The following is a 68,878-nucleotide window of genomic DNA, read 5'->3' as shown; positions in this document are numbered from 1 at the left end:
CAACGATGTTATTCCTCTAGGGATAATGGCTTAAAAACCCAAGCCTAGATTGAACTGGCTCTTGATCAAGAGACTGAAGGCAAAATGAGAATCATAATAATACCAATTAAAGCGGAGCTTCATTGTATGTGTTGGTTGTGCCCCAACTAATGTACCACGTGAAGACAAGAGTTTGAAAGCAGATCCAATATAAGCTGAAAGAGTTCATCTTCTCTTTGCTGAAAATTGAACTATGTTAAGTTGTGCCTCAGATGCCAAGCAATAAAACTCAATATTTATTCTAATGAGCAGAGACGCCAGAAGTTTCCATGCTGTTTTTGAAGCTCATTATCTACAGTAGCTCCCACCATGCCCATCAATTTCAGGACGCTAATTAGACGTTGACTTTCCTGACAAGCCTCTGCTGGCTTTCCCTGCTTCCACTGGCAACACGTGTGTAATATATGCCACACTGACTACTTTGGGATGTTTCATTGTTCTTGAGTGCTCACAATTCATGAACTGAGATTGCTGTGACCAATCAGAAATGTACCTGTACTTTTAAATGGTTTGCAAAATTCTGGATTTGTCATCTTTTGTTATTGATGGTAGCGGGAATTGTATACTTCTCTGGCTCTGATCATCCACATGTGCCTGGGCTCTATTGTGCTGCAGAGAACAACTTGTATTTTAATTATAGGGAACCAAGCTGTTGACCCTGCAATGCTTCTGTGATTCTAAGGAATATATATTACATATATATGTTTTTTTCATTTTGGTTTTTTGAAATAGGGTTTTTCTGTGTAGATCTAGCTGTCCTGGAGCTCACTCTGTAGACCAGGCTGGCCTTAAACTCAGAGATCTGCCTGCCTTTGCCTCTCAAGTGCTGGGATTAGAGTCATATGCCTCCACTACCTAGCTTTCTTAGGAGTATTTTAAAAGAAAGCATTATATAATATTTGTGTGTGTGTGCTTGTAGTATCACAGATTAAACCCAGGACACTGCACATGGCAGCTACTACTGAACTACATCCTGATTTTTTTTTTTTTAATGTTGACTCCAGCCCAGACTTCAGAGGGATAATCTACATTTTAAAAATTAATGTGTGTGCTGAGGACCAGGGTCAATTTCTCTTTGTTCTGAATTAATCTGATTTGGTAAGTAGTTACTTGAGGAAAATGTTTTCATAAGATAATAAAATATGTGAGGAGTTTTCCAGTTGAACCTTAAACATGCTTTAGATTAAAAATTTCCTTGGTTCCTATGATTTGCTGGAGGTAAAATTAACAGGTGTGAACCTTTTTAGCCTAAGGTATATTGAAGTCATCAGTTCTTTCTTCTCCTAGACACCCTGGCCAAGTTCTTAGCATCTCTCTCATGGCAAAGGCAAGGACATACAACTTTGTTCTTGCTCAGATGGCCACTGACACTCACTAACATCCCACATGCTGTTTAAAACAAGATAATGCCTCCCATCCTGTGCGGTGGTGCCTCCTAGTAATCTGGGAGCCAGAGGCAGGCAAATTTCTGAGTTCAAGATCAGCCTGCCCCAGGAATGACTAGGGCTACTCAGAGAAACTCTATCTCAAAACTCAAACAAACAAACCAACGAATGGATGAATGAATGAACAAATGAAAACAACAACCAAACCAAACCCAACTTCCTGAACAGAACACCAGCACAGCAGGCACTAAGATCAACAATTAATAAACCTGAACCTCAAAAGCTTCTGAAAGGTAAGACATCGTCAATTGGCCAAAGAGGAAGCCTATAGAATGGGATTTTTTTTCCAACTCCACATCTGATAGAGGCCTAAGATTCAAAATATAGAAAGAACTCAAGAAGATAAATATCAAAAAACTAAACAAACTAATTAAAAATGGAGTACAAATCTAAAAAGAGAGTTCTCAATAGAAGAATCTCAAATGTCTGAGAAAACTTAAAAAAATGTTCAACATCTGTAGCTAGCAGAGGAATGCAAAATAAAACTATTTTGAGATTCCATCTTATACCTGTCAGAATTGCTCAGATCAGTAACAGAAGTTGTAGCTCATACTGGTGAGGATGTGGAGCAAGGAGAATACTCCTCTACTGCTGGTGGGAGTACAAACTTTACAACCACTGTGGAAATCAATATGGCGGTTCCTCAGAGTCTTGGGAATTGATGCAGCTCAAGACCCTGCTATACTATTTTTGGTCAGACACCCAAAGGACACTTATAACAAGGACACTTGTTCAACAATGTTCATTATGAATATATTCATAATAGTCAGAAACTGGAAACAATCTGTATGTTTCCTAACTGAAAAATGAATAAAGAAAATGTATTGTATTTATGCAGATGGCATCATGAAATTTGCAGGTAAATGGATGTTACTAAAACAAAAAAATCATGGGGCTGGAGAGATGGCTCAGCCGTTCAGAGCACTGACTGCTCTTCCAGAGGTCCTGAGTTCAATTCCTAGTACCCACATGGTGGCTCACAACCATCTATAACATGATTGGATGCCATCTTCTGGCCTGCAGGCATAATGCAGGCAGAATATTGTATACAGAGTAATAAACAAATAAATCTTCAAAAAAATCATCATGAGTGAGGTAACCCAGACCCAGAAAGACAAATATGGTATGTATTCACTTATAAGAGGATATTAGCTGTTAAGTAAATGATAATTAAGCTACAACGTATAGACCCAGAGAGCTTAGGTCAAGAGTAGGGGACACATGCACACGTGGGAAGAAGAAATGGAATAGATTTTGAGGGTAGATTGGAGGCAGGTGGGGATGGGAGCAGGATGGATCAGATGTGGGAGGGAAGGAATGGAGGGAGAGAATGCAAGGAGAGATGGCTGGAAAGATGGGGGCATCAGGCTTGATGACATATTCCAGGTAGTAGAGCACCCAGCAGGCATTGCTGATTTGCACAGTAGCCTGGCCAACATGGATGGATGCACTTACGCATATTTAACCCTTGAAGTGGTCTATGAAAACTGAGGAAATGAAGATAAGTGACAAGAACCTCTCACTAAGAGACTACCAAGGAGTCCAGGGGAGAAGCAGTGGGTTTTGAGAAGAATCTATTTTCATTTAAAACAACAAAAAGATACCGTCTCCCAGTATATTTAGGATACAATCTAATCTGTCTGTTGCAGCTTTAAATACCACAAGATACTTGACTTCTGCTTTCTATTGGTTGAATTTACCAGTATAGTGCTAGCAATTCATATATATATATATATATATATATATATATATATATATATATATATATATATATATATATATATATGCAAACCCAATTCTTCTCGTAAGGGAAGAAATTACAAGTGGAATATTCTACTGGCTTCTCAACCCCATGCCAGAAGAGATAGTGACTACTGGTCAGCACCTGAGTTCTCTGCCATGTCACAGATGGCAGAGATTTATGGTAAGGTGGCGTCTGGAAGCAGCATGGAGCTTTGAGAAGAAGCAATCTAAAGAGCTCAGCTCTCTGTGTAGTTGAGAAGCATCAGCTCTGGCACAGCAAGTTAAGGGCATATATCTAACTGCAAGTAACGTGTCACACTTAGTTCTTCAAGGCCTGTGCATTTTTTTGCTCAAGACTCATGTACTCCCATCTTTTTACCTAGTGAAGTATTGGGTATCAATGCTTGTGTGATTAGTAAGTTTCTAGAGAATTTGCAAAACCTGTAAAACTTGTACAACTCACTGTGCTCTGTGGCTTTTCTATTGTAGCCTAACCAGAAGGTATGAGACACTTCCTGGGGGAGATTAACTGATGAGAATACAAACTTCAAGTGTGTTCTGTCACTTCTGCTTTTCCGAGGACAGAATAATACTACCTCATGAGAACCTGCTTTGTATTCATCTTGCGGTTGGGAAAATGCTGTCCTACAGTTTGGGATGGGTCTAGTTGGCCTCTCTTTGCATCATCTATATTGTTCTATCCATCAGGATTAAGAGTGTCATTGTGTGCTTAAATTGTTGATGAGTCCATCTTAGCAAGCTCTGTTTGTTAGTCTATAGAAATTTTCTATCTTACCTCCCATTGCTTTGTTTTGGTCTATGATTACAGTGTACTTTCTTTTTTAAAACTTCTCTAGGATCCCCAAAGGCTATTTAATCTGAGCATTAGATGGGTCCCTCAAAGAACAATCCTTATAGCAGTGGTCTATATTCTTTGAACCAAGACTGGTGCAGATGCATCTAGTACGTGTGGCCCCCTTTCTGGAAACTGGATGAAAAGGATGAAAATAGAGAAAGCTCCAGCTCTGTCCTCCCTCACCATGACAGCCGCTCCATGAGTCATGCCAGGCTTCCTTTCTGACGCATTAGACAAAAGACACATTTGATGGATGTTTGCTCTCACGCTTCCTCTTGTGTAATGTAGTGGCTTAGTGTTAATCTTCTGCTCTCTGGTGCAGAGTAAAGCTGACACATTCTCAGGACACCCTTCTGTTTCTTTAGAAATAGAAGAGGATGGTGCAGGCTGGTCAGGTATAACTTGGAGGAAGTGTTGGGCCCAAGCTATTTAAACTCTAGGTCAGAGTGTCTCTGTTCTAAATCTCAACATTCAATCAGTCTATTAATGTTTTCTTATTTTTCTTGGAAAGGGACTACGTTTCTGTAATTAGTATTTTCATAGTAAACAAGTGATACCTTCACTGTTTGCACATTTATTATCACATATTTTCTTATGGTATGTTTCTTAGAAAATTTAATTCCTAGAAATATTTAAGGGAATTATAGAATAAATATTAAAAAAAACTAAGTGTCTTTTCTTTATTAGTGGGAATTTAGATAGTGACATGAGAAAAATAGTCTATTTGGAATTTTAGCTAAAAATGATCAAATATTTGGAAGTTACTTTCTTAAGGATGGACAGAAGACCATTAAATAAAAATATAAAATGAAAGAAAATAATAGTGAGATAGAATACTCCTGGGTAAAATAAATTGCTGTTGTATAGCAAGAATTCTTAAAAAATAATCTACCTGCCGTCTTCAGGATTGACTTGGAGTTTAAGCAGCGTGTGAAGCCGGGGTCCTGGAAGGTCATATGGAAGAAAGAACAGTCACTAAGCACTCATAAAGGCATAGCTGAGGCTGACATACATGAGAGGTAGAACGTGTAGTTACCATGTGCAATGTCCTGCGTTCAACCCTCAGCACATTCTACCTAATGAAATCCAATAAGCACAAAAACCTAACACTTGAGAAGGGTATTGAAGAGTCTAGTGCTTTTATCATCTAGACTTCCGGGGCCCTCAAAGGATGTCACATCCGTAGAGTAGCATTGAGTTTGATTTCCAGCACCTATGCTGGGCAGCTCAGGATTACCTCTAACTCCAGCCCCAGGAGGATGCTCTACCTCCACAGACACCTGTGTTCATGAGCACATGCCCCTCCTACACGCACATGATTAGGAATAAAAATAAATCATAAAAAAAAGAACCATTTCTTCTGGACTCAGGGCTCTCCAGGAAGGCTTCGGCTACAGCAAGGCTGACTTTGCTTCTTACTCTTTGTTCCTGTTATGGATAGAAAAAGAAATTGTCTGGTTGTCATCTTGGGAGATGGAATCAAATCAGCTTGGTTCAGCTGCCATAACCTTGTCTCCATAGTTCCCCATTAGGGCTTTCTTTGTGGAGTTATACTGATGAGTGGACACATTTTAAGCTTATTCTAGCTGTAGGTTCAGCAGGGCACACTCTATACATTGGTAGTGCTAGTGAAGGCTATCGATGACTTGGTAAGTCATACTCTGGAGTGGAAATTAGCGTGCACTGTGTGGTTGCACATCTCACCCATATCAGTCATCACTTAGGTTACATAAAATGTTATCTTTATCTTTTTTTCTGTCAGTTCCTTTGGTTGTTTCTAAATTGTTTCAGTATGTAAAGGTGAAAAATATTAGTGTGCCAAACTCTGATGAGGATGGCATTGCTCCACAAATAGATAAACAAATATACAAAATGTAAAAAGTAGAGTTCTCTGAAAACAATAAAAGTAATTAATTCAAGATATCCTATTTAATTTCCTGGGATGTTTTGAGTCCTGTTGCATAAGAAGACCAAGATATAAAATAGTACACATAATATACGGCTACATGTGTGTATGTTTTATATGGCTGCAAATGATTGTCTGAATACAGAGAAAATATGAAGACTAAGATATTAGGGTGAGTTTTCACATGAACTACTGTTAGTACTAAATATTCCACAGAAGGGAAGGATCTTTCAACTAAAAGGGACAAGCAAAGAAAGTCTCTGGAATCTTTTATTACTATTTTATTTTTATGTTACTTTTAAAATTTATATATTAATATATCACATTTATTCACCTATGGCAGATGTAATATATGCATCTGAAAATAAAATATCTTGATTAAGATTTATTTTTATTTTTTCAAAGCATTTTATATTTAAAGCCATCTAGAAAAAAAATGAACTTGGCCCTAACATGAGAAGTTATATATGATTGTTACTTTAGTGCTTTATCTACTAATAAAAAAATACCATACAAACACTGAACTCTTTCTTTTTTCTTTTTTCCTTTGTAGACAGAGTTTCTCTCGGTAGCCTTGGTTATCCTGCACTCACTTTGTAGACCAGGCTGGCCTCCAACTCACAGAGATTCACCTGCCTCTGCTTCCCATAGTGCTGGGATTACAGGTGTGCGTCACCACACCCGGCCAGACATTTAACTCTTAAACTTCTTTGAAGCGTGTGTTTTTCTCTCAGTGAGAAAACTGATCTGAAGACAGGAACCAGCTGTACATACTGTGCCGGAGGTGTTGTCAGTGACCAACTGCATGCATTTCCTTCCATTATGGCTGATAGAGATGGACCTTTGAAGAGAGAAAAACCAGGAGTGGGCCCGAGGAAGCACACCCCTTTCACTTGTGGTCTGAAATGAAGAACCCAACTAGCATCTTTTATTATTTGGAAATGACATTCTTATTGTGGAGGATAAGAGTGCTATTTTTCTGGCAATGGGTGTTTATAAAAAATAACATTGCTAACCGTTCTGAGACTCACTAGCATTTCTAGGGGCACAGAGATTTCAAAAAGGGATTCCAGGGCTGAGATGTTTGCTCCGTGGCAGAGCGCTTGCTTTATCATGCCAAGATCCTGGGTTCCTGTCACAGAACCACCAAAAACAAAGAGAGGAGGAGGAGAAGGAGGAGGAGGAGGAGGAGGAGGAGGAGGAGGAGGAGGAGGAGGAGGAGGAGGAAAGTCTACTGAGGCTGAGGTATGTGGCAGCATCTGAATCCATTGGGTCTAATCCAAGAGGGTAACAGGGATTCTAGGTGGTGGCTTGAGCCGTGTCACTGCTTCTTAAATCAAGGCAGCCTTGAATGGTGTGAAACAGCATACAGTTCAAGTGGGTAGGTCTCTTCCAAAGGCTAGCCCAAGCTCTGAGAGGGGAGGGTCTGGACCTGTCATTTACCATGTCTCACCTGGTTCACTATGTGGCTTTCACTATGTATGTATATGGACAAATCACTGGGGGAGAGGGAAGAGATAAAGGGAATTGAATGTGATTCTGAGCTAGGCTTAGATAAGCCAGAGACAGCAAAGGATCTCCTACTGGCTGCCCTAAACTCCCTTCAGGCTACAAACTAAAGATGGTTGACTTCAGCCAGGCCTGGGAGCTGAGATTCAATGAACACTTAACTGTCCCACTCAGCACTTATTTAAATAATTATTTTACCTCAAACGTCCTCCATTGGAGATGTTATTAATCTTGTTTAATATACAAGACAGTCAAGACTATGGAGCAATGAATACTGGACTTTATCCAAAGTGCAGTGCTGGCATGCTGAGGATTTTGGCCAGATGTCCGTCTCTAAAAAAGAAGGTATCATGACATAATGGAGTATTATGTAATTTAGTAGGAAGTAGGATTGTCATCTGCAAGTCCCTCACTGGTGGACTGGACACACAGTGGATTTATGTAGCATGACCCCGCTTTTCTAAAATCATAGTAATTTTTTGGATGTCAAATATCTTTAGATTTGTATGTTTCTCATAGTGGGATTTTTATTTGGTCTTTGTCCCCATTTCTTGGCTCATAAACTAGGTTTGCCTTTTGTATTGGACCTTCCTTTAAGGAAATTCCCTGACCTATTCTTGTCCTGTGGAAGATTGAAAGATGTTCTCCTCACCCCACAGGGGTTCTGCCCATGCCCAGAAGGGAGGATGGTTCTCAGAGAAGGCAAGAAAAATGCAGGAGTGGACACACCTTGGTTCTTCCACCCAGTCTGTTTGCACACAATAAAGTCTGCATAAAACCCCAAAGTCGGGGCTCAGAGGACTTCTGGATCCTTAGTAGTGGGAAGACAGAGGCCTCAGAGAGGACACTGGGGCTTCTTGTTCCTTCTCCCAGACTTTACCCTCTTCCTCTCTCTACCTGTGTCCTTTATAATATCCTTTATAGCAAACCATGGTAAAGGTTTCTCTGAGCTCTGGGAGCTTCTGGAACCTGGAGGAGGAAGTTGACTAGTGGGTGGGTCAGATAGAAGGTGACATAATCTGGGGTTTGTGACTGGCCTTCAAAACAGCCTGGACCCAGCCTGGAGCAGCCTGGACCCAGCCCTTAACTTCTGAGATTGACACTGGCTGCAGGTGGGTGGTATTGGGATTGAATTGGTTTAGAGGGTCCCTCAAGTTCGCTGCAGATTTGCGGACGGCTTGCTTGCTGCTGGCTAGCATTGCCTTGACTCTCAGTCACAGAGGTGTTCAGTCAGTGTTCACACTTGTGGCATGACAGGAGAGAGAAAAACAGGGCACTCATTTGTCTAACACTCACAGCTTGACTTCCTATTTTGTGTTCAGTTTCTTCTTTTCCTTTTTCTGTTTCTTCTCCACTCCTCACCTCTCTGACACAGGGTCTTTCCATATGGCCAAGGCTAGGTAACATTCACTTTAGGGGCTGTAACTCTCTATGTCTTAGATACATGATGATAAATCATCATAGTGGGTATTTTCACTGCCCTAAACACTTCTGTACTCTGCCAACTTATCCTTCTCTCCCCTCCACCTTTAAGAGCCATTGGTCATCACTATTTCCATAGTTTGATCTCTTCTGAAGTATCAGACAGTTGGAACCACACACTATGTAGCTGTGTGCAGGTATCTGCAGAGGCCAAGAGAGGGGGTCAGATTCTCTGAAACTGGGGTTACAGGCAGTTTTTAGCTGGTGTAGAGATAGTGAGGATGTAGCCTCTGTCCTTTCCTAAAACAACAAATGCTCTTAACCAAAGAGCCATTGCTACAGCCCCTTCTTATTGATTTGCTAGGGCTAAGGATGCCAGGATGCTTAATCTACACACAGTGGTACAGTAGCTTATTTACATCCGGTAACATGGGGTGGAGGAGTGTCTCTTCACTAGGAGAAAACAGTACTTAATGATCCTATGTGTGTGAGGGCATGACTACTAGGTAAAATTAAAGGTCATTTGCTGGAGGCTAGGGTCTGAGCATAAGGTGGGGTACTTCTGGGAATTCCCTGTGCTTACTGATCAAGTTCCTATTGGGAAAGGGTTGGGGCCTACAATTTTCTTTTAGGACTATGTCACGCTCCTTACAAAATCTGGGGTTACCAGATCAGGTGGAGTGAGAACCTCACTAAAGAAAGGGAGTCCTCTTTCATAGACCCAGTGCAGAACAGCTACCTGGAGAAGGCAGACTTCAACCTTATCTAGCAGAATCACACAGGACTCGCTTTGGAGACCAGACTGGCCTCGAACTCACAGTGATCTGCTTGCCTCTGCCTTCAGTTCTTATGTAAATCTAAAGTCCACAAAAATGAACAAAAAAACCCAAAAAGGCTTTTAGAGTTGATTTGTTCAAATCAACTCTGACTCAGAGTCACATTTCCACCTTAAATTTTGTTTATTCTGGGACAGCTAGTCTTGGTTGCTAATTGAGGGGAGAGGGACTCTCAATTGAGAAATGCCCTCCATCAGACTAGCCTGTGTCTGTGAGGCCACTGTGAATGATGTCATCCCTGAGCAGGTAGGTGGTCCTGGGTTGTATAATAATGCAGGCTGAGCAAGCCATGGGAGAGAAAACATGGCAGCAGTCCTCTGTAGCTTCCCTTCTGTTCCTACCTCCAGGTTTCCCCTACTATGGCTTCTCTCAATGATGGACTCCGACCACACCCAAGTCTGCCCAACCTTCTCCAACCTTACCAGGAAGCAAGCCACACCCAGTTCTCAGCATAGGAGACGTCCCGGTTCTAAGTCAAGTAAACCCTTTTCTCCACAAGTTGCTTTAAGTCAATGCTTTATTACAGCAACACAAAGCAAACCATGATACTGCACTAGTGCCCTTCTGTTTTGTGAGCTTTGAAGACCTCACCTTTTGCATGCCTGAGCCGGTTATTCCTACAGTTGTCCATTTTTATATTCACTCGCTGCCCCATCCTTGTGCTATTTCAAATCCTCTGCCTTTTTCTTCTTGTCACTAAGGATTCATAGAATTAAATAAGACCCTTTGTCTCACACTGCCTTCTGTTTACTTCATTTTGCCTCTCATCAGAAGGTGGAGTCAGAACTGATCACTCACACCTTTTTTTTTTCCTCTTTTCTTTTCTGGCCCCATACTCAAATTAGCTTAGGTTAAAAGAGAAATGGAGACGTTCAAGAAATTTCTATGATCTGTAAGTGATGCTCTGTTTAGCCCTCGATTTGAATTCCCGGATACTGCATTTGTTCCAGTATAAGATTTCTGAAATATGCCAGATATAAATCTATCTTATTGCTTCTTCAAGGTCTGAAGACCTCCGAAGTGCACGGCATGTCACAGATGGTCACAGGGCCAAATAGGCTGAGAGACGCAGGACTGAAAGCTGGGCAGCCTGGTTTCGTGTCCACATCTGATTTACTTTCCACTGAAAGGACAGGTGGCAAACTCTCAGCTCTTTAGAGATAACAGGCTGTTCTCCATGCTTTGGTCCAGTGAAGATTCTCAGCCTCCTTTCCTGACATTCCCAGCACACACTGTTCATTATTGTCAGCTGCAGACAGAATTTCCCACCCCTTTGCTGCCGGCTACCCAGAAACTAAGCTCAGGATGTGTCTTCTCCAGGTATCCTCCTGGGGAGGTCCATGTGGGTGGAGCTCTGATTTCATGCCCAGTTCCTGGGAGAACTTTCTTTAATGCTACACTAAATGTTTGCATAGGAGTTGATTTCTTAAGCTCAGCACTTGGGAGGCAGAGGCGGAGCAAGGTCTGTGGCTTTGAGGTCAACCCAGTACCAGGCAACTGGGACTACATAGTGAAATCCAGTCTTAAACCACAAAAATGTCGCTTTCTCTTACTTCTCCATGGTATTCCCCAGCAGTAGGGACCATGCTTTGTTCCTCTCTGTGCCGTCAGTGACTGTCTGATTGGCTGTCAATCAATACTTGTTGGACAACAGTGCAACTTGCACAAAACTAGAGCTAGAGTTCATAGCTCTGAATATGACTTCAATTTATGCGCTGGAGCAAATCTAAAATCAGGGTGAGAAACACCAGGTCAGACTGAAGGATGGCCCCAGTTTCAGTCTGTGAAATCTTCTGCTAGGTCAGCTTTTGGAAACCGAAATAAAAAAAAAAAAAAAAAAAAAGCATTTCAAGTTAAGATTTAAAAAAAAAAAAATGCACAAAACAAAAATAGTAATTGTGGAGTATAAATTAGGAACAATCCACCAGGAATCAGAGCAGGTAGCCATTTAGTCCTCCCACCAGGAAGCCACTTTATTTCTTAGAACAGGGACTTCACCTATGCTGAGAACTGGGTGTGGCTTGCTTCCTGGTGACCTTGGAGAACGCTGGGCAGACTTGGGCGGGGTTGGATCCCCAGCAGGCAGGTGAGCTCAGTTGGCACACCTTAAGGCACGCCCTTCCTCCCTTCTCTGAGGCAGATGAGTCTCTTCTTGATCATTCTCCCTCCTTTCTTCCCCTTTGGTGTCTCATTCTCCCTGTTTCTGCCGATTCTTTCTCTCTTTCTGTTTTATTATGTCTCTATTTTCTTTTTCTTCATTTTTTTTTTCTCCAACTGGGAACATGGTAGTTCTGAAATCTGTATTGTCTATTGGTCAGAGGAAATTTTCCCTTTCATACTTTCACTTGAAAAGATAATCACCCACAGGTACCTTTTTTTTTTTTTTAATACCATTTTTGAGAGCTCGGTTAGTTACAGTCCTTGATTCTCATTTAGAAAACATTAAAACTTACTTGGTAAAAAGCAAGCTGCTGAGGATAGGAGTGGGGGTGGTTTGGGGGCTCTGAGCCTGATTTCAGTAAAAGCTGAAGCTCTAGAGCCCAGGTTCCAAGAGTGGCAGACAGAAAAAGCGATAGAGCCCCCAGCCACCAAGGAATCCCACAGCCCTCCAGAAAGGTGACCCTTCACGGTCAGCTGTTCCTTGCCTTTCAAGAGTGTCATTACCTACTTTCTCTGACCGCATGCTTCCTGGGGGGCTATGTTATGCACAAAATACATCCCTTAGAATTGGTTTCTTTTTTGAACAAAATGTCTGGCATGCCTCAAGTCATTGTGTATCAGAAAACATCTAATATCTGCCCAAGCAGAACAGAGGTGGGGAGGGGCCTAGGAAGATAGCTCAGTGTGTAAAATCCTTGTGACAGAACCATGAGGACATAAGTTCAAATCTCAGAAAGCCACTAGGGTGTGTGTGTGTGTGTGTGTGTGTGTGTGTGTGTGTGTTGGGCGGGGGGGGTACGGGGGTGGGGGGAGAACTGACAAAAATGATGATGTTTGTATGCTTGTCATCCTATGGCTGGGGAGGCAGAGACAGCTGATGACCAGCTAGCCTAGACAGACTGTGTGAGAGCCAAAGTTATGTTTTAAGTTTTCATTACTTTGCCTAAGAGATCAGTGAAAGAAAAATGCCTCTAATTTGTAAGCCCCTTGCCCAAGGACAGAGGCTTGCTGGTGTGCTGCAGGCTATTGTTTATGTGAGACAATGAACCAGATATTTTTAAAGGCCCTAAACAAGTTTGTTTGGCTCAACTGCACTAGATGTGCTTGGTCACATGTGGGCAGGAGATAGTCAGGGTGTACCTTTTCCCCTGATTAAATGTAGGCAGGAGGTACCCAGGGAGGAGGCACATCAGGATATAGCCATGCCCCTGATTGGTCCTGATGGGAAATACGATGGCCTTATGGGTTTGTCTTTTAAGCCTCTGAAAAATGTGATTTGTTGCTATTTTCTGGGAACCCAGGAATGGGCGTGGCAAGAGTCCATCCTGGACAGTATCTAATTAAAGCTTGTTTCAGATTTGTCTTACTTTCAACTGGTGGGATTAACATGAGCTTCAGGCCAGCTGGAGACTGTGTCTCCAAAAGTAATAAGTGGCTGGAAGCCATGGAAGACACTGTCAAGGTTAATCATTGGTTTGTACATGCAAATGCACAAGTGTGCACCTACCCACAATTTTGTACCCACAAACATGCACACACACAGACACACACAGACAAACACACACACACACACACACACACACACACCTGAGCATTGAACAGTTTCACACCTAGAGACCCTGTTGTTGGAGAAACTCACATTTTTGCAGGGGCTGAATATGAAGCTGCTCATCGTGGGTAGAACTGGGGCCAGAATCCAACACCTAGTTTTGAGGTTAGGATGACCAAGTGCCATTGAGTAATGAGATCAAGCGCCCACCTTTACAAAATGCAGTGTGTGTTTTATGCCCAGGAAGTCGCAGATGAAAGAAAGAATGAAAGCAAATTTGTGTTCATTTATGTCAGTAATCTTAGCACTGTGGAGGCTAAATCGGGGAAACCCTGAGTTCCAGGACAACCAAAGTTATGTAATGAGACCCTGTCTGAAAACATATGCATGTGTGTGTGTGTGTGCATGTGCATGTGTGTGTGTGTGTGTGTGCGCATGTGTGTGTGTGTGTGTTAATATAATTTAGTGAAGGTATGTGTACCTTCAGCTCATGGCCTCATCTCCATGTAGATAAATGGTCTCCTGGAGGACCAATTACTGGAGGCCCCTGGTGGATGCAGGTCCCAGAGGACTCATCTTTATAAATTCTTTCGTTTGTATCTCAGGGTTTCATATATCCATATTTCTCCAGTGCTTCCTGGGAAGAGAGATTCTCTGTGATGCTCTTATCTGTCTGAAAACAGCAGTTAAATGCAATTATTTAATTTCCTAAAGAAACAGAACATTGGTGACTTCCTGGAGAATTGAGCACATACATGAACAGAAATTTCCATCTAGTCTCACAGAGCTTCAACGCGTACAGTTAGAACTTGGATCTTGGAGTCTTTTCCACCACCCCTGATTGGCTGATAATATAATTTTTTTATCTCTTATCTTTTAGAGAAGTTTCTAATGATACTAAGAATTGATTACAGAAATTCAGTTCAACCATCAAACATTCACTCCATAAGAACTTTCTAAATATCTAAAAGTGTGGACACAGCTTGTGCCTCAAGATACACAGGCAGAGACAGTGCTACCATCTTGCACCGGGGTGTGTTGGACGCATGAGGACAGAGGGGAACTAGCTATGCATCCTGCCTCAAAAATCACCAGCTCAACCACATTTTGGGCTGACTACAAAGCATTTTCATATTTTCAGTAGGTATTTTTAGTTGACAAAGCGAAGGCTGTTTTCTCTTGAGCTTTCTCTGCGCATCAGAGGATTAGTGTGTCTGTCATGAAGCCCCGTGGTGTCCACCTCCAGGTCTCCTTTCCCGCCTCCTTCCTGTTCTACCACACACGCCTCTTTTGTAGGCGAGAGTGCTTCACAAACACTTTGCTGAGACACGCAGTGAACTGAACACATCCCAGCCTTCAGAAAGAGGACGTCACTTTTTACCCACAGAAACCACAGTTCCTAACCCAGCAGGGTTTTCTGGTTTTATTTTCCTATCTTTCCTCCCCCTTTTCCCCCTGGAGGAAGGCGGAAGAGCCTGAAAGCTGATTCCTTCTTTGCTCCTGGCCCTTAGTTTTGGAGGTAGCCTGCTGGAGCTATTATCTTGGAGAGAGATAAGGAGAGGAAGGGTGAAGGAGCATAGGCGTTACTTCCGCTTGCTCTGCTGGCTGACTGAAGACCACTAATGCAATTTAAAGCCAAACAGGAAGCTTTAATTAAATACTGGCCAGGTGGATGGGTTCTTTGGCCAGGTCTGTTTTTGAGTTTCCAGAAATTGGCCACGAGTCATGCCTTGCAGAGGCTTAAGAAAAGACAACCTCCAAGGCCACCGTATTTCCCATCAGGTGCAGTCAGGGGTGAGCATATATCCTGATGTGCTTCCGGCTTAGGTAACCACCCCTCGCCCCAACGCACACACATCAAATCAGGGGCGAGCATACATTCCACCTTATTCCCTGTCCACGTACCTTCCGTCCACATGTCATCAAAGCACATGGGGTACATTCAAGCCAAACAAAGTTGTTCAAGAGATTTGAAAACCCATGGCTTTTATCTTCCATAAACAATAGTCTCCAGCATCCCAGAGACATCTTTGTTTCATGGATCTCTTAGGCACAGTAATTAACACTTAAATCGTAACTTTGGCTCCCAACTTTCCCACCTACCCAGCTTGCTACTTCCCTGCAGAACACATTCTCCTGTCGCACATCAGAAGTGATGAAGGTCCAGGCCAGTGGTTCTCAACCTGTAGGTCTCGACCCCTTTCGGTAAAATTTCTTAGCTTCAAATGTGATCTTTATGGGTGAAATGCGTTCTTAGCAAAGATGGATGTGCTGTGCGGTGACTTATGTGACTCGCCTCCTATGTTAGCACTTACTGCTCATCCTCATCCTTAATCTAAAACACTTGCAGATCTCTCCGTGGTCTGCAGCAGGTCACACTGACACTAGACTTTCAAAGCTTGTGGATGTCAGGTTCTAACTTACCCTTTGTCATTTCCATTTTCTCCCTTAGGAAACAAACTCTGTGTTTCATCTGCCCTGAGATGTCAGCAGGAGAAAAGCAACTGTGACAAGGAAACCGAAGATCAGTCCATGAACTTCCATGAACCTAAAGCTCTCAGCAGCATCAGGGGCCAGCTTCTTATGTGAAATACACGTGTGATAGACGGTGTCTGCACATCTGTGAATAGTCTTTGGAAATTTAGCTCTGACGGAAATAATGTAAAGTGCTGAGGGCCTTTGGGAGGGCGGGGCTTCCTCAGCGTGGAGAGTTGGAGGGTCTTTGCTGGGCAGCTGGCCTGCAGAGAAGATAAGGAGTCAGCAAGGGGAAGGGAGTGAGTCAGGCTATATGGTCAGGGGGAATTTAGCAGCTCTGACTTTCTAGCAATCAGGCCATTTCTGTGGCTCTAACTTACTAGCAACCAGGTGCTTCTTTATACAAGTTTCATGGAACAAAGACAGACTCATGATTATCCTAGTGGTACAGAGTATGTGTTTGATTTTTCATTGCATGTCCAGGGTTACAAGTTTAGCTACAATAAGAAAACACAAGCAGAACAGATTTTATTTTTATTATTAGCCCTGTAAGTCCAATTAAAAAAATCTAAAGAATATCGCCTCCAAAACAGACATTGTATATACAATAGCCTGCTTTTAGGCTGGCAGTGTTGACTATTTGAAAGCACCCCAGAGAAACAGAAACTATCTGAAGCAATCTTTCTATGAACAGTAAATACTAATACCTAACTTGTTTTCCTTTATGTCTCATCATCTATGACATAAAGTAGGAAAAGTTTATTTAGTCAATCTATCTTATTTACTCAATTTTATTCCTTCAGGAGTATACCCTGTATGACCTCCTATTTCTAAACTACATGTTCAGAGAGCTTTAGCTTTCTGAGACCTTGAATCTGTAACCTATTCTCCTGGCCAGTCAGGGTTTGTCAATTGTTTCTGTTTACCTTGCACCAATTATGCTGTTTGGGTTGGCTCAGGGGCAGACACCCTAAGAAGATTCTTCGAATAAGGACCTCATCGAGCTATGTGCTTGCTGTGCTTAATGATCTCCAGGGCATAAGGAAGGCTTCTAAATAGTGACCAGATAAAGTTAATTTAGGGTTTTCCTTAAAAGACTCAGACATAATTTTTTTTTTTTTTTTTTTTTTTTTAGGGAAAGACATAAATTGAATCATAATGCAGAAAGTCCCCATAATGCAATTTGCAGAGACTGTTACTCCCAGATTGTGTGGACCCTAGAGATCACCAAGAATTCAAAGTCATATGTAAAAGCAAAGAGCTTTTATTCCAACATGCTGGGATTGACTGCTCAAACAAAATGGCAGTGACCCGGAGGAGAATGTGCAGGCCTCTTTAAAAGGCCAGAAAGAGGGAATTCCAAGGCGGGTTAGGTAATCTTTACTTCTATTGGCACAGATCCGGGACAAGAGTACAAGTACATCTGGGATTGGTTAGGGGTTATCTGAACTGGTTCAAACTGGCCCAAACTGGTAGGTATTCTTGAGGTTACATGACTCTGGTCAGGAGTTAGAGGTTCTTCAAACTAAGTAGACCTGGCTGCCCCCGATTGACTGTCTGTTGCTGGGGTTGATGGTCAAACATTATCAGAGGTGAGTTGATGGAAGCACATTCTTGTGGCTGGCTGAAACTGGAGTTCATGGCCAGGCCACTTTCCCTTAAAAATTGAGTTTTTTTTTTTTTTTTTTTTTTCCAGAAATGAGGCTCCACAAGATCAAACCCAAAAGTTACAGATAGAAAAACATTGATTGTAGCAATCTGCTCGGCTTTGCTGGGACTGCGTCAAGCAGCTGTGCTGGCTTTGTGACTCTCCTGTTCCAGTGGATATGGCTGTGCCAGCAAAGCACATAGAAACTCTGTGTATGAAAGCATAATCATCATTATTATACTCTGGAAGAGTTGGAGAAACCTCATTGCCCACTCCCAGGAGGAAAGAGATCTTAAGATGCTTTTTACAAAGAAGGCTTAATGTAAGATGCAAGTGAGAGCTTGTATACCTAATCATTCCAATTTAAAAGACACAATGAGGCAGATACTAAATGCAGTGACAAAGTTGCATTCTATAGGGACTATCTGTCTTCTGAAGGGTGGGGGTGTGCCAGCATTGTGTCGCTTGGAAATTTCTAGTTGTTGGAATCTGATGTCCACTTTCTGCTCACGTGTCTTGGCTTTCTAGGATAAGCATCTGTTATACAAATACAATGATCAGCAATTATGAGAGAGAAAAATAGCCCAAAGTCTCAACAGTGTTTCCCTTTAACTTTTGTGGTGGTTTGAATGAGAATGGCTCCCTAGGCTCATATATTTGTACACTTGCTTCCCAAAATTGTGTGAGGAGGAATGTCAGGTCCTAAAGAAAGTAGGGACAAATAGCTAATTGTGGTGCCTATTAGCATACCAAAACCCAAGATGGCCTCCAGGTTCTCTCAGCATCTCAATACCTGTTACAGAGTCCATGCTGGCACAGTGGTTCTTCTTACCCTGCCCTGTCAGGAGCCATTCGTGCAGGAATGGACTTGAGGCAAGCAAGTGAACTTCCTGCAGGTGGTCCACCATTGCAATATCTGTGATGGGTTTGCCCTAGTAGGTAAAGTCCATAGGGACCTCATTTCTAGGTTGCTTCTTGCTGAGGATTGCCTTTCCATGCTTGTGTGTGTGTGTGTGTGTGTGTGTGTATACATGTACATAAAAATGGCATGACATTATATATATGCAAATGAAGAATATATATATATTCTGATGCTCTGATATACCTGCTTTTCTCTCCCAGGCAGATTCTTGCAGAATCATTATGAGGATGCTTTTATACTTCTTGATAATGACTCCTAAACAGATTCAAGTGGCTTTTTCAGCCCTTTCTGCAGAATAACTATATCTGCTAGGAATTCTATGATTTTTCACTTGTCAATGACACATAAACTTCACTAGGATAGAAACAGGTCTGAGACAGATTTGTGGCTTTCACTATATAGATGGCACCATGAATTCTGGTACTCATCATAAATATAGACAAGTTGGCTTAAACTTTCCATAAACCCAAAATATAATAGGACAACCAAGTAATATCCAATTAAGTACAAAACCTTAAGGTAAAAAAACCACAAACTGTTTCATTGTAATTCCTTACACTTTGTCATCTTATGGCATAAAATATTGTCATTCTAAATTTACTTTGTATTTTAGAATGAATGACAGAAAAAAATTATTGTCTGGAACTCACTATAAACACTAAGAGATAGCTGGAAAATGTGTCTCTAGGTCAGTCCTAATTGAAAAGACAATTCTTGTAACCTCTTGGGCCCTGTCAACATTTATGCCTTGTCAATCTTTGTCATTCTGAATGCGCTATGTATGTAATGGACATATTTTAAAGAAATGTTTAGTTTTATATGAAAAACCATGTAACCCATTGTATTTTTGGATTCATCTGTTTTTTGTGATTTATTGCCTTTTTGACTATGAGATAATTCTTTTTCTGGGGTAGAGAGCTTTGTCTCAGAAGTATAAAAATTGTGACCAGACACTAAACAGTGTTGAAGTTTTTAACTTCATCCATCTTTTCCTACTGAATGCTTGTGTGTGTAAGTGGTTTATTTTCTATCTTTCTCTTATTTATTATATTTCTGTAGATTCACAAATAACTTACAGATCCAGGGCCTTACCTTGCCTTTTAAGGCAAGCAGGCTGAAGTTTACGTGAGCCTGAAGAGTTCTCCACAGCAGCCTGTTCCTGTGCAGCAGCTGATCTCAGATCAAAAAGCCTTTTTTATTTTATTTATTTATTTATTTTTTTTTTTACAACCCCTTACAGTTTTTGGCCAGAAGCAGTGCAGCCCTGGCTGGAAGAGAAAAGTAGTCAGTTTAAGTTCTCCTCCTCAGTGGCAGCTGAATCAGGTTGAGTCATTAGAGAAAGAACTCTTGCCTCCTTTCCCTCTTTTTTCTCTTCAGTTGTCTGTCACGATCAGCTGCCTGAGCTATTTATTACCTTGGTGACCTAAGAGAAAAAGCAAATTCTAGATTCTGCATCCCATCCCAGTTTCTTCCCTGAACATGCCAAAGTTGGACTATGGCACCGCCCCCTGCCCTAAGTTTCTTTATCTCATAGGCTTCCCTTCCCCCACTTTCTCACTCTTATATAACCTGCTATTTTGTCCATGTGCTCTCTTGGCCCCTCTCTTTCTCCTCCTCTCTTGTCTTCCCTCCGCCCCCTCTCCTTTCATGGCCATGTTCAGTCTACTACTCTCTCTTCCTGTTCTGGACTCTTCCAGATGTCTCTGGTTGTTCTCTTCCTCATATCTACAATTAAAACTCTCCCCTTAACCATACCTTGGAGCATCATCTTCTCAATTTACACAGGGAGGTGTGGCCTTGTTGAAGGAGGTGTGTCCCTGGGGGGCGGGCTTTGAGGTTTCAAAAGACTGGACCTATTCTCATTGCTCTCTTTTTCTGCCTGCTGCTGGGACCAAGGCATGAGCTTGTGGCAGTTCCTTGCTCCACCATGTGGACTCTAACCCTTTGAAACCATAAGCTCAATTAAACACTTTTCTTTTACAAGTTGCCATTGTCATGGTGTTTTGTCACAGCAGTGGGAAAGTAACTAATAGGGAAGTTTGTTCGTGTGCAGGTGATTCTGCTGGCCTGACCTCAGGGACCTAGCAACATCTTAAGTTATCACCTACCACCACCAGGTATAGGCTGACTGATAAAAGGACCCCTACCTGAACTTTTTGTCTGTTACAGCTTCTTTCTCTGTTCCTGCATTCTCTCTCTCTCTCTCTCTCTCTCTCTCTCTTTCTCTCTCTCTCCTCTCTCTCTCTCTTTCTCTCTTTCTCTCTCTCCTCAGCACTCCTTTTCTTTCTCTTTCTTCATGGATCACTTGCTGCCTCCACCCCTTCTCCAAATAAACCTCCTTATACCATATCTGTTGCATGGTGTAATTCCTCACGGGCATCCTTGGCATGGGCCCACCATGGTACCACCTCACCTCATCATTACATTTCGTAAGAAAGCTCGTGCCAGGAAGTGGACTCTGGTTTTGACAGGCTTGATAGTACTGTTTTTGTTGTTTGTTTGTTCGTTGTTTGTTTTTGGAGGGATATAGAAGATTTTGGGAATTTGGACAAGAAAATGGTTGAACACTGTAAGCAGAGCTTAATGGTCAGTACAAGAGGACCTTGGAAGACAGCAATGCTGAGAGCTGTACAGAGCGCAAGGGATTTCACAGGGAAACAATGCTGGCAACTAAGCTGGGGTCAGTTCTTGCGATATTTGGCCTCTTGCCCTTGCCCTAACAATTTAGTCTGGGGCTGAATTAAAAAATAATGGGCTAATTTCTTTGGCAGAGATGATTTTAAAGACAGCCTATTATTGACTCTGTTACATGGTTATTAGTGATCACACCTATGCAGGTCGACAATGGAAAAGAACAAGTGGAACAAAGAGAAATACAAAATGTGTGCTTTGAAGAGGAAGAGAGAACCAGGAAATTTAATGGTGGAATCCAGACTTGTTCTGAAACTGATATGGAGCTTAAGGAGATGCTTGATCCACATTGGCACAAAGGGAGGGGCACCCTCAGGACAAGACTTCACGCAATGAATCTTGCAATTTGTTAAAAACAAAACAAAACAAAAAAACCTAAGGAACTTTCTACTCCCCCAAAGCATCAACAAACCAAGGCTGTTGCAGATGTGATTCAGGGGAAGCAGGGTCTCCCTCAAGTTGGTAGCCAGACTTGGCAGTGTCATTCACGTGACTCTGGCTTTAGAGGTATGAAGGATACAGGAATAAAGGGGTCGTGGGATCTCCCTCCTGGTTCAGGGGAGCCACTGAAGCCAGGTGTGTGGCAGGGGAGTCCACTACGTGACACTGTAAAAGTGTTATAGAGGCCAGGATGTTAGAGGTGCTGGAGCTGTGTGTATATGCCAAAGAGAGCTAGACAAAGGACTGGGACCAGCCCAAAGGCGAGGAGTGTATTCCATGGGAGCTGTCTAATCCCGCGGACACCAGACCTGGGCCTACAGGAGCTGGAGTTTTCCCTGCTGGGTTTCAGTGTCTCTTTGGTACAGTGTTTCCTCACTATCCCAGGTTCCTACCTTTGTAATGGTAATGTGTACTCTGAAGTATTGAATGTTGGAAGTATATAATTTGCATTTGATTTTTACAAGAGGTTGTCAAGGTAATTAAGAGATTGTCTTGAGGGAACACTTCTCCACTGCTGGTAGGAGTGCAAAATTGCACAGCCACTTTGGATGTCAATATGGCAATTTCTTAGAAAGCCGGGAATAAATCTACTTCAAGACCAAGCTATATGACTCCTGGGTATATACCCAAAGGATGCTCCACACTGTCACAAGGACACTTGCTCAGTTATGTTCATACAAGCTTTATTCATCATAGCTAGAAACTGGAAACAACCTAGATGTCCCTCAACCAGAGAACGGGTAAAGAAAATGTGATATATTCATACAATAGATTATTATTCAGCAGTTAAAAACAATGGCATCCTTAGTGTTTTGCCTATTTGTATTTGGCAGCCTTGAAGAAAACATCTTTCCTTTCTTGGTGTGTCTAAAATTCTGAATGTAAATCAATATCCATTACATACTGTCATTATCAACTTAAAACATCTATCTAGACCTAAAAACATCTTCACCCCGAAACAACTAAGCTACCTGGTCTTCAACTCCATAAGAGACTTGAAAAGGAATAAATTTGATTACCTGAGTATGTTGGGAGTGTAGGTTAGTAGCCTAAGAATGTAACATTTATATGATTCTTGATTGTGTCATGGTTCTTCTTGTTGTAGGTAGTCTATTGTATGTATGTGTAATAATATAAATGTATATGCAAAAATAAAAATGTTTCATTAATAAAAAATAAATAAAAAATAAAAAATAAAAAACAACAACAACACAATGACATCATGAAGAAGCCCTGTTGGAGGAAGTATGCCATTGGGGGTTGGCTTTGAAGTTTCAAAAGACTTGCCCCATTTTCAATGTCTCTGTCTCTGCCTCCTACATATGGATCAATATGTGAGCTTTCAGCTGCTCCTGCCGCCATGCCTTTGCTCCACCATCACGAACTCTAACCTTGTGGAAGTGTAATCCCAATTACATGAGTTCTTTTAGAAGTTGCCTGGACCATGGTGTTTTGTCACAGCAGTAGAAAAGCAAGACAACCTCTTTCCATTATCATTCATTCATCGCATTATTTTTGAGATAAAATTCTGAAACTTGGTTTCTCTGTTCTTCTCATTCAGCCCACAGACCTGCAGCTGAGAGGCTTATAGTATGCGGGACTCTCTGGGCTCTGGATTTGAGGCTACACTGCCATCTTGGGGCCACAACTGTTCTAACTTGATGCGCAGCTGTGATATGGTGCTGGGAATGCCGGTCAGTTAGGCAGCTAGTGATCCTGAGGATTGAGCTACGGTGGAGCTCCAACCATTCCCTTACTGCTCTGGTTTTGAACCACCTCCTTGCTGGCCTCTTCTGCCTCTTATTTGTGCTGTAGAAGACATCATAAGTGACTTCAAATGCACTGTTCTCTATCACGTATTTCAACAATTATTTTCATTTTCAAATTTCTATTACCACGTATTACTTGTACAAACTAATGGGCTTCATTTTGATGTTTTCATAAAAGTATAATGTATTTTGATTGTATTCACCTTCCTAATTACCCTTCTTTGTTTTCCTTCTTTTCTCCTACTGGTCACTTCCACATAATCACTTTATTAGGCTCCTTATATGGTAGGAAATATGCAAATTACCTTGAGTCTGTCTGGTTTTCCTTAATACGATGAAACCAAACTATATCCATTTTTTTTCCTGAATATGACTATACTTTGTTCTTCAAGCCCAATTAACACCCAGTTGAGTCTAAATGCTACCTTCCCCTTATCTATTCAGTTGTTGCTGGGCACATAACTTGATTCCATACTGTAACTGTTGTGGATACTGCTATAATAAATATGTGCGGAGGTATCGTTTTATGTTGGCTTTGACTCTTTCAGGTAAGTACCAGGACTAGTGTATCTGGACCATATGTTGTTCTATCTTTAGCTTTTTGGTGAATCTCTATACAGATGTTCATAGTGGCTGCACTAATACAAATGTCTACCAAGGATGTGAAAGGACCCTTTCTTTCACACTCTCGGTGTTTATTTTTTCAGCAGCTATCCTTCAATTTCATATTAATATAGACTTATTAGCATATCACAACAAATTCAGGCCCCGACTCTTCCTTATCTGTTGTATTTTTTAAGACAGTGTCTCACGTAGTCCATGCTAGCCTCAAATTTAATATATAGTCAAGTGTGTCCTTGGATTTCTGATCCTCTTGTGTCTACTTTCTGAATTTAGCGTAGGGCACATCTGGTTGAATTTAGTACCCATCTGCCAATCAGATGGGTACTAATCAATTGATTTCATATGCTGTTGGATATTGAACCTAGGGGTTTATTTGGTAGGTAAGCTCTCTACCAACTTAGCTACATCTCAAGCCTTCTTTGTGGTCTAACCCCTAGCATTCATTCATCAGTCTTACAAACAACTTCCAGCATTCAGAGGATCTATCTGGTCTCTAGTTGGACCTTCTCCTGTTCTGTTTTATTGTCTTGAAATGCCTTTCTTTGTTCTTCCTTTGGCTGTCTTCTGTTGTTCATTCCTATTGTCACTTGATTCTAAAAGTGCCCCTGAAAGCTCATGCATTAAAGGCTTAGTTTCTAGCCTACGGGCTTTTGAGAACTGATCACCGAGGTTCTAATGTATCTATGCACTTATCCTGGATGGCTCCGTGGCTGAATGGACAGGTGGGGCCTGTTGGAGTAGCTGTTTTCTAGGAAATGCCTCTGAAGGATATGTCCTGCTAGACATAGACCCTTCTCGGTTTGCTTCCTGACTGCCGCAAACTGAGCAGCTCTGGTCTGTCCAACAATCTGGTCTTCACCATGATGCTCTGCTGCACCAGAAAGTCATGTGACCACAAGTCAAAGTAAACCTTCCCTTCCTTTAAGTTACTTGTGACCAGTGTTACGTTGCTATGTTGAAAAACCGACTAACATACTTTCAACTGGGGTGAAAGGTTATTCTTCAAGTTGTCTTTCTCAGGTGCACTCAGCTGAATTCTAATTCTTTATTTCCTTTTGAATCTGACTGTGAAGGCCTTGATTAGTACCTCAAATTACTTTTCTATCTTTAGCGATTGGTTCATAGACAAATAAAGAAAATACAAACAAACTAAAAAGCCCAACAAACAACAACACAGAGACCACATGGTTACTGGGATTTCTTGTGGTCACAGTGCTTCTCATAAAATTTTTATTTTTCTTAATCTCCTTCATCCATAAAAAATTAAGGGATTTAATGAGGAAATAAATGAGAATCAATTAGCATAGTATTAGACACATACCACCAAATTCTTGGTTTTGCTACTCTTTGATTTTCATAACTTAACTTCCACCTAGTTTCATGTTCCTCATGCCTGGTGGCTCACACCTCACTGATACCGAAGTCCCCACCCAGTCAGTGCCTACAGCTTAAACTCACAATGAAGTTGTCCTAGTGAATATGTAGTTGATGATCGCATGCCTGCCCTGTGACCCTTGCCCTAACACTCACCATGACTCATCCCAGATACACACTGACTCCCTGTCAAGCACACACTCAGCATCTCTCTCACCTAGAAACCAGTCATCTGCACACTCATAGGGAATCCCAGTCTATGGCTCTCTAACCAAAGTATAATCTTGCATTAAGTTCTTTAAAACACTTTTTATTTTAAAAATATTTATATTTAGTTTAAGAATTATGTGTATGCATGTGTGTTTGTCTAACTTCAGTGCCCATGACAACTAGAAGAAAACATCAGATCCCCTGGAGCTGGAGTTACGTGTCATTGTGAGCTGCTTGGGATGGGTCCTGGGAACTGAAATTGACTTCTCTATAAGAACAGCAGGTGCTCTTATACACCGAACCGTCTCTCCAGCCCACAGCCACATTTGCCAACCCTTGGGTTGACGCTATATGGCAACAGCAACAGGTACAAGTAGTCTTTGATTCCCATATTCTAGTCTCATTCAGCTGGCTCTAGTCACATAATTTGTTGGCATTTCTATGCTGCCCATTATAATTTGGATATGAGATGTCTTCTGTGGCCTCATGTGTTTGATCACCTGGTCCCCAGCTGGCAGTATGTTTTGGGGTGCTGTGGAGACTTTGGGAGGTAGGGTCTAGCTCGGATATGGGGCAGAGGGGCTTGAGACCTATAGACTGGCACTACTTTTTAGAATTATATACTCTTTGGTAAGTCCACATACAAATAAAATGAATGTAGATGATATCCACTTCCTTCTGCTCATCCAACTCCTTCCAGTGTCCTCTTGACATCCTCCTTTCAACGCCATAACTCCTTCTTATTCTCTCATAACCCATGGAGCACCATTAGTGGTACCCAAACATACACGGATGTAGGCCCATACACTGGAGGATGGGCAACCTACCAGGGGCCCCACCATTGAAGAAAACTGACTTTCCCTCCCTCAACAGCCATTGTCTTCCAGAAGCTCATCAATTAGGGTAGGGTCTAGCCTACCCCATTCATACTGGACTGTTGACTGGCTTAATCTTGACCATATCATCTATTTTTTTTTTGTATCATCTAATTCTAATGTGTTCAAGGAATTCTACCTCCCTGACTTGCTTTCTCTGTTATATTTATTTTATTCAACTATATCTTAAAACTTCTTTAAAAGGAACTAGAAGTTATTTTTCATAACTCTATCTCAGTGTCCTTTTGGCAAAAAGTCACTTTCTCCTGGGATGTAATTGACTTTGTAAGGTGTGGATAGGCGTCTTGCTAAGGGTGACCCTGAAAAATCCTTCTGGAAAAGCATCCCAAAGGGTGTCCTCTAGAGGCAGCAGTGGTGAACTGCAGACATTTGCTTTTAGAGCAGATTGGACTATTGTAAGCATGTATTTTAAAATCTATTTTATTGGGGTTCTTATACCTCTACTTCCTCTCTTCACCCCAATCCCTTCAACATACCCACACCATTAGGAAAGAAAGACTTTTAGTGGGGAGAGAGGGTGTGGTTCTCTTTAGCTAGCTCCTGCTGGTTAGGGTCGTTGGGGAAAGTCCAGTCTTCATTTCAGGGTCTCTCTAACTTCTTTTTCTCATCCAACTACAATAACAGCAACCAAGAGCAGTGGGGTGGGGAGCGTCAGCCACCTTCATCCTTTGAGCACCCCACCACCTCTCTGGGCTCTGGTAGAATGAAACCATGTGCAGCTGGCAAAGATCACCGCCCCCCCCCCCCCGCCCCGAGCTGGCACCAGGCAAATAGTCTGCTGCCATGGACAATCTGAAGCTGCCCCATATCCCACACCTGGGATTAAAACAAAAACATGTTTACACAATACAACTGAGTTTTTAAAGAAACCAAAACTTTCACTACAGACTATGTCCTGAAATTAACTACTGCATGTTGGGTACTAGACAAATGACACTGGAGATACAGAAAATAAGAAAAGCATTGTATTTGTTTTCTGTCAGCACACAGGCTAACACACACAAGAGAGGTAATGTGTTAGTGCAAAAGGGAAGAAGGGAAGCTATTCAAGCAAGCAGACAGGACAGTGGCATTATTGGTGTGGTAATTATAATTAAAAATGGCTGCTTATGTGATAATTTTGTAATTCCTGTTTTCATTAAGATTTTAATTTTGTATTTGTCTTTGGGTATATTCTGTAGTTCTGGCTCGTGTATCTTCTTGATCCTTGTTAGGCAAAGTTCTACTTGCCTTCATCAGATTTTATTATGTTTATAGAGTCTTCCTCAACTGACAATGAAATTATTTATTTGTTCCTAGTCTACTACAGAAATAGTGGTAATTTTGTTTCATTTTAAGCAGGGATGTGAAGAGATATTACATCACTGTAACTACAATGTCCACAGTGATTTCTGATACTTATTCGATTGGTTTGCTATTTTGTACTGGCCATTCATAAACAAAACCATGCTTTTATTGATGTCAATTGTTCAGAATTTCAGTTCACAATGAGTCCATGCTCTGAGTGGAACATGTGATGATAAACAGAAGCATTACCTAATGACATAGTAGTGAAGATTTCAGGATGTATGTGTCTGCTTTCATGTATAGAATGCTACCTGCACCCATAGTCACCTGAAACACTTTCATGCTTAGTGCAAAAGTATAAAACACCATCATATTTAGTACTATGTTGCAGTCAGAAATATCTAGTCCCAAAGAAGGAATTTTTTGAAATAACAGTTTTTGAATAAATGTATAAATATTGTAATATTCTAAGTGCTTTCCTTTCTCTACACTCAACGCTTTCCCATGAGAGCCTGTTTATTCATCAATAATTCTATCTTCTCAAGGAAATTCACACATCAGTCAAATATATGCTGTTATGTTTATTTATCAAAATTTATTGCCTAGGCTTTTGGGTTTCTTTTTCAAGCCTTTAATGTAATTGTAACATCAAGTTTACTTCCTAAGCAAATACAACTCATTGATTTATCTCTTTTATTTGTTTGAGAAGATCTTCAAAAATAAGCCAATTTCAGAAACTTGAGTTATGTACAATAGGAGCTGACCACCTCAGCGTATTAAAATATTTTTTGTTGACTGCTAGCGCAGAAAGAAAAAGTGCACTGTGGTTGATTTTGAGTCCACAGATAGTGTGGGATGGAGGGGGACTCAGCATGGGGTGAGTCTCCTCTTTTGGAAGCACACTGATAAAGTGGAAGAAGAAAACATTCACAGAGACATTTTCCCTCTCTTGTCATGATTGGCTCTGGTTTATTCTTTATTTCTCAGCTCTCATAGTTGGATTTAAAAAAAGAAATAAAAAGGAGGATATGATTGATACAAGATATAGTGGAAAAGAGATTTAGTGTAGATAAAAGGGAGCACATAGTTAGAGGCAGAGACAACTCGGTGAGTATAGTGTGGACATGACCAGCACACCAATCCGGGCCATGGGAGGTGATGTGGGGAGCCAGGAGACCAAGAGGCCAAAGGGTAAAAAGGACCAGTATAGCAAAGATGGTTGGATTATATAGGGAAGAGGAGCTGGGGGAAGGGCAGCCCAAACACTGAGCTGGAGAGTTCCGTGTAGGGGGCAGGGTATTCCTGCTGTACCCTGTAACAGGTAGAGAGCGAGAGATGCTGGGAGAACATGGCATCTGCTTCATTACGTTAAATAAGCATCTTAGTGACTTTTCCTGGGGTTGAGACCTAATAACAGTGTTCTGAGTTTTGACTGACTGGAACTTTACATTTAGTGATTCACTAGCCGTTTCCCGATTTCTAGAATCTTTGGCTCTGTAGATTTTAAGCCCCAAGAGAGAAATGTCCATGTCAGGATGTGCCTCAAAACTGAGTGCGTATTATGAGCCTCTCTGAGGTCAGCTAATGCCTGGGTATTATCCGTAGGATAACTACGGAGCCAAAGCTCCATGGATCTCACCAAAGTAGAAGATAGAGAAATGTAGCTGCATCTTTGCTGGAATAATTCAAGATGGCTTCCACAGTGTGTGATACTTGAAAACTATTACAGAATAGTTTAGATACATAATTATCTAATAATGAGGAAAGAGTGTTCCATATTACAATATCTTAGCCATTCCCACTTACACTTCATGAACCCAGACTTATTTCGAGACAGGGTTTCTCTGTGTAGCCCTGGCTGTCCTGGACTCGCTTCATAGACCAGACTGGCCTCGAACTCACAGACATACATACACCTGCCTCTGCCTCCCCGAGTGCCGGGATTACAGGTGTGCGCCACCACACCCGGCTATGAACCCAGATTTTTAAGGTAATTCTTTTCTGTGCTAATCAGCGAACAGCAAAGTTCACACCATAAACAAAATTGGATTTTCTCCATTCTTTTAATTTTTATTAAATATTTAATTTTGTGTGTATGGAAATCAGAGGACAACATTCAGGAGTTGGGTCTCTTCTTCCACATTGTGGGTTCTGGAGATCGGACTTAGGTCATCAGTTTTGGTGACAGGCATGTTCACCTGCCAAGCCATCTCACCAGCCTCAGCTTTTCTCCAGTCACACACAGAACACTGGCCAGGGGATCTGAGCATTGGATTCAAGTTTTCACACCAGAACTAACAGGCTATAGTTACTTTATCTCTCTAGTTCTTTTCTATACAAAATTAAGTGAAAGCCCATGGTAGATGCAATAGCGTTTAAATAAATGAACAGAAAAACAGCCAGAACTTCTCCCTCTGTTTCCTTCTAAAAGGAATAAGCCCTGAAAAGGTGTTTATTTCATTTACATTGTCTTTCCAGTCATATTATTGTTTCTACTGTATAGTTTACATATTTTACAGAATTAAATAAAACTGCCATGACAATTTCTTTTTCTTAAGCCAGACTTACACCTACTGGAAATAAGGAATCTGTGCTAATGTTTCCACTTCATTCACTCAGCATCACATGCAGTCTTAGGAAGAAAAGCACAGCTTGGTAATGGATGTGGGCTGTTCTGTAATTATTCTTGGACACATTCAAAGCCTTCATGTTTTCTTTCTGAGTCTCAAGTGACTATGAAGCTTAAAGCAGGCACATCTGTCCTCTTTCTTTCCTTATCCCTAAAGCTAAGAGCAATGCTCAAAACCCAGAAGTTCCCAAACATTGTTTAAAAAGACAATAATTATAGATGTGTGCCTGGAGAACTTCTCGTGGCCAAACGAAACCTCCCTGACTCAGGCCAAGGAAACTGATTAAACAATATATTGTATTTTAAAACTTCCTTGTAAGGGAGAAAATAGTAATATATTCTCCAATATCTGTTTATAATTATAGTTGTCATTTTGTGATTCTAAATTAATTTACAATTACTATAAATTAACAAAGTACAGTAAAATACATATTTGGATATACGTCTGTATATATTCTTTTGAGGAACAATTTCCAGTTAACAGACTTTTCTCTCTCTCTTTCTCTCCTTCTCCCCACTCCTCTCCCTTCTCTCCTCTCTCTGTCTCTGTCTCTGTCTCTCTGTCTCTCCTCCCCCCTCTCCTCTCTGTCTCTCTCTCTTTCTCTCTCTCTCATACAATTATTTTATGTGTCTGGTGTGTGAGTGCGTTGCCTGCATGTATGTATGTACATAATTTTCATGCTTGGTGCCCATGAGGCCAGAAGAAGGCATCAGATCCCCTAGAATTTGAGTTTACAGTGGGTTGTGAGCCACAGCCTGAGTGCTGGGGAATGAGCCAGGGTCCTCTGCAAGAACAATAAGTACTCTGGACACCAATCTATTTCTCTATCCCCAAACTCTTTTCTCATATAAGGCATGCTTAGTGTTATAATAATGCTTCATGTTGCATGTCTTTCAAATTTCTTTGAAAACACAAATGAATTCATATGTACTAACAAACGCTTTATCTTTCTTTCATTTTTTTTCAGAAACTTACATTTTACTTGTTTCAATTAATTTTTTTCTCTGATGCTGCAGATTGAACTTAGGACTTCATGCAGGCTAGCCAAACATTCTACCACTGAGCTACACTTTTGGTTCTGAAGTAATTTTGTTCTGTGTGGGTTTTTTTTTTTGAGACAGCATCTCACTATGTAGCTCTGGCCTGAGTTTAAAAAATAAACAAAATATTTCTTTAAAGAAAAACATGGGTAGAAGATACAGATAAAAGTTCATTTGCTCTGTGGTGCACACCTGTAATCCCAGTGCTCAGGGAGGCAGAGGCAGGTGGATCTCTGTGAGTTCGAGACTAGTCTGGTCTATAAGGTGAGTCCAGGAAAGCCAAGGCTACACACAGAGAAATCCTGTCTCATAAAAACAAACAAAAACAAAAACAAAACACACCATCTTTCCTAGGTTGCTGATTCAGTGTGGGGATTTTTAGGATTGGCACCATGACTTTTGTGTTGCTTCTTGTTAGACAGAACCTAAGGGACACAATACCTTTAATTCTAGGAGGTATTTTTTTGGCCCATTATTGAGAACCAGAAACAACTAAAAGAGGTTTCTCTAAAGTGCGCATTCATATATGCCCTCCAGAAGTTGTCGTTAAAGAGCCCCGTTGAACCTCCACTGTGTGAGTGCTCGCTGAGTGTTAAAAAGTTGACTGCCGCACAGTCTACATCTTTGGTGGGTATGTTGGTGGTCATTAGCGTACAAGATCTCCATGAAGGACTTACTGTGGGGAGTAATGTATGTTGCTGTATCTTGTCACTCGGTGTTGAGATGTCATTGGGGAGGCGGAGCCTATGGTTTGGCTTATGTGAATGTCTGGACTCACCATTTGTGTCACTTGAATTTCTGGCCCTACCAAAATACCTCCACTCATCATCACTGGTCCTATACAAGCATCCGGCAGGCTACTGTTGCCCGTGTCAGGCATACCGGGGCTAGCCACCACTCTCTCAGCATAGTATACATTGTGTGTGTTGGCTATCTCAGCAGGCACACAAATATTTCCTTGAACGTCATAGACGGGTGCCATTACCGTCTCGGTAACGACAACATTGGGCGGAAGCTGAGAATCAAAAACAATCGTCGTGGGTTGTACACAGGAGTCAGAAGTGGTATAGGTCTCAGTCACTATGATGTCCCCATGAATCACGGGTTCAGAGGCTGCTGCCATTTCGGCTTGGAATTCAGCCTCTGAGAGAGTCATTCCTGAAGATTCGTTGACAAAGTAATTTGGCCCGAGCAGAGGAAGGTCAGTACTGATGGGTATACAGGCCTGCTGCGAAGGGAACGGCTCAATTTCCGTGTCCAAGCAGATTTCAGCCAGAGTCCTGAATTTCGGATCTAAAGTCTCCATGTAGCTCTCGTCTAAGTCATCCACAATCCAACTGCAGCAGCCGATGGAGCCCACGGGGGACCCGGCTCCTTCGTTGTCATAAATGAGCAGGCAGTCGTTGGCTGGTCGGCCTTCATCTTCATCCGCGTAGGCATACGCTTTCTAAGACAGGGAGGAGGACAGAGATTAGAGGGTCCCTTTTCTTTACGTCAACCAATGAAGAATAGCAGCAATGATCCAGAGAGTTCTAACCCAAGGCTTTTGTGGGCTAAGTTAAGAAATAAAACAATACTTTAATGTACCACTAAACTATTGTGTTCCTACATTGGAGATCATTGTGTGTGTCAATGGGGCAGAGAGTCTGAGGAATGCATGTGAGTTTTGTTGTATTTTGAATCGGGTAAATACACAGTTCTTTTGGATTTATAGCTCTTTGTTTTTTTTTTTTTTAGAAATAAAATGTGTTTAGTTCTGTTAAAATCTTTATTTAAAAAGAATATTTTTTGCATTTATTTAGATGTGTCATGTGTGGGTGTGTGTGTACCATAGACCTCATATTGAGGTCAGACTCAGATTGTTGGCTTGGCATAAAACACCACACATGCTGGGCCATCTCTGACATCTTTATATTATAAGAGAACTAAAGGGAGGGAAGGGGAGAGCGGAAATGAGTTGCACACTGAAGTCCCAGACAGCTGAAGAACAAAATCTCAGTGTGAATCACATCTTTCATACTGTACCTGCTTCTCCTGTGCCCTGTTCTCTATGGTCTCCGACTAGAAACGAGTGAATGTGCATCATGAAACCAAGACCAGATCACTGTGACCATTTCATAGTTTGGACGACCCCTCAGATTGTCCCATCTTGCATGGAACACTAGTTAGTGGCCTGAGTGGAAACTCTTAAGTATGTATTTATGATTTTCCCAAATCATTTATACGTGTTGCTGGGATAAATGTAATTTGGGTCTACTTGTTGACTAAATTGATTAATGGTATTGATCCATTATTTAATAATCGATATGATTCATTATGGTTTGCAGTAGCATTTTGGCTATTAATTTTTTGCATATTTTTGATAATTTGTACGTGGGTACAGTATTGTGGTCACGTTTGCCTCATTACTCTCCCTTATCTTCTCCCACCGCCTCTGCTCTTTCTAGTTTCTTCTCTTCCTTTCTAGTCTCCTTGTTGCTTTCATGACTTTAAATGTTTTTTTTTTAATGTTCTGAGTTGGGCCTTATGTAATGAGTTGGGGTTGCTTGCATCAGCACAGGCAAAGGTGGGGCAAATTGCCACTGGTGAGTGGAGAAAATGTCCACTTCTACCTCTATTAACAACCACTAACCGGCCGGCTGTGGTGGCGCATGCCTTTAATCCCAGCACTTGGGAGGCAGCGGCAGTCGGATCGCTGTGAGTTCGAGGCCAGCCTGGTCTACAAAATGAGTCCATGCTGGCCAAGGCTACACAGAGAAACCCTGTCTCGAAAAAACAAAAACAAAACCCCAAAACAAACAAACAAAGCCATTAACTGCCAATAGCTCTCCAAGTAGAGGTAGGGCCTTGTGAGTACCTCCCTGCTTATTACGGAATGTTGAAGAGACTGGTCTTGTGTGTTCACAGCATACTCAGACTTTTTTCCTCCAAAAGCAACGGTGACATTTATATATTAGCATTTGAGGAGTAAGTCTAATGGAGATAAATAAAATGCATTGCTGATTAAACAAAACAGTTTCTCAGTATGAGAAATTATTTATTCTTTCAAAATTGTCTTTTTTTATGCCTATTGGTATTTTGCCTGCATATATATCTGGGCACCATATGTATACATGATGCTAGAAGAGGGTGTTGGATTCCCTGGAACAGGAGTTATGGATGCTAGTGAGCTCTCATGTGGGTGCCGGGATTTGAACCCAGGTCCTCTGGAAGAGCAGCCAGTGCTCTTAACGGCTGATCTATAGCTCTAGCCCAAACTTATTTACTGTTTATGACACTCTATTAGCCTAACACAGGATCTTGGAGCATTTCTTTGGCATGCTGACAGAACTCCGACACCTTTTCCTTGGGGGCACAAATGGATGGGCCCTAGACTGAGTGGAAGATGCCTCGATCTTAGGATCCTACCTGTTGTGATAATGTGTAGTCGAGTTTTAAATATTTTGTTCCACCACAACAATTGAGATGTAATGTGAGTAAATTAATAAAACATATTAAAAATATTTTGTTCCTAGTGCTGTCATAATAATAATACTTACAATAATAATGATGACAGCTCCTCCTCTAACTCCTATTATTCTGAGACAGGTTTTCATCTATCCCATCCTGGCTTAGAACTATGTAGCTGAGGATGATCTCAAACTCCTATCCTCCTGCCTCTACCTCCCAAACGTTAGATTACAGGTGTGCACCACCAAGTGTGGTTTGTGATGGGGACTGAACTGCGGGCCTTGTGCATGGTAGGCCGTATTCTACCCACTGAGCCACACTGCTGCCCTGCCCTGTACCGTATGCTTTCTCTTTCCATTGGATCCACCTGCAGAACAAGAAGGGCATCATAGAGGACGTGAATGCCTTTTGATTTTCTTTATCGGTATCCTTTTGCTATGTTGTCACTATGGGAACCAAAGGGAAAAACCAGAAGGAAACAGGAGGGAAGATGCTAAGACAAGGTAACCAGGGGATGACGGGGGGGGGGGGGGGGGGGGGGGGGGGGGGCTGTTGTTCTCGTCACAGTAGTGAAATGTGAAACACTGCTGTAAATTGCTGTTGTGTCTTTTAAGAACTGGAAAAACATTTTTAACAGTTTTTAAAAAGTGAGATTGGGATTGGGTAAAAAGCAGTGGAATATATTTTCGGTCCTACAGTTATGGGGAAAATATATTTACGGTCCTACGGTTATGCTTTCCAAGTCTATGTGTGTAAGCTATAAGAAGCTTACCTCAGAGAAGTAGCTGTCCAGGAAGGCCATGTTCATGCCGGTGTCTTGGTAGTCCCGAAGTGTCCCTATAGTTGAACTCCTCTTCCGCAGGGTCCCTGTTGCTGCTCCAGCCACCAGGCCTGTGGCCGTCTCAACGCCTGTGTTAAGCTCCACTCCTGACACGCCCCCTTCCACTGTTCCTCCACCAGCATAAGTATTGGTGTAGATTTCTGGAAAGACAAGGTGTTTCTGTGACAGTGTTCAAATGACCTGGATGGCTTATGCACATGGAGCACAGCCAGCTCCTTCCCTACCATCAACACAGCACAGAAACAGTTCCAGGAGGTAAGCCATGGCAAAAGTTAAGTGATACAGAGGGAGACAGCTATGGGACATGGTTCACTCTTGCGCACAAAACGTTTGCCTGGGTATTCAAAGACACAGAATGTAGAGGCAGGCTTGCACTGCCTCTGTGTAGGTGCAGTGATCTTTATGCCCTGGTCCATTTAAGGAGGCACAACTAATCCCACCCTCTCACACACACAAAGCAAGGACAAGGCTGCTTCCAGCCACTAAAACTCCAGTTTTCACTTGCACTGGAGATCTGGCTCACATATGCTTTGTGAGGTACTTTTAGGTATTTTGTGCTGTGTAGGACTGGTTAAGTCAGCCGAGTATAAGACATAGGTGTGGGGAAAGCACATGTGAATTTAAAGAGCATCTTTCAACTCACTGTTCAAAGAATACATTAGCTGTTTTTCTTTTCTGTAAGTAACTTTTATTATAGATAACCATTACAGTAACATGTACCTACTTCATTCCAGGCACTATTCTAATTATAGCACATTGAAGCACACAGGAAAATCGATCGATCCATCCATCCACCTACCCACCCACCCATCCATCCATCCATCTATCCATCCATCCTACTCAATATCTGCATGTTTATATATTCTATAAAACATATATGTGATTTAAAAAATGTTTACACCAATGCTGTGTAAAGATTAAAAAAGTCACGTTATATAGAATTACAATCACAATGCCAATTACATGGGTGCCATGTAGCTTTCCTCTCAAGGAGGACTACATCCACATAGGCTGGGCCTTCACAAGGGACTTCTTATCAGTAAGTGGCAGAGCTGGAAACAAAACCCCAATAATTGTTTCAGAATTTGCCTGTTAAATTGTTGTGTTATACTTTGCTTGACTGTAACTTTAGATAGAAAAATTGAGTGGCCACCTCAAGCATGTCACTTGCACTCTGAATGCAGTCTTATGCAATGACACTCACATGTATGCTAATTTATAAGGTACCTTAACTTGAGATTGTTTGATAGAATAATTCTGTAAATCTTAGAAAGGAAAACAGAATTGGATGTCAACTGACCAGAGGAATCAATGCGATCTTGGGTATTAGAGGCTGTCATGGGTACACATATATTTGACACATCCTGAAAGAAAAAAAAGATTTCAAAATAAAATTTTCATATTTCTTCCCTTAAAAGATGAGACCTATTTGCATTTGCCTTACATGGAATTGTCAAGGCTGGGGAGTTCCCACTGAAACCCCACCCTTCAGTGGAAAGCAGCAGTGCACTCACCCTGTCCTCAGGATGGGCTCCCTCTATTCTCCAGGGCTGCATCACTCCTTCACCTCCCTCAGGCACAGGGGCAAATCTTGTCCCCAGGCCTTCTGGCTGTCTTCGCTTGCAGCAACACATGAGCAGTAAAAGGGGTGACACTGGTCAAGAGAGTTAGAAAGTGGTATTATAATTGGAAGCAAAGGGATATATCCAAAGGCAAAAATGTACAAGATATGCCCTCACCAGAGAATGAAATATCAAATGTGACTATCCATGTTTATAAACACAAACACCAAATCACACAGGACCCAGGAGCTGGAAGCCAAGAGGTGCTGGCCTCTCCACTAACTGATTTGCAGGGAAGGCCCATTCTCCCTGGGTTCCAGGACTCCTAAGCCAACTGATGGCATCTTCAGGACTCTAACTCAATTATCTGAGTCCTAGTCTCCCATCTACATGCATGAAAACTTGTATATGTCTATGGATAGTGTGCAACTTACTGGTGTATACACATGGATGATCTTTGACTTATGACAGTTTCCCATGTGAAGTCTCAACGTTAGGAGATTGCAGGAAGGATATACAGCCAATAGAAACTGAATTTTGAAATTTGAATTTTGACCTTTCCCCAGGATATGTAGCCTGATGAAAATGTTGATTCTGGTTTTTAAAGCCTAGGTTGTGAGAGTTTAAGGTGCCAATGCTTAGGTGCCATCAGGCATGAATTATTGTAAAGATGTCTTAGTAATTCTTATGTGTGTCTAGGGTTGAGAACTGTTGACTTAAACTTGTTTATCATGACTGCTAACATGCCATAAGTCAGGTTCTGGCACATTTCCAAAGATATTTTGAGAATCAATCATAATTTTTGTATAACCTTGCAAATCCATAGATCATTTTAAGAACGCCTGTGCAAACACCAGATATTATTATTTTTATATCTCAAAATGAAAATGTTTAAATTTTTGCTCATTCACAAACACATGTTGACAGTACAATTTAATGAGCTTAATCATTTTGATTTAAGAGGTCAATGTTGGATCCTTCATAAGTGTTTTAAGGACAATCTAAAATCCACAATTGAACTCTCTTTTGAAGACCTGTATGTTTTAAAATAAAGCACAGGGAAGGTAAGTCTCCTTTTGACAGTTTGGCTCAGGGGTTTGGCATTCCAAAGACCAAGGTCTTACGGTGAATCTAGGGTTCTTCAAACCGTTTTCCCTGGATCCTGCTCTATCAGAGGGAGAAGCTCACCTGAGGGCCCAGTAACATTGATCCCTCCCTGCCTGTGACCAAAGCTGGGAACACTCACTGCTCCAGGCATATTACACGAGGGCCTCCACGCTGGCCCCCAGTGCACTGTTTCTACTTTTCTATTTCTAATTCCCCTGAGTGCTAAACCTTTCCATCTTTCTCCCCAACCTGTTGTTTGCTATTTTGTTGGTGCTCAAGGCTCAACCCAGGGGTCGCACTGACCAGTGCCTTGTAGTGTCCCACCAGGCTACACCTAGGGGCTACTTCTTCATCCTAGATTGCCTTTCAGATTTACTCACACGCGTCACCATTTGGAGAAAGTCCTCAACTTTCAGGGCCCCGTTGAAATCCACATCAGTAGAAATTTCCATAACTTACCTCCTTTGAATTGTTTGCCCTTGCATTTCCATTTTGAAGCATTTTTAAAAAATAAAGTTTCTACTATAGGATTTATTTTTATATGCTTCTGCATTATACTTAATGATATGCATAGGTTTTCCATTTTTAGGAAGAACTTTGTAGTTACCATTGCCAAACAGGTGCAAGCCCTTGTCTTCCCCATGATAGCTACAAAAAGAAATGGTCAAATACGCTTAGCAGTCCTGGCATGTCTATGAAGGGACTATTTAAAGTACTCACAGAGAAGTAGTAAGAGACCCAAGATAATCATGCCGATCCCTGCTGGGCCAAGTCCAACGTTGGACTGTCCAACTCCATCATCAGTGACAGTCCCATACGTGTCATCGGTCACCCAGGTGGGGTCTCCATTGTAGATGCCCGTAGTGCTGGATTGCTGGCACGTGTGGTGGTCATCACAAAAGCAGGCGTCTAACAGTACAATCTGTGGTGACTCACATGCTCTGTTGAGACTGTCCTTCACAAGGATGGGAATTTGGTAAAATCCCGGAGACAAAGTCTGTTCAGTCATAAGGATTGCAGAGGTTTCTGGAGAATGAGGAAGACACAGGGAACAGGTCAAAAGTCCCTGGAAGCAACCCTTCCTGACACCCAAGGCAGACTCAGCTCCTCTCTCCAAGTCCTGTGTCTTTAAGTCCAGAGTTGAAGGTTGTGCCCATGGGAGAGGGCTACTCCCATAGTTCTCTCCCTTTGTATCAATTATGCACATCATCAACTGTAGCATGTACTGCCACATTCAAGAGTACCACGTCTTCATAGCATGTCCCATGGTTTGCTCAACTATCTCTGTAATATTTGACATTTTGTATTGAACAATTTTACTCTTATAAATAAAAATGAATAGCTCATTGTTGAAACTGTTTCATTCATAAGAAGAAAGCTAATGAATATATACAGGACAGGAGGATTTGAAAGACATTTGTGAGTTTTCCTGGAATTATTTAAAGTATAGAATTCGGATCTTTGGTGAGTTATCCAAATTGTATGTTTATTTCAACTGATTAAACATTGGTTTACTGCCCACTTGTATAAAATGATGAGTTAGGTTGTATTTACACACTATAGTTCATAGCTGAAGTATTGAAATATTTTGACTTTTTTTTCAGGCTAATTTTCCCCCAAATGTCCAGTATATCTGAAAATTTTAATTAATTAAGCAATTAACTAAGTAATTACATTACATTGTTTTGGGCGGGGCAGCATTTCACTGTGTAGCCCTGGATTTCCTGGAACTTGCTTTGTAGACGAGGCTGGCCTTGAACTCAGAGATTTGCCTGCCTCTGCCCCCCAAATGCTGGGATTAAATAAGGGTGTGTGCCACCATCACTTGGCTTTGAATTTAATTTTTTTTATCTAATGTAACTATGTCATAGAAGGAGAGAGAAAATTGTGTTTGACTACCGCACTACATATTTGGTCACTGCTTTGTGAGCAACTTTCCATCCTACTTACCACTGATGGACCTAATGTCCCATATGACAGCTGTGTCTGGTGACTCGTCAGCTATGCAGAAAGTAAAAGGAGCCCCGAAGTCTTGATCACTGACATAGATCATGACAGATGAAGCGCCGATGCAGACACTTTTTCTTTCAGCATAAATGACCGGACAGTAGTCATTGGCATCAGGAACCTCAACGCATATGGTTCCTGTAGCTGTTCTCCCAGAGCCATCTGAGAAAGGAGAGCATCATGGGAGTTAGGGTAAGTCATGTTAGGAGAATGCTCTATTTTGTATCCCACAACAGTACCATAGGAAGTATGACCAGTGCTAGTGATGTGAGATGCCTGGCGATGTCTGCCCGGTGCGGCTGCTCTAGCTATCATGGTGTGTCTAGCATTCCTGCAGAGATTTTCCTCCTGTGTAAGCTGTCCACTCCTCTGAAGATGTATTTTCTCTTCCTCTCATTTCACTGCTCTCATTGGATGTGGGGTGGAGGATGGCATGTCCTTTAGAGAATGTTCATCCATGCCCTTCTCACCCTGCCCTAATGAGGCGGACCCCACAGCAGCTGCCAGCCTTCCCACTCAGGGGCTGGCCAGCTCTGTGCATGGAGCATAACTCTGATGGGGGTTAAATAACTGCTTATATATTTGTATTGTGTTTTCTTTATTAATGAGAATTTTTATATCTCTCTGTAATGATGCTTCTAGAAATAAAATCAAATTTCCCTTTAATTTACCTGAAAGGAAGTATTGGTCAGTACAGTTTATTAGAAAAGGCAGAGGATAAAAATTGGGGTCTGAGTACAGTCCACTTCCTACATTATGCTATTGTACTGAATAAAGTATTGTTGTTCTTACCCTGCAAGAAGCCTTAATTTTCCCATTTGAAAACTCAGATAATACTCTCTCTAGGTTAACAAGCTAAGTCATTTTACAATACGTTAGGATACTTATTTTAAAAATAATATTTTCATTACATTTATTTATTTGTTATTTATTTATTTATATTTGTGTGTCTATGTATTTGTGTGTGTTTGTATGTGTGCACATGTCTTTCTGTATGTGTGTGGTTGTGTGTGTGTGGTTGTATGTGTGTGGTTGTGTGTGTGTGGTTGCATGTGCATGTTTCTGTTTGTGTGCATGTATGTGCATGTGCACATGTGTGCGCATGTCACTGCAAGTGCATGAAGGTCACAGGACATCTTGCAATCATTGATTCTCTACCTCCATCATGTGAGTCCTAGAGAGAGAACCCAGGTCCTCAGATTTGGTGGCAAGCACCGTTCCTCACGGAGCCATCTTGCCTGCCCTGAAGATATTTTTGTATACCTAAGGGGTGGTGAGTCAAGAGCCTGTCTTTATCACATGTGATTCTGTTCACATACTTTATCATGACAAGACTTACAAGGCCTCTATTTGCTCACACTTTTATTAGAGACATGTCCTATTGTTCTGGAGTTGCTTCTACTTGTCATTCTTTGGTTCTCTATAGATGGCATGTAGCCTTATGACATGTCAACCAAAGCTGACACTGTTGCTTATAAAGCTTGCTGTCCAGGGCTTCCACCTCCTGCTTGTTGTATACACATCCCAGTTCAGAGAAAGCCACCTGGATGATGGCTCTACATAGTTTGTGTCTACAGGGGTCCTGCGCTTAGGTAAGCAAAACTCTTCTTAATCTTTTGCTGCATTTTAGGAACAGGTTTTCTCTTTATTCTCATGTTATAATTATCTTTTTATTCTATTAATTGCCGATTTTCCCATATGACCAAGGTATGATCAAAATGATTAGACTCTGTTTTGAAAAAAAAGAGAAAGACTTCCATAGTGCTGAGAGTAAGCAAGAAAATGTTAGGTATATATTGACCTGAATGTTAAAAAGAGGCATGCATGAATGCGTAGCTCCTCACTTGGACTTTATCATGCTTTTGTTTTTTTGAGACTTGCATTTGGTCATTCACCTTTCCCTCTGGATATGGTAAAGGCTATATACAGCTGTTCACTCACCTCCTGCCTCTGCCTTCCCTTAGGCTTCCATTAGTCCTTCATCTTTCACTCTAGGTATGGTGAAGGCCAGATATAGCTGTTCACTCACCCGCTGTCTCTGACTTCCCTGAGGCATACAGTGGGGACATTTGCTGTTCTTTCTTACTAGCAGCTGGCTTCCTAGGCACTGTTCTGGAGAGTCATTAATCATTGACAAGCTCCTGTTGCTCTTTACCAATTTACCAATACGATTTTTCATGAAAGAAGGGCTCAGTCACAAATTAATCCCATGTAATCTTTGCTTAAAGATGGTGTAATTTGAATCATCTGGTGCTTTCTTGACCCAGAGCATCTTACAATGGCAGTGCTGTCTACTTAAGTAACAGGCAGGCTTCTTGTCATAGGTCAGTTCTGGTGACGCTGAAGAAATGCACTCTCAGGCACACCGCCTCCCACCAAGGTGACCCTGTAATAAACTCTGGGCACGGTTTGCAATCCCGACTGGGTGGACGCATTCTTCACATAGTCTACAAGTGAGATGAGCCACACTCAAGCTATGTGGCCATAAATAGAAACAAGCGCTTATTTATATATATCTAACTTCTGTGCTTTCTACTGTAAATCATACACGATTCTGACCCGGAACTAAGTGAAATAAATTACGGCTTGAGGATATTTTATGGTTATAAGCCTAATTAAATCCTCTTGATATTTTAGGTTTTATAAGCTTAGTTCTTTTGAAAAATTTTTGAACTTATTTTTGTTGGTACATTGGTGCTTTGTCTATCTGTCTGTATGAGGGTGACGGAACCTGGAGTTATAGATAGTTGTGTGAGCTGCTATGTGGGAACTAGGAATTGAACCTGGGTCCTCTGGAAGAGCAGTCAGTGCTTTTAACCACTGAGCCATCTCATCAGTCCCATAAGTTCAGTTCTTAATCTAATACACTTAAAATTGTCTTTAAGTTTTGTTTCTACCACTAAATAATAAAATCTGACTTATACAACCATCAACATTAGAATAGTTGTATTCATAATAGTTTGTATAATAGCATTAATTACATTAAAATATTGAAAAGACATTCTTACCTTCTATAGCCAGGATCTCTGCTGCATATATCCCATCAGTAATATATTTTGACTTCCTGTCAAATTCCCTAGAAAACTGTATCTCACCAGTCCTTGAATCAACTTTTAGCCAGCTGCCTGCATCATGGCCTATGATATACCTGTTTTTAAATAAACAAGTTCATCATTATGCCTCTGTGAAAGTTAGCACTTTAAAACCACGTGAGACCTACAGTGCAATGGACTCACATTGTGTTTGTTTGATTCATCATTGTAATTGTCTTAGTTTATAAAGTGTCTGGGTATATATGTATCTATCCCAGCAAGAATCCAGTAGTAAACATGTCATGTTAGGTTGATAACAAAGTTTCATCATTCCTCTTGTAGATTTTCAGCTATATAGTAAATTATATAGTAAAATGTATGGGTATATCTCAGGCCTAGTAATTAATTAATAATCTTATGCTACACCAAATACATTTTATCTAGTTTGAAAAGCAAATATTCTTTATTTTCGCACATGACAGGCTCTGCTTGCTGCCTGTAGGCATAGAGCATGCTGGTTCCAGAGTGCCTGTCTGCTGGCGCGCTCAAGGCCTTGTGGTAATCTTACTCTGTCTCTCTGTCTGGGTCTTGTTATGGATAAGGCTCTCAAGGAGTTAAGTTGATTGGAAGCAAGAACATTTGATTCTCTAGCAAGTGAGATCAACGCCCCGCCCCTGCCCTGCTCCCTTTGATTCTCTCTGTCATTTATCTCATCATCTGAGGAGACTTCAGAAGTTTTGCTCAAAGCCAATTAGATTATTACATTTATAGACTTTGTTCACTCTAAAAGTGCCGAGGAAAAAGAGGAGGAGATAAAGATAAGAAGAGTGAAGGGAAGAGCCTTCATAGAGCTTTCTAGAATCTCTTGACTTGTGTATAGTCTGTGCCCAAGTGTACCTGATGTGTACAGTTCTCTCTTCCCATTTTGGCTCTGTTCATCGTATTTCTGGAACACCTATGTTTCAGCTCCTTTCACTGACTTTTTTTTTTTCCTTTTAAGTCAAACAGAGAGTTGAAATTCATCTCAAAGATAGCCACGGGTTTTATGGAAACAGTCAGTGAGTCACTCTTTATGGTGTGCCACTGGCTGCAATATGACCTAATCAGGCTTAGTTCAGGGTAGTACAGTTGAGCTCAAAGGATCAAACAGACTCTCCTGGCCCCGTCGGTAGCACTTTGATATTGCTATCATTCCCTAGAGGCACTTGCTTTGTAACTAGCCGGAGTCCCCACCACCACTAGCATGCTATTAAATTCCAAGAAAATGCCAAATGCTGTCATAGTGCCCCCAAACAAGCGACAAGACAACAAAACAAAACAAAACAAAACAAACCCTCCCTAAATACTCTACAAATTTTGCAGCACATGCCATGTGAATGAACAATGGCCAGAACTGCCACACAAGTCTGAGAAGATCGCTTGCCATACCTGACGTTTGTTGCAGGGCTCCCCGTGTCCACGTCTATGGCTGTGTATGTGCCAAGCACATAGTTCATCAAGGAGTCGCCCCTTAATCCTTCTCGTAGACTAAATGTCATGGAAGTTGGGCGGAAGGTCGGTCCTTCTCGCACATTAACAACCTGGATTCTCACTGGGGTGGCGTGCATTTGGAATTGAGACGCCACCGAGTGGTGAAATTCAGCTTGGTTTTTAACCCCAATGCTGAGATAAATGTTAGGGTCTTGTTCATAATCCAGCATCTGAAATGATGGACAGAAACAAACAGCTTTGAACAAGTAAAGGGCTCTGTCTTTGGGGAGGAGGATGAGCGTGTGGTGTACGTAAGTGTGCTGAAGTGTGTTTTCATGGGTGTGGGAGGTACCTATGTACGTGTGCTTGTGGAGGCCTGATGGGGTGTGTCTCCCTCAATGGCTCTCCACCTTATATACTGGAGGAGAGTCTCTCTGTACTTGGTACTGTAGGCTGGTCTGGCTGGCCATCTTACCTTGAGGAACCCCAGTCTCTGTTCCCTGTGCTCTTGGGTTACCTGTAGCCTCTATGACCAAATGAATGTTTTTGTGGGTTCTGAGGATTTGAACTTTGGGCCTCATGTTTAATGGCAAGTACTTTGCCAGCCACACCATCCCTGCAGCCCAGTGCTCCCTTTAGATAGAATAAGGCACACCATGAAAAGGCAAGTCTCTGAGGGGCGTTGAAGACAAGATAGTATAGTTTTACAACCAAGTTTAGTTGGTTAGGGGACAAGATCATTTTAGATCAAGATAAAGAAGTTAAGCTATTAGAGTTGAGATAGGATAGATATTGAGTCTCATTCAGAAATTTAGATCCAACAAGACAGGAAAAACACTTCAAACAAGACAAATGCAGATGGCTAAGCCACTATGAATGTAACATGTATAGAACTCACTATTCTCATGATTGTCACATGGTTCTCCCTGCTGTATGTAGTTTGTTTTATACATGTGTAATAAAATAAAAGTATTTTAAAAACTTAAAAAAAAAAAAAAAAGAAAAGAAAAGGCAAACACAAGGACAAAGTCCTGAACTATGCAACTCTGGTTCTTAAATTGAAATAATTTTAATTCCATGGGGTGTTTTATGCATGTGACCACTTAAACATTTAGGGCATGTGTAGGTCAGTTATAGTGTATAGGTTCATTTGTTATTTGTTTATCTTTGTTTGTCATGATGCTGGGAATAGAAGCCAGGGCCTTGAACATGCTATATGGGTGCTCTACCACTGAGCTATACCTGTCACCCCTAAGCCTATGGCTTAAAATTGTGATTATATTTTCGAGTTTTCAACTGTTTGTATAAAAAAGATCCTTAAAATAAAAAAATGACACCTTTTATGAAAAATAAAAAGTAACCCTGGAATGGATCAAAAGATGACAGCCACTGACTGAGTAATTAGGACAAAGACCTCCTTTGTAGAATTCACATCTGAGACCATCTTTAAAGCCGTAATGACACCTGCGATGCCAGCAAACATATAATTATTATTTTAGCTGATGCACACAATTCTAAGAAATCATGCTGTTACTGCCCGCCTGATGCCCTAACTTAGTTGCACTGGGTCTGGTGGACACAGCAGCTTCTTTATTAGGCACAGTCAAATTGGTAAATGCCGCACCCTGAGAAAAGGCCCCTGGAACCGAGTTTCCGGATGAAAGGTGAATGCGGTCTTTTGATGCAGAGTGACTGATGTGGGAACATGAAAGGTCACAGGCGGGAAAGCCGTTGTCGAAACAGGGCATGCTGGGCAATGTCTGTGAGGCACTGCTCGGGAAGCTAAAGTAAGCATGGCGGGCTCTCTGTTGTTGAGTCCTGGCTTACCTTCACCAGGCTGGGATCCCACGGATCTGATTGGATCCCGTCTTTGTCATTTGCCACCCAGGAGAAGTGACACAATTCAGTCTTTGGTTTTGTTTTGCTTTCTATAAAAAGGAATCGCTGATTTTCTTTTCAGAGCGCCGTGGGTTAGAGGAAGGTCTACGTGCGAAGCCTCCCTACAGATGGACTTTATGGCATAGGAGCTGGTGTGGAATATTGCAATTGTTTAAAAGACTAGTGTTTGCCCTTTTCAGTATTACACCAGTCATCCCACTGAGAGGGCACTGATTTCTTTGGTCACTGTATGAACCTTTTTCAGGCAAGCCTGCTTCAAAGAGACCTCACCTTCTCAGGTTATCACCACTGTTTCATAGTTACCTCACCCCCCTGACTAGACTTTATGTCACATACTGGCATCCCTATTTGTAGTCCTACTAATGGACATGTTACTTCCTTTGAGGGTACTTTGTTTTCTCAATGAAATACTGAACACTGCAGGACAACATACCCTCATTTTTCTTGCCAATAAATATTGTATTACTACTCTAGAAGACTCTTTCATCACAGACCAGCAAACTCCTGGATATGTCCAGCGTTCAGGCACTGAGGTATTTTTTGGAGGCGTAATCTTGATCCAAGGATCACTCAGTGACTTTTTTTTTTCCTTTGGAAAGAAACCTTATGGATCCCATGCTTACTTTGACCACTTTCAAAATGCCTTCGTTGGTTCGTGGATCTGTTTGGATCTCAAACCAGCTCCCATCATTGCCGGAGAGGATTGTGTATTTTGCCAACCAGTTGTCAGTGCCTTCTTCATCAAGATCAATTGCTTGTAATCGTATCAGTTCTGAGCTCAAACAATTTTCTTCAATACTCGCTGAGTACTGAAATAAATAGGTCAAGGCCATGGCATGAATTTGCAAAGGAATAAAGACATTTACCATCATACAGTTATCCTCTAAAATATAACAAACTATGCCAGTGATTTTTGTATCATTTAAAAATGGTATCTATTCAATCATGGATCTAAGAATGACATGATTGTAAGACAATACAATTCATTTTCTCGTGAAATCAATATCCTATTGGTACTTCATTTCTTTCTTATTTGTTTTTGTCTTACTTTCCTCTTTTAAGTATATATGTATACATATATATATATATATATATATATATATATATATATATATATATATATGCCAAATAGTAAGAATATTGGACTTTGTGAGTCTTCCTGGCACTGTTTATCCCTTCATGGCACAGAGTAGTTAGAGACAACATGGGGGAGGAATGAACAAAAAGATTATATATATTGGGTTTCTGAGACGGGATTTCTGTGTAGCCCTCGCTGTCCTGGACTTGCTTTCTAGACCAGGCTGGCCTTAAACTCAGCAATCTTTCTGCCTCTGCCTCCCAAGTGCTGGTATTAAAGGCGTGTGCCACCATGCCTGGCAAAGAAGATATATCTTTACTAAAACAGGTAGCAAGCCATTCCTGGCCCTTTTTGGTTTTTGAAATTAAAAAAAATTTATTATGATTTATTCATCTTAGGATTTTGTAATTTCTTTCTTTCTTTCTTTCTTTCTTTTTTTTTTTTTTTTAAGTCAAGGTCTCGCATAGCCCAGGCTATTCTTGAATTTGCTACGAAGCTAAGAAGGACCTTGAACTCCTCTTGCTCCCCTCGTTTTTACCTCCCGAGGGCTGAGATTGCAGGCATGCCCCACCACACTGCTGCTAGGGATCAACCCAGGGCTCAGCGTATGCTATGCAACTGTTCTGTCAAATGGGCTACGTTGCGAGTCCCAACTTGGTGATAAAGGTTAGAATGGGAGTTGAGGATGTCTGAGCATAAGTAAGTATAAGTAAATTGTGAGGCCCATACGAAAATACTATTACTGTCTTATGGGATTGGCAAATTTCCCACATTTCTGTGAGTAGAGTATGTGGAGGAGACTGTTTTTTATAGAGGAGGTGTGCCTGGAACAATGAGTCAAAGATAAGTATACAGGGGCGGGGAAGATTGCTCAGTGGGTAGAGACACTCCCTGCTAAGACTGATAACAAGAATTTGAACCTTGGGACCTACACGGAAGAAGGAGCGGACCAGCTTTTGTCAGTTGTCCTCTGACTTCCATATGTGTACCATGGAACATGTGTGCTGACACATGACACACACACACACACACACATGCACACACATGCACACACACACACGCACACAAAGCAAATAAATGTAAATAAAAATAAAAAAGATAGTGGCTCCGCAGTTAAGAGCACTGACTAATCTCCCAGAGGACTCAGGTTCAATTCCTAGCATCCGCACGGCATCTCACAATTGTCTGAACTCCAGTTCCTGGGGATCTGACACCCTCACACAAACATACATGCAGGCAAAACACCAATGTACATAAAAATAAAATTTAAAACATGTTAAACATTTACGAAAAAGCTAAACATATGTGTTACCGTACATAAGAAGGTTTACATAATAAGGCTGAGTCCACCCACACTATAACAGCCAGGCTTCTGAATAAGAATGAAGGCGAACTGATTACTGCTAAGGGAGAAAGATCATTAGAATAATGACTTACTGAGGTTTTCTCTAAGATGGGAAAATTATCATTGACATCCAAAATCTTGATTCTGCAGTCACACTCAGAGGACAGCCCATCTGTGGCTCCATCGCGATCGGAGCCCCTCACGAGGAGGTTGTACATACTGTGTTGCTTGATTAGAAAGAAACAGAATCAGATGCTTAGGTCCTGTGACTCCAACACAACCCAGTGCCGTTATTTGTCTTTTTAATAGATGCATAAAATGAAATCTGTATCACTAATCATTTGATTTTTATTAAAAATGATTAGAGTATTTCTCCTTCCCTCCTGTACATCGGACTAAGGCCATACACAAATCGTTTCATTTTTGTTTTTTTCAAAACCCAATCCACGGTTACCGTTAATTCATAGAAGGTCCTACCTCTCTGTCCAGAAAATTGGACATCGTGCGGACTTCTCCAGTGTTTCTGTTCACCATGAACATGGGTGCCCCAGCAGGCTCCTGGGAGATGATCTTGTATGCGATTTTAGAATTCAAGTGATTGTCTTCATCTGCATCGGTGGCACTTAACTTCACGACTAGTGCATCTATAAGTCAGGGTGGAGGTAGAGAATGATCGGAATTCCACTGCAATCAACCCACCCAGCCATTGGGTATAAAACAAGAATAGATGGTCTTTCTTCAATTTCTTTGAGTTCCTTGAGAGTAGTGACGGTAACTTACACCAGGGAGTCATATCACCCACACCAGTAGTTACAAAAGTAACAGTAGTTCACATATGAAACTCTTGACTGTTTATTCTTTCATCCCGTTAATGATAAGTTAGTAGCAAACTAGTGGTCTTTAAAAAAATTCACTAGACTATCATAAAGCTGAAGGAAGTGATTTTATCAGAATTGTTTTTACCTTGGCCTTGTGAAATTATTTTCTATTGATTAAATAAGAAGTTGATAACTCAGTCAAATTCAACATTGCAATCATTTATTGCTTATCTGTGTGTACTTTTGTTTTTGAGACAAGACCTTTTTGCAGAGCCACCATTGTCCTGGAACTCACTATGTAGACAGGTTGGCCTCAACCTCACAAATGTGTCTGCCCTTGCCTCTTGAGCGCTGGGATCAAAGGCCTGAGCCACCACGCCTGGCAAATATGTATATTGTTAATTATCACTTCCAACAGAATTTTTATTATTTGCACTAGAAGACGATTTATCAAAGTAAAAGTTATACAGTTATTAAAATTAATAATTGATCAGAGAAATATAAGTTCTTAATTATTCATGCAGAGAAAGAACAGGCCCTGTGGCCATTCCCCACTTCCACAGGGTTGATTTTCCAGGATTGGCAGATACTTCACCTCCCAGACTTCAAAGTGAAGACCCTACTGCAGAGAATTGTGATGCACTTAAACAGAAAACACGGGCGCACCAGGACTTTGGAGCTTAGGAAGGTGTGTCCTGGTCCTGCAGGTGACGGTTTAGAAACTGTGCCAATAGGACTAGGAGGCAGTAACAGCAGCAGACTGGGTGCAGCTTTCTCCTCTTTCATCACCAAGGTGCTCCGAGGAATGTCAATGAGGAATCTAAGGCCAGAGTCACCCCCATGGCCACCCCTCTTGTACCCCTCAGACACAATCTTTCTGCTTTCCATGCCTGCTCATTCTGTATGTTTGAAACACTTGTGTTTTTCTGGCTTTCTTCTTCCTTTTGCTAATATTGCCTCTTGAATGTGTTTCAATGTCTGATGCAGAACTGAAAGATAAAGGAATATTAGAGGATTGGAAAGAGATGGGACTAGGCAGAGAGGGAGGAGAGAGAGGGGAACATAGCAACAGCAGAGAAGCATACAAGTAAGAGGGAAAGAAAAAAAAAAAGCAAGACGAAGAAAGTGAGGGGAAGCACTAGACTTGGAATTAATCAGTGTATAAAGAAACAGGAGAGAAGGCACCAACACACAGACACACACACACGTGTGTGTGTGTGTGTGTGTGTGTGTGTGTGTGTGTGAGAGAGAGAGAGAGAGAGAGAGAGAGAGAGAGAGAGAGAGAGAGAGAGAGAGAGAAGGACGGTCCCTTGCTGGCTGAAGACATGCTTGCCCTCAGTAGTGGCCCCTCAGAGAGAATGTCTGCAGCATTTACTCCCTACTGTGGTTCATTTAGGACCTTTCAAGCCATAGGCCAGAATGGAGTCTGTTGTGGATTTTGGTTCTCTCAGTGTGCTCCTTCAGATCAAGTCAATTCACCCATTTCTGAGGATGATGCTGAGCACTGGCTCAACTGCATCTCCGATTAAGATGCTACTTAGCATTTTGACTACATATTTTTTGTTTGAGTTGTGTTAGAATGGTTGGCGTTTATTCAAAATGGACCTTGGCTTTTCCTGATATTTGGGAAAGCCATCATTTCAATCTTCTGAAGCTGTTAAGTGGAGGAAGGGAACAGACACTGTGTAGTAAAGGGCGGCGGTCCACTCACTGGCGTCACTGTTTTCTTCAATGCTGGCTGTGTACACGTTCTGGGTGAAGACTGGAGGGTTATCGTTCACATCCATGACTTTGACTCTGAGCTCCAGAGGTCTCTCCAAGTCTTCTCCTCGTGAGTTGAGAGCACGGCAATGGATCTGTGGAAAGTCAGAGCAAAGGTGTCTTTCTCCAGTTAATTAGCAAAGTGCTTGAAAACATTTGCAGAAACATTCCAACAAACAATATTTGTCCCCCCAAACTCAGACTCCACTGGAGCCTAGTAATCAAAATACCATTAACATTTGTCCATAAACAAGTGTAATACATGGGACACCAACTTGTCTCTCTCAGACTTTTCTTACTCTTTCAAGCTCTTCATTTATTTCGATCTATTCTTTTCTTTTTACCCACAGACTTGATTCATTTTCTTTTTTTTTTTAAAGGAAAAAAATAACAAAATAAAATGGAAATGCACTGCTGGGACTTACCAGGAACAGTGGGGTTATCTCTCTGTCCACCACTGAGGTGATGTTGATTTCTCCAGTCCGAGGGTTGATGGTGAACACTCCATAAGGCGGCCGATCAATCCCCGCTCCAGAGATTCGATATGTTATCCTCTGGCTCACTTCACAGTCTGATCTAATCTACAAGAGAGATGCCTCAGATTGGGACCTTATTTCCATGCAGTGTAGTTTGAGATGAAGTATCATAACTGACCTTCTCCAAGCTCTATACACTAGTGAACAAAATGACATTAGCTCATGGGCTCATTGCAGGATTATACACGTGTGTGTGTGTGTGTGTGTGTGTCTATAGTTCCTGTCTGATGAATATATGTGCACAAAGTACATACATAGTTGATGTTTACTGTTATGTCTCTGATTTTACTTGCATACAGAGTCTGACCAAAATAAACCAACCAACCAACTAAACAAACCTCAACTCTCCAATGGATTTGTTTTATTTTATTTATCTAATTTTTAAATAAAGGTGTGTGTGTGTGTGTGTGTGTGTGCGCGCGCGCACGCATGTGCGTGCGTGCACATGCATGTGTATGTGTTTGTGTCTGTGTATCTCTGTGTGCAGGTGCCCATGGAGGCCATAGGCATAAGACTCTTTTGGATCCAGAATGCGAGGCAAGTGCAAGCCTCCTGAAATGGGTGTCCATAATGAAATTCAGGTCCTCTGCAAGAACAATTAGAGACTATTTAGCACTGAGCCATCTCTGCAGCCTGCCTTCCCTGCTTTTTATATTTGAAACAGCAGGGCCGAGCTTCACCCTTGCTGAAGATGACCTTGAATTCTGACCCTTCTACCTCCAGTCCCTCCAGAGCTGGAATCACAGGCTTGAATCACTATACCTGGTTTTGTGTAGTTCTAGGGATTTATGCATGGCAGGCAACATGCTGGTCTACATCCCCAGCATCTATTTAGTACTTTAAAAAATGAAATTTAGTTTATATTAGTATTGTTCTGCTTGGAATTGAGTTCGAGACTTATAAGGACATGTAAGTTAAGAACATCAGATGAAAAAGTGGTGCATAGGGACAAAAAAAATCACAAACAAAAATCTGCTATGCCACTCTATGCCAATAGATAGTGTAGCTAACAATCTGCCATGTGGATTTTGCTTTAATAGTTTTATTTCCATTGATCATAAATTTAAACACTATAATTTTTGAATGTTACCTTTAATAATGCAGACAAGAATATGTGTTAAAATCCTAAGATTTACTATCTAAACATCTCAGTTCAAGTAAGCTGGGGATATGTCTTTGGATTAGCTTAGTTCTGAAGATCTTTTCTACACAGCAGAAAAGCTAGCACTTTCCCCAAGGCAAATAAAAACTGACTTTGTCATGTAAGCTGCAAGCTAGCATTCTGAAGTCAGTCTCCCACTGTCATTAACTTGTGACATACACAGAGCACAGTGAGAAGAACACATAGACAAAGTCCGTCCATTCATGCTGGAGGTCCAAGTCCATCTTTCAGAATGACTTACCACAACCCTTCTCTTCTGTATCCTCCCCCAGCTTGGGATAGTTAATAGTGTCCTAGGGTTGGGAGTATGTCTCAGCCAGTAAAGCATGAGGACCAGTGTTTGATCTCCAGAAGCCCATTAAAGATGCTTGGGTATGGTGGCATGTGCTTGTAATCCAGGTGCACAGCAAGTGAAGACAGGCAGATCCCTGAGGTTCACAGCCCAGCTTAGACTAATTAGTGAGCTCCAGGTCGGGGAAAACAAGGTGCTCAATAGCACTGAGGAACACAGTTGAGGTCATTGGACGGCCTCACAGACACCATGTGTGTACCAACACACACATGAATGCATCTGCACACACACCACACGTACACATACATTAAAAAATAATATCTGAGCCACACAACCTAGTGGCAGCATGACATCTCTTTAAATCTCTGTGGGTTGGCAGATGTTGGCATAACGTTAGTGTGTAATTCAAATGCTGATTGTTGTATCCCCCATATTTGGTTGTAATCCTTGTTCTTAGAATCTCCTGTCTCAGTGTTGTGTAGACACTGCTCCCCAGTTGTCCCCTGATTGTCAATAAAGCAGCTTGCAGCCTGTCACTGAGCAGGGGAGAGAATAAGATTGGATTTCCTGATAGTCAGGGGAGGAGGAGTAAGAAGTAAGGGGATTGAGCCATGGGCAGAGATGCTTGAGAGATGAAAAGAAGATTCAGCTGGAGCAAAGAAAGAAAGAAAAAGCAAGTTACTTGGGGATTGTGGCAAGATGGAATTGGAATAACATAGAAGGTTAAGAACAGACTTAAATTTCTCAAGATTGTGCTGTAAAGCTTTATAAACAATTATAAAAGAGTCTCAATTATTTGTGTGATAGCCAGGTTAAGAGAGGCAAACACAGTTTTATAAAAATATCCTTCAACAGGCAGAGATTACAATTTCTTGAGATATTCCAGAGCTTTCCAAGTACAAATGCCCCTGCTATGAACTAAGGCCACCTCTACTTCCTCCATCACTCACTCTGGCAATTGGATTCCTCTTGGAGTTGTCCTCACCCTCCCGACAGGCTGCAGCAAACTTGATCCACTCCCGCTTTTGTCTTCTGACAGTCTGCCAGGTAGTGTTGCCATTTTCAATATCTAATTCTTTTACCTAAAGCAAAGAGATTCACGTTTTTCATGGCATTAGGGTACACTATACTTAGACAATTGCTTAACACTGTAAGATGTGTCCAGAGGAAATGATAAATTTAGGAAAATAGGAATTCATTTTCTGATTTGTAACTGTGGACAGACATAATCTTCCCACCCCTGATGAGATTGGAATGGTCCATATCTCTAGAAGATCCCATGGGAACAGGTTTTATTAGCTGTTCTGGGTGCTCTGATGATGGACTGTACTATAGAAATACATGTAGAGTAACATAGGAATAATAGTAAAAAAGGGTAGATTATTGAATCTACTCTTAAACCAAAGAATATTTTATAAGCCAATAACTTAACATTGGTGTTGATTTTGCATACTGATACAAAATAAGGTTATTTTTGCTTATATTAATATATTATTTTATATTAAGTCAAATTTAAAGTTACACACATATTTATATGTTTCAATTCTTGTATAAGGTATTGGATCTATACAACTCATTTATAAATACAGGTTTACTTACAGTCTTTCAAAAGCTGCTATTACAGATTATTTAGGATAATTAAGTCATGAAAGTTAATAGTTATTCAATCAAACTCATGATCATGTCAGATACTAGTCTAGTTTATTACAAAAATATACATCTTATGTTGAACATATAGCAAACAGCTAGTCACAAACAATGTTTGTCTCTTCAGATATGCTATAGATAAGTAGATAATGATTATGCACCATGTAAATGTGTACAAATAGATGGTCTTCAGAAACCCCAAAGACCTACAGAAAATGTCGTTTAAAGACATATTATTTTAAGGCTTCTCTGGCAATAAGAAATGTCATATCCACACACATGTTGCTCTACCTTTAAGGGTATATCTTGGTAACATTATATAAAGATTTTCCCTGTATCATTTTTAAAGCTATATGGACTTCTTGTATTCTTTGTAAAAAATAAAATAGTGATGAAAAGAGGAATTATACTAAAAAAAAAAAAAAAAAAAAAAAAAAAAAAAAAAAGAAATGTCATATCCTGGCAGCACCTCATTGACTTGAAAGAAGATGATAAACATTGAAGAACCTCTATTTGAAGATGGTTTCAAATGTGTCAAGCAAGCCACCAAAGAAAATGTCCTTGCTTCAAATACAGACAGAATGCTGTCTGAAATGAGCAAAACTTAGACACAGGCCAAGTCAACTGCTAAGTTCTACCAAGCCAAGGTAAGCAAGTCCTTCATAGTTCGTGCTTCACAAATATGACCGTTGGATATTCTGGGCCAGAAGGCTGAAGCTGATCCTCCATTGTTATAGAGAAATTTTGGGTGACTGTGTAGGCAGCTATTTGTCAAGTCTTAGTATTAGAAGCTACTTGCTTGCATTTTCTACATACTAATGTAATATTATTTCCTTCTCAAGTTATGATCGGGTTGAAGCCTAAATAGTGTAGAAGTTGCTAAGACAAGCTCTGAAAACCATGCCTAGGCATAGAAATCAGGACCTGCAGCTTTCCCGTTGCTACTTTAGCTTGGCTCTGGTTCTGTCTTTTACTTTTGTCAGGATAACTACAGTTTCTAATATTTCAAATTTTAATACGTGATGTGTTTTATCATCCAATTTTCTTTCCATTTTAAGTAGGGAGGATAGTTTTTATACCTTACCTCAATGAATAATTCACTGTTTACTCCAAGTACCACCTGCAACAGAAAGCAAAGTATTAGCAAACATTTGCATGATTTAAAGAAATCATAATTACGGAATTATGATGTTTCTTTACTACTTTTCAAATATATACAATTAGTGATGTAAAACACAATTGGTGTTAGAAGATAAGCAATATAATCTGCCTTAAAAGTCTTTTGAGCTTTGCAAGAGTACAGAAAGAAGGCTCTTGAGCTGAGGAGGTTGCTCAGTGGGTAAAAAGCTTTCTCTGCAAGGAGGAGGCCCTGGGTTCAGAGCCCCACACTTTATGAAAAGCTAGTCACAGTGGTGGTATATATCCATAACACCAGCCATAGGGAGGTAGAACTAGATGCCTGGGCTTGTTGGGAAACCAATCTAGCAAAAAAGAGAGCTCAAGGTTTAGTAGGAGACTCTATATTGAAAAATAAGGGCATTAACCTCTGGTCTACATACTACATACATACATGGGTGAACACACACACACACACACACACACACACACAGAGAGAGAGAGAGAGAGAGAGAGAGGGAGAGAGAGAGAGAGAGAGAGAGAGAGAGAGAGAGAGAGAGAGAGAGAGAGAGAGAGAGAGAGAGACATAGTCTCCAGTAAGATGAGTTGGAAAACTGGCTTCAACAGAGCCACGGCAGGTTCAAGCTGAGGAGAGCTTACTCAAGTTATCAAAATAGGCTGGAAGGAGGTCTCATAGAAGGGCAGGCCTTGAAAGGCTCTGCAAGAGGAAGATGTTTTTAATAAGAGAAATTGACGAGGAAGGACCATTTTCAGCCACAGGAGGACAAGAGCATAGGTGCTAAGTCACTGTATTTCAGAGGATTGGGTAGTGATAACTACCATTGTCAGGAAGGTAGGAAAACCATGGAGATAATGGTTGGAATGGCAACTGGGGGCAGATCATGAAGTACCTTTTGTAATAGATTTGGAGTTAAGAATGCACTGGGGATGACCAAAGTATCATCTTTAAATGTATCATTACTGTAAAAGGAAGAGGCATAACAAATGCTCAGGGCTGTGACATTTGAGAATTAGTGATTTCTTATGGAAGATAGAGAATGTGCTAAGCTAAGAGGATGGAGACACTAGCAGAAAGCTGATGAGACTTACGGGCAGAGGGAAGACTTGGGTGATTTCATGGAGTCAGCTTGCGTTTATGTGTTGGTGGAGGTACAGAAGTGGGAGATTGTTCTGGACAAAATAATGGGATTACAGAAACAAAATTTATCAGGAGAAGACTACTATAAAAACGTTGAGATAAGTCCCTCCTATTCATTGGTACTTCTAATATTGTCAACAAATATAAAATATGAAATCGTGATTTGTACAAAGGCTATTTTTAAGTGGAGTTGAAGAAAATGTGAATATTAAATGAAATGGTTTAAAAAGACCCAAAGACTCCAGTTGTAGTGGCACATGTCTATTGTCCTAGATTGTGGGAGGTGAAGGCAGCAGAGCCAGGAGTCCAGGGCTCTCTACTCAGCAGCAGAGCAAGTAAGAGGCTAGCCTGCCTTATGTGAAGTCCTCTGTCAAAAAAGGGGAAGACAAATCACAAAGAAAACCAAAACAGTGTAAAATGTGCAGACAAAAGAGATCATAAAAACAAATATCTCTCTGGAATGGAAAAATTAAAATATATGTTGTATGTATGACATAATGTGTTATGATGAAGAATACATACTTCATGTAGAAAAAGGTGTTACTGCACTGGGGACAAAGCTCAGTCAATAGACTGCTTGCTTAGCAGTCAATTCAATTGAGTCTATTAAATCAAAGCCTGGATTGGTTCTTGCTGCCATATGAAAGTGAGTGTGACAGTCACACTTGTAACCCAAGCACTCAGGAAATGGGTAGAGGAGGGTTGGAAGTTCAGTTTCACTCAGACCTATACAAGGCCAGCTTTTGGTACATAAGTAGATGAGTCCCTGTATTGACAAACAAGTTTACTAAAAAGTTCAAAACAGTGGAATAATGCAGTAAACACAGAAAACCACTATGAAGAATAGTTGGTGATACATTCCACACATGGCTGGGTCACATCTTTGGTGGTGAGCAGGCATGCAGAAGTGCTAGAGGAGACTTCAGTGGGTCTCTAGAGGTCTATGCTATGGAAGGAGACATGAAACTAAGAAAAAGAGGTAGGCCTATCTGGCATTCTTGAATCAGAAAACATTTGAGCTCAAACTTAGAAATAACACTGGGGCTATATCTCAGTGTTAGAGAGCATTTGACTACCATCCTCAGGATCTGGGGTTCAGTCTTTAGCAACACACATGGGAAACGGAAATAAACCCACTATTGTGTAGAGCTGATAAAGAGTCCATAGACACCCTGGGATGAGGAAGAACAGAATGAATAGTTCTTTTGTGTCTTGTCCAGTAGAACTTGGCAATCTCTGAGGGCTCTGCGAAGACTTGGGGTGATGGTAAGACACTATTGTGAACTCAAGAAGAGGAACTCAAGAACTGAGAACAGGTGGGACAGCTGACACAGACAGAGAGCAGATTCTGGCCAATGAGAGCTACTGCAGGAGAGGGTAGGACATGACAGGTCTTGGAACGGTGGATGAGCACAGAACGGCAACAGTAGAATTAGAAATTCATCAGTGGGGTGTTGAGTCTCCTCTTCATCCCCAGTCTCCTGCACATCGAATCTCATTAGACATTAATTAACAAAATGTCTAGGCCTGGGAGATCAAGGTCTAATGGGTGACACTATGCTTTGGTTGCACGGAGTGCACTATTTTATGACTATAGTCTTGATTCAAGGATAGAGTTTTGTTAGCAAAGCAGATCATTCTGGAAGTTATAAGGGAAAAACAAAACAGAATCTTACTATAGAGAGTAGCAATTTCCTTTGAAATTTTTTTTTTTGCAAACACATAAATATACAATTGTGGTTGTTTTGGTCAGAAGAAACTACACATATAATTTTACAATTTGCTTTTTGTACACAGTGATTATTGTAGTAAGGTTCTGAGTCAAGATATCTGCTTTGGTGGCTGCCTTATCTATCACATTCCTAACTATTTGTTTATTTTGGTCAGTGGGAAATTAGGGCAACTAAGCACTACATACACACAGTGAAAACTACAGACTAAATATAAAATCTAGTTTCCAGCTGGAGGACCCACCTAGGTATTATTAGATCAATGACCTCAGCATGTGAGATCATTACCTAGAAAAATTTGGGGAGATGACTCTGTGGCTAAGTTTCTTGCCCCTCCCCCCCCCAAGTATGAGAACCTGTGCTCAATTTCATGTCAAAACCTATGTTACAAGTCAGGTATGGTGGTGTAGGTTTGTAATCCCGAGGGTGGTGACATGGGTAGAAGAGACAGATGGAGCCCTAGAAGTTTACTCACCAGCTAGCATAGCGACCTGATGAATTCCAGGCCAATGAGAGATCTTGTCTCTTAACAAGTAGCAGGAATCAAAGGAACAACACCTGGCCTTGTCCTCTGACTTCCATGTTCACACACACACACACACACACACACACACACACACACACACGTAACCCCTCACACAAACACATGTATGAACAGACATGTGCTCACATGTAGTCCCACACAGACATGTGTAAAACTCCCTACCCCAGTTGAAAACTCCTGTCTTCTTCATCAGCAGCATCACACTCTTTCCTCTGTCTTCTCCCTTTGCTCTTTTCGTGAATGTTTCCCTCCTCCCTTCCTGACACTATCTCTGGCTTGACAGAACCACAGGAGCATCCCCACCCACATTTGGAAGACATGTGGAGCTGGGAGCTTCAGAGCTATAATCAACCAATAGTCTAATTTAACTTGAAAGAAGAAAGAATGAGTCTTAGCTGGGTCCTGCTTAAAAAAATCAAGTAGAGATTTGCCAGGTAATTTTCACTTTGCAGTGAAAACAATCTCACCCTGGTTTCTGCTGCCTCCAAGCCTGCGAGGTTAATACCGGATTTATTCAGTGTTGGGACAGCAAGTGAATGTGGCTCTGTTCTGCTAATTAGGATTTTTATTCCACACCTTAAGGTGTTTTTGAATCATCTAGTATTGTTTTATCAAATTGCTTTAAGATCGTTCTGAATTCTGGTGATGTATTTGTGCCCCATGCTCTTGATCAGCATGTGTGCCGACTACTTCCACTACCTTTCCGCTGTCCTTCAGAGTTTTCACTCATGAACCCTAACAATATTTGAAATGACGGGTGCTCGGATGTGCTTCCTCAGTTCTCTCTATAGTGGGTGATAACTACATTTGCTCATTGTAAGATCACAGCATTAAAAAGGGTAAATTCTCACCTATTACAAACATTGAAAGCTTAAAATAATATTTATATAATTTTAAGGATGGGCAACTAGAGTCTAGATGCCCCTACCTCTTGATGAGTAAGTACTTTAAGAGTTGGAGTTTGTTTAGTTTCTGCCTTTTCCTTAACTTCAGTGTCCTGTTTCTATTGAGCTAATTGATTGGATTAAGTTTACAATTATAAAAAGCAGTATGATTAACCAACAATATGCAAATATGGAGATTTTGATGGAAAAGAACTAAATGTAGAAAGCAAAATGTCTTGCTAAGGATGAATGGATCTGTCCAAAACTCATTTTGGATAAGCCTATTTATTATTAGAATTAAACAGGGTTCAAGCTGTGAACAACGGCTATAGGCTCCCAGAAAGCTGGAGAATTACCTTGCCTGGAAAAGTCACCTTTTCAGAACGTATGTGGGCCAGTCATTCTCTGATGTGGCTTGGCTAGAAAAGCGGCCTAAAAGACGCCCACATACAAGGGAACTGGATGAACCAGTTGTCATAATGGTAGGACATTAGCAAAGGGAGTTAGAGGCACCTGCTGTTGAAGGAGCAAAATACCTGGAGAAGTGTGGGCTTTCTAACTGAGTTAGTTTCTGTGGGCCTCAGTAGTGAGACAGCTCTTTATCTACTCTTCTTTAGGTGTCCTTATTTTGTACTGAATTGTATTTTTGAGGAAACATTTTAGGTTAGATTATGCCATCTCCCATATAGCTATACTAATTTGTGAGAATGCAGTAAAATGTAAAGCCCATGGGGGCAACAAAGAAAGGACAACAGAGCCGGGCGTGGTGGTGCACACCTTTAAACCCAGCACTCGGGAGGCAGAGGCAGGTGGACCTCTGTGAGTTCGAGGCCAGCCTGGTATACAAAGTGAGTCCAGGACAGCCAAGGCTACACAGAGAAACCCTGTCTCGAAAACAAACAAACAAACAAACAAAAAAAGAAAATAAAAGAAAAAAGAAAGGACAACAGATTCTGAGATGCATCAGACACCGTAAGAGAAGCATGTCCCAGGTTGGAAATATACTCAAGGTGTGGAGGGAGTGGATTTTAGTGCAACTGAAAGAATTTTGGTCTTGAAGAATTGCATTCGATCTTAAACGGTCTGAATAAGTGCTGGCTCATTTTCCTCCTGAACATTGTTTTTTTAATTTGCAGTGCTTTTACTTTTCAGACTCTCTTGAAATAACTTCATTAACTGTAAAATGCTTTGTTACTTTAAGGTAACAGAATGGCAGCACCGCGGCAGACAGTACCCTACAGAGCCAACTCGGCCTTGTCTCTGTTTAAGGCACTCAAGCTCGTTGTGAAATCCATTATCTGCCTACCAGTGAGTGGGTGGCAAATGGCTAATGTGATGTATCAAGGTGACTATTGGAGGCTGAATCTAGTCATTCACTAAATGGGTTTTGCTGACAAAAATAATTGACAGGCAATGTCCTCTGTATACATGGCAAGTTGTGATGTCAAATACCAAAGGAACTGTAAAATCTACAACATTCCATTCCTATCTAGTTTTTAGCAAATATCAGAAATTTGGGGGGCCTTGTGTTTTCTTTCAATATTTGTTCCCAGACTATCTGGCGATTTTATATAAACATTATTACCTGGGCTCATTTCAATATTAAAACACATTATTCCCTTATATTCTGTATCTTATATTTATATCTAAAATAATACCCAACTGAATAAGACTTTTCCACCATCTCTATGACTTTCTTTTTGAAGTCAGTTTTGAAGTTACTTGTACATCCAGGACCAACTTATTAATGAGCAGTTCTTCCTCAAATAATGCTCATAAAAATTATTGAGTAAAGCACTTACCATCTTCCTAGGCATATGGTGCAGATGCCAAGTTCAAGCCTAATTATACTACTTTTGTTTGTAATTGAAGGTATAGCGAGTGCTGGCCTTTTCCCTTGTAAGCCATGTAATTTTCTATGTAGAAAGGAAGGACAAACAGTTCTCATGGAAGTAATGTTCTGGGACTTAATGCTGGCCCCTCCTGTCTCACAGCCTGTCATCAGAACTGGTCTATGTCAGTAGGGAATTCCAGCTGCCATAGCTTTGGGAACAGGAAGGAAATGTGACCACAGCCTGGTCAGTGGTCTAGGTGCACCATGAAGAACTTTCCCCTGTGTACTTAGGCTCCAGGAAGGAGCAGTAAAACCCGGTATTTAGGTTGCAGGATGTTCTTAAAGGAAGAGAAATATCTTCTAAAAATAAAAAGCAGGCAGGGCACATGCCTTTAATCCCAGCACTCAGGAGATAGAGACAGGTGGAGCTCGGTGAGTTCCAGGCCAGCCTGATCTAGAGCTAGTTCCAGGCCAGCCAAGGATACACAAAGAGACTTTATTTTGAAAAACCAAAACCAAAATAACCACCACCAAACCCCAAACAAACAAAAAACAAAGAAACAAAAATGAAAAGCATTTTAGTCTAAAAAGCCATGAAATATTTTTAGAGCTGGATTGTGTGTGTGTGTGTGTGTGTGTGTGTGTGTGTGTGTGTATGTACACATCTGCATCTCCCTCTTTGTGTGCTATATGTTCACGTGTATGTGTGCACATGGTATATTCATGTGCCTGGGAGCCAGAGGTCAAGCCTGGGTTTTGCTACTCACGATTGCCACCCCCTCTTGTTTTCTGAGTCTTTCAAGTGTCCTGGAACGCACTGATTCAGAGAGGCTGCATGGCCACTGTGCCCGAGGGATTAGGGCAGGATTTTTATCCTGCAACTCTCTCTGGAGGTAGATATTATTGGAAGAGCTGTTCTCAAGCTAGAGACTGTAGTATGGTAGCAAATCTAGGTATCTGTGAGGATATAAAAATTATTCTTATGTAAAATCGCTGCCCTAAAACATGCAACAAGTTGAAGGTGAAAATATAAAATTGTCCAGTTGTCTTATAAAATATATGTACTATATACAAGTCTTTAGCCACTTACACCACCATCACTACCAACCACCACTACCAAAATAAAATGTTGGCTTTAGATCCAGCAGTCTGTGGGGTGATGGGATGAGGATACTATAGCCTCTGCGAACTAAACCAAACATTTACCACTTTCTAGGGTTGGCTATTTAGTACAAAGGGAAATCCAGACAATGTGCTTTTTCCACCTATCATTGTATTTCTAAGAGTTTGCTTGCCAATTTTTTAATGACCAATTGGGTTCTATGTACCAGCATAATGCTGTTTTCGGTGAGGGCTAAATTAATGAGGTTAGGCTAGCTCTAAGTATAATTAAAAATTTTTTTTTTCGAGACAGGGTCTCTTTGTGTAGCCTTGGCTGTCATGGACTCACTTTGTAGACCAGCCTGGCCTTGAACTCACAGTGATCCACCTGCCTCTGCCTTCTGAGTGCTGGGATTAAAGGCGTGCGCCACCGCCTCCTGGCTGTATAATTTAAATTTTAATGCCTATTTTCAACTTAGGGTAAGATAATATTACCTGCTTCATCACCTACATATTTTACTCTCCAGGAACCAGGGTGTTTGCTTGGAATGTTTACATCTCATTTGTAGAATGCTTGGTCACTGTATGTGGATAATAATTCTTATCTGATCAATGGCTACTTTTTATGATCTTATTAACTCTTTAAAATATAGGCCTCATTTGGCTAATCACTGTCCAACCTCTGGTGATCCTTGCCTAATAAAATGTATACAGCCTGTAGCATTGCCCACCTCTTTTGATTCTCCAGGCAAATTTGTGAAAACCAAATTCTATAGCCAGACATGAACTACTACTGGGTAAGATGTTGATAGCAGTAATTAGAGAATTCCAGAGCTTCTATTGTGGAAGCAACTTAGTGACATCATGTCTAAGTGCACAGTCTCCACGGGGCACAATAAAGCTCTGGGAGAACAGATTGCTTTCCCAAAGCTACACAACGTCTTTGAAGGGAACCATGACTCAAACGTGGGGCAGCTGAGTCTTGGTCAGAGTCAATTGTTCCTCGCCTCTTCATCCGGTTTATGGCTGAAGAACCTGATGAACACCCTTAGGAGAGAAATCGCAAAGCACCCTGTGCTGAAGTGAAACACCTCCACTGAAACCTCCAGGTTTGAGCTGTCTGTCAAAACCTTGTTGTAGGTACAAGAATTTCTTATGGCTGAGAACTAGCTGACACAAAGGCGGTAGCTGAGAGGTTGCCACGCCTACATCAGTGTAAGTTGCAGTGATGCCCTAGACAGGCTTTGATTTAGTTAATGAGAAAAGGGACACAGCTCAATGGCAGGAAACTAAACACAAGTAGGAAGAACACATAGTTCCATGTAGATTGTTCTCAGTCATTTGCACTTGTCTGTCTTGACCCATGCTAGACAGCTCTACTTCCCATTTGCAGACATTAAGGGAGCTGTGGCAAATGGGTAAGCACCTACTTCTCTCACAGTTATCACGGAAGCCTAACACAGAAATTTCAGTTTCTGGAAGAAGTGAAAAAGAAGCAAGCCTCAGTGACCACTAAGACTACCATGGAAAAATAAACTGGCACTACCCAAGAGAGATCCTTAGAACCGGAATCATGATATACTCATTCTAGATCAAAGAAACAAATGAACTCTTCAATTAAACAATTTTTATCATTAAACATGCCTGTGCAGAAAGCAATAAGCCAGGTTGGTTGAATGCTTATACATGGCGTCTAATATCTGGACAGGCGTAATTTTCCTTGCCCCCCACCCCCAAAGGTACAGTACAGCAGAAACGTAAAAACAGCTCACAAAGCTGTAGCAAGGAGAGCATACTGACACTTGAGTCTAGCTACGAAGTACCCAGGAGCTTCTGGAATTTTCTTTCAGGCCCTTTTCCATCCAATGTTGTTGTTGTTGTTGTTGCTGTTTTTACTGGACATTGTTATAGGGCATCACACCGATACTTGGCATTTTCTTGAATAAGTTTTTAAAAGGAACGTTTTAATAATCTGTCTCCTAAATGGAGGATAGAATGTTCCACCTCTGTTCTCATGTTCCCTTTCCATCTTGGGCTCTGTGCCCTTGGGCAGTGTTGGAGCCTCTGCAATACGTCCAGTCCATCGCAACACAAACTCTAGAACAAACTTACGGTGCCAACTGGTCAACGATGTGTCCAGCCATGACTATTAAAAACAGTGTTCTGAGGAACCCAGAGAATGCCACTTGCCTGAGATAGCATGGTGTCATGTTGAAAGTTTCTGTAAGCGTGCACATGTGGACGTTACTGAGAAACTGACAGACAACAAGGTATTTGATTTTTTTTTTGAAAAAATGCCTTTCTCTCTTATCTATATCTTATTTGTAAGATGCACTTTGACTTATTTGCTCTGTCATCTGATCATCAGTTGACTTAAGTCCAATCCATTCTAAGCTGTCTTAATTGAGTTTCTGATCAAAATTTCCTAATTGACAATAGTTTGATTCCTTTTCCATCCCAATCTTAGAGACATGGAATTAGAAGTAGTTTTCTTCCTTCTTTCAAGGGTATGAGAGGCTGGTTGTTTTCAGGGTGGGGAGCGGTCCATATCTAGACCACCTCAGAGTGGGACAGAAGTAATTCTAAATCCCAAACATAAGTGTTTGCTTTAAATAAGTAGATCATTTAAATCTTTCTGGCCTGTAGGAATGCTTTTGTAATGTGACTTAAATGTTTCATAAGTAGTTGCAACATAATTTTGGCACAGTTAACAATCCTTTACTTTGCAAGAAACTCACAGGGAAATAACTGTTTGTCAGAATTGGGCTTGATTAACTTTTGCTCCCTTCAAATTTCAAGCCCTTGGAACTTTTACAGCAACCTGTCTAATTTAAGTATAAATAAAAAGAAGCACAATTTTTCAAATGTCCAAGTATGAAGCTTAGAAATTCCCTAGTGTCAACTCTGATTTGATGACATACTGAGGTAAACTTAATTCAGCCCCATTCTCAGCCCCATTTCTCCATCTCATTTAGTGCCCCAAGCCACAGAGAGCTCTTGGGGACCTACAGAGACGGAACTTCTTGCTCTACCTTTGCAGAAAGCAGATTAAAAATAAGAAAGTCAATGTAGAAAGCTGAGGGTAGACAGAAAAAAACTGGATCTTTTCTTCCCAGACCCCAAATTTCCACTTACCATGAACAGGATCAGAAGGCAAATATTTCTGACGAGAAGCCAATCCATTTCTTGAGTCTCTCTTGTCCTTGAACCTCAGTGAGAGTCAGTTTTAGTCCTCGTGTTCCAAATCCCAAATTAGTCTTTGCAGCAGGATGCGCTTGAAGATGTTCTGTCAGGAGGGCATGGATGATAACTGTGGTGCTCCCTGGCCAGAGGATGAAGATACTCTATAATGACTCTGTTTCTCCACCCCAAACTCCTGATCTGGTCTGGAAGGCTGGCATTGTTTGGGCTCTGGGTAAGAACTTAGACACACCTTGATTCTTATTGCAATGAAACCCTTTGTTGGACACCAAAGAAAAATCTTACAGAGCGAGGGCAAGATTTACAGGGAAGATACCCAATGAATAATAAATTACTCACAACATAAAAAATAATTAAAATGCTAGGGCCTATCATCATGGTGAATAAAATTAGAAGGCTCCTTCTGACTGCCAACATTGTAAAAGCAAAATTACATAGACCAACAAAACACAGATACACAGACACACACACACAGATACACACACACACACACAGATACACACACACACACACACACACACACACACACACACACACACACACGTCCACTACACAACCAGTTTCAAGCAATGGAACCTTTAGCAGAGGATAGTGTGAGAAGGCACCAGGCCAGAGACCCTGAGAGGGAGGAAGAATAATGAAATTCTCTTTTTTTTGGTGGTTTCTGCTTTCCACTGAAGAAGTCCCATGCTTGAAAGGCAATGTCAATTTTAAAGACTTCCTGGAATGAGCGTTTAAGTTGAAGAGAGTCTTATTTATCTGGTGTTTCCAAACACAAACATCTATGATGCAATGGAATTGAGTTTTCTTACTGCTCAGCACATTTGCATGAGAAATTGATTCCAATTTCAAGCCAGCTAATTAAGTAGAGGTAATATGACACACACACACACACACACACACACACACACACACACACACACGAGGGATGTATTTTTAATTATCACACATATTTATTAAGAAGCTGAGCTTAGAAATTATATTACTTAGGAGAAAACAAAAACCAAAGTAGTATCCAGATCATTTTGATGGTTATTTTCCTCTTTTAATTTTTTTCTTCCTCTTTGTGAGAACACATCTTGAATGGAGTGTAGTCTCTAATGGAAAAAAAATGCAGTTTGGCAGCCACACTGAAAACATAGAAAGAAAATGCAATTAAATGTTCTCTAATTGCTAATCTAACCTGACTGGGGAGTTTCAAAGGGAAATGGCATCTTCTGTCCCCCGTCACTTTAGTGTAGACGCTGCTAGGCAGATTAATGGAGTATTTGAAGAAGTGCTTGGTGTCTTGAGAAACTTAGCTTAACAGTTGTGGAGGTACAGGGCAGAGCACAGGCAATTAGCAGGCTGGTGTGGTATGCCCAGATGAAGAGAGGTGGATTATATGTCTGAAATGCTTTTAGGAAAGACAGAAAGGAGTCTTGTTCCCATAGTGGGAAAAAAATTAATCATTACAAAGAGGCAGTATTAAAGACACCCATCAAAGTGAAGCTTAAATTTTAGAGTATCTGCGTAGGTCAAAGTTATGTAAAGCAAACAAATAAAGCATGTTTGGTATCAGCTTTAAAATGCTTCTTCAGAGAGCCCCAAGTTATTTGAAGGTAGGTGCTATGGATTCCTTAAAAATGAATTTAAAAATATTTTATTAATTTATTCATGTTACATCTAAATTGTTAGCACATCCCTTGTATCCTCCAATTCCTCCCTCCCTCCTACTTCCTGCCTACTCTCCTCCCCTATGACTGTGACTGAGGGAACCTCCTCCCCCTGTATATGCTCATCGGGTATCAAGTCTCTTCTTGGTAGCCTGCTATCCTTCCTCTGAGTGCC

The 68,878-nt window shown here is 41.1% G+C and overlaps 1 protein-coding gene across 1 annotated transcript; it reads right to left on the bottom strand.

The window, feature by feature from the left end:
* Nucleotides 1-31,814: 31,814 nt before the first annotated feature.
* Nucleotides 31,815-67,313, bottom strand: Dsg4 (desmoglein 4). Its single transcript, XM_051163577.1, has 16 exons — nt 66,983-67,313; nt 56,564-56,599; nt 54,783-54,914; nt 52,268-52,423; nt 51,793-51,937; nt 49,741-49,907; nt 49,356-49,490; nt 47,464-47,649; nt 44,900-45,171; nt 43,448-43,587; nt 40,383-40,601; nt 39,153-39,458; nt 37,278-37,417; nt 37,064-37,127; nt 35,695-35,903; nt 31,815-32,919 (listed from the first exon to the last, which is right to left on the bottom strand). Exons 1-16 carry the CDS (start codon nt 67,028-67,030, stop codon nt 32,146-32,148), a joined length of 3,129 nt encoding a protein of 1,042 aa, XP_051019534.1. The 5' UTR covers nt 67,031-67,313; the 3' UTR covers nt 31,815-32,145.
* Nucleotides 67,314-68,878: the final 1,565 nt, after the last annotated feature.

Source organism: Acomys russatus, chromosome 20 (assembly GCF_903995435.1).
Source record: "Acomys russatus chromosome 20, mAcoRus1.1, whole genome shotgun sequence".
NCBI classification, from domain to species: Eukaryota; Metazoa; Chordata; class Mammalia; order Rodentia; family Muridae; genus Acomys; species Acomys russatus.
The sequence above is the reverse complement of the archived record's forward strand: the minus strand, read 5'-3'. Positions and strand labels throughout refer to the sequence as shown.

Coding starts and splice junctions, on each gene's coding strand:
- Dsg4 (XM_051163577.1), bottom strand. CDS start 67,030: ATGGATTGGCTTCTCGTCAGAAATATTTGCCTTCTGATCCTGTTCATG. Junction 37,128..37,277: donor GAGCCCATCCTGAGGACAGG/GTGAGTGCACTG, acceptor TTTTTCTTTCAG/GATGTGTCAAATATATGTGT. Junction 35,904..37,063: donor AGATCGCATTGATTCCTCTG/GTCAGTTGACAT, acceptor TTGTCTTTCCAG/AAATCTACACCAATACTTAT.